This window comes from Mastigoproctus giganteus, chromosome 10, assembly GCF_048544385.1.
Source record: "Mastigoproctus giganteus isolate SK-2022 chromosome 10, ASM4854438v1, whole genome shotgun sequence".
Taxonomy (NCBI): domain Eukaryota; kingdom Metazoa; phylum Arthropoda; class Arachnida; order Uropygi; family Thelyphonidae; genus Mastigoproctus; species Mastigoproctus giganteus.
The window spans coordinates 13,751,200-13,823,288 of NC_143584.1; the positions used below are offsets into that span (position 1 = coordinate 13,751,200).

Sequence of the window (72,089 nt, forward strand, 5' to 3'; positions counted from 1 at the left end):
ATAAACACAAATTAACCAGCTTTTACAAAAAAAAATGTGAAATTGGGCGTTATCATCAATATTAATTTTTAAGCGTTTGAAAAATAAATTTGTTTTTCCCCTTAAATATGTTAATAGTACAAACTGATTCAAGGGATTAGTTTGTCCAATCGTTCAGTAAACACAGGCATTCCCAGACTAAAATCTTTGAGGAACATCAGAAGTTTTAATAATTATAGCACAACTTTCTGGAATTCCGGTTTCAGTATTCAATTAACCACGGGTTACATTTTTGCATTTTCAAGTCATTATATCTATTCAACATCGAGAAGGTAAAATGAACATAATAATCTGGTAACTTGCAAAATAAAAAAATTCTCAGAATAAAAAAAACAATATTTATTTTTAGAATTAAATATATAATCGCGTTTTCACAGAGTGTATTTATGCAATGTCCCTATCAATGGATAGATGCTAGAAGGCTGCGTTCGTGGTGATCAGCTGATCTTGAAGGATCTCAAAAGGATCTTGAATTTTATGGTGATCTCTTTAACTTTCCCAATGGGATGGTGCAACCACATGCAGCCTTTTCTACAATAATAAGATGAACAATGTCCAGTCCTGCAGCCTTTATTTACCAAAGATATTTCTTGCCGCATTGTTCTTCTCTTCTTGGCGACCAGGGCAAATGCCCTACTAGCCCTTTCCTTAATCCGGAACTGTCACAAAGTAAACTTTAAACCTAACGTCTGCTGATGACTTTTTCATTTCGATAAAAAGGCCTATCTTCTTCACTCTCTTCTTTTTGGTGTTCACTTGTGTGAAAAGCAATTTTTCTCTGCATATTTATTTCTCTTTGCAAGAATTCCTCTTATTCAGCTTTCATCAATCTTACGCCTTTTAACTCCGGCCTTGTAACCTTTACACTTGTATAAATCAGTATCTTCCAAGAGTGTGTAACTATCCCATTTTTTTTTTCGATTAAACCCTTAAGTCACTTTTCATGCACGTGGGAATGTTTTCATGGGGAACTTCTCCACTGGAATAAACGTATATGATACGGTGGTATCGTCACCTGGTGGAAAAGGCCCGCGTTCGAATTGGGTCGATGATGTTGGGGACTCGTATGGACTTCTTTTCCCTGCGTGACCGAATTAGTCGGTCTCAAGGGCAGTTAGCAAAGTGTATCGTTCAGCAAAATAGGCAACTCGACAAGAGAACACATGAAATTTACAAACACAATGCACATGAGTATTTGAATGACTTTCTGGGTGAACCTAATATAATAATAATTTTTACAGGTGTCAATTGGAACCTTGCACATCAGAATCATGAAAAAGCTGATTTCTTTCATGACATAACATTAATTTCCATTCACTATTCTATAATGAAGTGGACTGAGCTGTTTGTACTACCTGTCAGAGGAGAAAAAAGCAGGGAATGGGTCCATATCAGATTAGTTTAAAATGTAAACAGTTTGTCACATGTTTGACAAATTTTACCCATGCGTCGCGCACTCACTATCATCCCCAATTCAAAGTTGTTTAACTCAGAGCGTTAATCCATACTGACGCCGAATTACCGTCTTTCCTGAATGCAGTGTATTTATATACCTGGCAAGCGATGTGTTTGTCCACTAGTAAGAGGGGTGATTGCGTCGCGTTGCCCAGGAACGAGGTATGCCACGAAATCTGTTCTTTCATATACACTATATGTTATAAACAATTCCAGGTCATAAATTCAAATTATTGGGCTCCAGGTTTAGATTACATTTTAGGAAGTTTCCATTTAGCCAGCGAGTCGTTGATCGCTGGAACAGGTTGCCCTCGTGGGTTGTTCTGGTTGGCAGTTTGAATAAATTCACATCCGTGCTCAGCTGTGTGAGTAGGGATGAATGTAATTTGTGTTTTCTGTGTATCTACTTGGTTGTTTTTGTTTTTTGCCCCTGCAGCAAAGGCCCGTGGCTTCCATGCACTATATGGAGAATACTGCCCCTGTTACAATTACAACGAATGAATATAATATATTTAAAAGACTCGAAGAGCAATTTATATTAAAAATTCCATATTAAATGAAATAAATTTAGGCAACCAAAGTTCAAAATTTGTGCACGCCTTTTACTGACATATTTTTAATTCATTATGGAGTCATCGATATAATTAATCATCAATTTAAAATTTCCAATGCAGATTCGTCCTGAACTCAATTATTGCAACATTAAAGTAGTCTTCACTGTTCAAAATATTCTTTCCATTCTTATAACGGATGAGAAACTTAACAATCCACTGAATATGACTTCATCATCATATATTGTTGATTGGACAAATCCATTAAACTACTTCCAGCATCAGAAACATTGGCGTACGTTTTAGCTGGTGGGATCAGACATTGAAGTACACGAAAACAATTTCGGATCTTCAACTTTAAAACATAACCCCGTCTACGAGATACCTTCAGGAGGATTCTACTTAATTTAAGACGAACTGCACTGTGGGAAGTGGGTAATCAAATAAAATATCCTGGGATGGAAGTTACCTCTGCTTTGATGTCGGTTTGTTCAGAAACAACAAAGACTGCAAAGTAATATTACAACCATCTATCGATCCGATGATATTTATTCAACTGGGACCTGCTTGTATTATATTCCCGATAGATAAAATTGATTTTAAGATAATTGGAATAATTAATTTATATTAATTAGTTTCAGATATTTAGCTATTAACAAATAATTTAAGGTAGTTAGGACCTTTTAGAAACTATATATTATGATAGTTAGGGCCTTTTCCGTATTATAGTAATATTAGTTCGTAATTACGCTTTTTCTTCTTTTTTTTTAGGAAGTATAAATGTGGTGAGCGATGGATGTGTTGGATTCCAACTGAGCAGCACCCTGCTGTACGGATGATGTCCGTTAGGAGGATGGAGGGAACGTTCATTATTCCCACACGGGGTGCTGCGTAGTGGAAACTCAACGTGTCCATCAAAGGAGCTCATCGGGGGAGGGTAGTTAAGGCGAGAAACCGAAAACTGTTGCTTTGTAAGAATGGGATGGAGGGCGGGCTTATTCCAGACGGACGAACTGGATCCCGATGATGGGGTGGGGGCACCAGTACCGCAGACGTTTGTCCGTTAGGAGGGGGAGGTATACGGTGCACTCATCTGATTGGCCTGATGTCCTTCCGTAAGGGCAATCCCGTCTACGGATCCAGTTCACTAATTACGGATTTCTTTCTTCCTTTAGGCATTAGCTGATTGACGGATTTCCAAACTGACTTTTCTAATGAGGACCGCTTCGTCCAGGATGCTTGCTTGAATCGGAGATGGACAACTCGGGAATCTGTTGAAGTGATGCTGGAAGAAAGCAGTGACGTACAGTTGCTGTTGATTGTATTATTGAGTATTTATGTACCATGATTCGCTGTACTTGCAATTACGAATGTAAATTTCTCGTTGCTAATAAAATTGATTTTTTTTTCATTAAGAAATTCCATTTTCTAAAATTTCTAAAGGAGAATGATCTCCCTTCACACCGATATGCACTTTACAATCTACTCATGCTGGAAAGGAGGGTGTAAATAAATAACAGAAACTTACTATTGATGAATCGCGTATCACACATTCAATACTTTCCATCAACATTAAAGAACTTGTTATGATGCGGGCCAAAGTGTTCCTCTGATACTGCTATTGTTACTGTAATGATGATAACCAAAATAATACGGGTTATCCAATTTGAATAAGAAAATATTTTTTTATTTTAAAATAGTGTTGCTGCAAACTAGGAAAAGTTTACTTTTAAAGCAATTGTTGTTGTTGTAGGATTTTCGAAGTATCGGCGTCAAAGGCCATATTGCTAAATATAATCTGTATGTGAATTGTGTGTTTTCTGTGGTAAAAATCTAGAAAAACCAGAAATTTCTAGGCTCCAGTTCTCTGAAGAATTCCTCACGTGCGAATGTAGATGCACTTTTTCAGCAACCTGAACAGGTTCAAGAGTTTCTGTGAGAGGAAACAAAGCTATCCTTGCCCGAGAACGACAAACTCATCCACGTTGTTAAAAAATCCACGTTATGTGATGATATTGGTCAAAGCTATGCTTTCGCACATCTCAAGATTTGTTGTTAGTTGCCGAACTGTTGATATTGGTAAGATGTTCTAAGGGTAGCGATGTTTCTAGAGAACACGAAGCTAATTCTTGGAGAAACAATGTGGAATATCTTTGGGGGGGGTGTCAGAGAAGTGAACTATATATCAGTTCCGGTCTTTAGCGGTGTCTACAGCGATGTATCAGAAGTGTTTTCAATAAAATAAATTGATGTGAATTCCTAGTTAGGATAACTACTGCTGAAGTAAAAGGGTTAAGCGAAACGTGTTGGTGCCTGGAAATTGATGAATGATTTCACTGTGGTATTTACATCGTTTTTAGGAAGGATAGAGAACGGGTGATGGCATCAAGCTTGTCCTCAAAGGTTTTTCGCACATTCAGAAGTTACGCATCCAACGTAGAATCTATGACGGATACGAAAGCGTAGTGTGAGTAGAAATCCAAACATTGAGCAATATTTCAGGTTGGCATGAAAACTTCTTAGCCTCTATAATTACTCCTCAGAACACTTCGCATGTAGAAGTTTCAGTTATAAACATCAGTTTCAATTTACGTTGAAGGAGTTTAACAAATCTTAGCTAATGGTAATCCACTTTGCGACAAGAAAAGTAGTTATTTCCCTGACTAAATCCCACATTAATGCGCTATATCACCGATGCTTCTGGTTCTTTTACCTTAATATATGATGGATCACTGCTGATAATAAAAACTGAAATATTTCTTAATTTTACAGTCTCTCCAACATTCTCTTACAGATGGCATTGATATTCAAAATCAAGAAGTGTTCTCCTGTTGAACAAACTACCAACCTTCGAGATGCAATCAATATCCACTCTTTGAAATCAATGAAGTTTACATGCTTCCATTCAATGTCCTGTACTTCGAATGAACAAAATTTATATGCTATTCCTGTTAATTGCTTTCAGAGAAATACTGGAAATTTTTTCATGTAGGAGCGTTTCTAGCTCTTTAATTTATGAATGCGGAGCAAACATGATTCTCTTTCTCTCTCTTCTCTAACTGTGCCCACAGTAGCTCAATATTCTTTGTCTGGTGATAGCTTAGATCATGGGACATGCTTAGCGCCAGCTTTATGTTCCACAAACCAAGATTTGAAATATCTAGCCTGGTGTATTGAAGAATTATCATCTTAAAGCATGGTATTGTTTATTGAGAAACAATGTTTGCATAAGGGCTGATATTTTTGACTGAGAATATGATGGTAATCAGTGGCAGTAATTCGCCAGTACGGCATGATGATACGATAGAAGCATTCCCAATATATTGCTGCTCACACCTTTGGTGCTATGGCCTTCTTTTTTCACAATTGGCACAAGAGAGGATGATGCGATTTCTTTTGGTATTCTTCAAACATAACTTTTATGCGATGTAGAAAAAATTGTGAATGATAATTGCTCTGAAAGGACGATTTTCTCTGCAATGATCTTGTACAGCTTTTTGCTTCGTCATTTAAGATACAGCTGCTGTACCTTCGTCAAATAAATCAACAGTTTTAGGCACTGATGCCCGTGCCAAATGTTCACCCATAATTTGATCCATTATTTTGGATTAGATTTGCCGGTATAGAAAAAATATCCGAGAAAAGAATCCCTTTTATTATGAAATCAAACGAAACAGGCCCCAGGATTTAATTTTAGGATTTCATAGTTAAGAAAAAAGAAATTAAATATACTACTGCATGTTTAATAGTTTAACAGTAGCCGTAGGCAGAGGTGAAGGTGATTCTTGCTCAACTTCTATTAGAATAAGTAGCGACCTGGAGCGAGGGATGTTGGGGGTTTCAGGGACGGATGTTTGTCATCGTGAAACAGGTGGGTATATGGGATATGTTAGAGTGGCTGGGAATAGGAATAGGTTCATGTATACTTGCATGTATACCAATGCTAGAAGTATAGTAAATAAATTTGATGAATTTGAAGTGTTGGTCATGACATCAAAGGCGGATATTTTTGAGATATCAGAGACGTGGTGTCACACAAATATAAGGAATGCCGAACTGGAATTTGGGGAGTACAATGTGTACAGAAAGGATAGACAGGATAGGAAGGGAGGAGGTGTTATGCTGTTAATAAAGAAAAACATAAAATCAAAAGAAGTGCATCCAGTTGATATAGATGAACAGTGCACTGTTGAGTCAGTTTGGTGTGACATAAGCACTGCGAAAGCAAAAATTAGAGTAGGAGTGTGTTATAGGCCTAATGAGTACAATGAGTACAATGAACAATTGTACAGAGAAATAGAGTGGGCTAGTAAATCAGAATGTCTTATAATGGGGAATTTTAACTTCCCAGATATTGACTGGAACTTGTGGGTTGGGCACTCACACACTAGTCAGAGTTTTGTGGATTTATTGGATGATTGTTTTCTGCAGCAGCATGTTCGAGAGGCAACCAGAGGAAGTAATACTCTTGATCTGGTTATCAGCACTGATCATTCATGCATTAGGAATTTGCAGATAAAAGAACCACTAGGTGGCAGTGATCACAGTGTACTGATTTGGGATTTACTTAAAGATTTAATTACCATCAGGGGTAAAGGAAAGGGTTTTTGCTTCCATAAAGGTGAGTACAGTGGTCTCCGACAGTTTTTAAATTCTGTACAGTGGGATCAACTGACGATGTTACCAACAGTAAATTCTCAGTGGGAAGCATTCAAGGAATTAATAGTGGAAGCTACTAAAAGTTTCATACCTATTAAGAAATATTGTTCAAGGTTTAGGCCTAAATGGTTGTCAAATGAACTAATGAGACTCGTGACAGAGAAGAAAAATGCATGGGATGCATATAAATTATCAAGCGACTCAGAAGCCTATGGCAGATATAAGTTAACCTGTAATCAGGTCACAAAAGAGGTTCGGAAGGCGAAGGCAGATTACGAGAAATCCTTGGCAAAAGATGCTAAGAAAAACAGCAAGGATTTCTATACTTATGTAAACTCTAATAGGAAAGGGATGAATCTGATTGGTCCACTTGACATCGATGGTTCGACTGTTGATGATCCTTCTCAGATAGCAAACAAACTGAATGAGTATTTTGCATCTACATTCACACATGAGGAGTTATTAAGGTTTGAAAATGGCAGAAGGTTATCAAATTGTAGAAGGGTGCTTAATGATCTTGTAATAACTCAGAGCAAAGTGGAAGAGTAATTGTTGAAGTTAAACGTAAGAAAGGCACCTGGGGTGGATGGGATCTATCCAGTTATATTAAAGGAGGCAGCAAAGCAACTAAGCAAACCCTTAGCCATAATTATCAGAGCATCCTTGGACTCAGGGGAGGTTCCCACTGACTGGAGATGTGCAAATGTATCCCCAATTCACAAAGGGGGATCGAAGGGTGACACGAGTAATTACAGACCAGTTAGTTTAACTTCTGTTCCGGGTAAAATAATGGAGTCGCTGGTTAAAGATGCATTGCAGGATCATCTAGACAAGACTGCAGCAATAATTCAAACACAGCATGGGTTTGTTAAGGGAAAGTCTTGTCTGACAAATTTGATAGGATATTATGAAGTGGTTACAAAGGAACTGGACGCAAAAAATAATTTTGATATCATATATTTGGATTTCGGGAAAGCTTTTGACACTGTTGCGCATGGAAGACTATTGTACAAATTGGAGCAGAATGGTATTAAGGGTAAGTTGCTACAATGGATAAAAGGATGGTTAAGTGGGAGAAGACAGAGGATGGTAATCAATGGGTGCTGCTCTTTTTGGAGTAATGTTATTAGTGGAGTCCCACAGGGTTCGGTGTTAGGTCCACTGTTGTTTTGTATATTTATCAATGATATTGATGAAGGTATACAGGCTTAATGTCGAAGTTTGCAGATGATACAAAGGGTTGGTAGGGTTGTTAATGACACTAATGGCAGTGTGCTACTGCAACAGGATCTAGATAATTTGGGCAGATGGGCTAAGAAGTGGTAACTGAAGTTTAACCTTGACAAATGCAAAGTACTGCATATGGATAGAAGTAACCCCAGAGAAACGTACCAACTGTGTGGTACTACACTTAAGGTGGTAGAAAATGAAAAAGACCTGGGAGTAATTGTGCAGTGAGACATGAAGTTTTCTGAGCAATGCAGACGGGCTGCCAGGGCAGGTCATGGGGTTTTGTCAATGATATATAGGAATTTTGCTAGCAGGGAGAAGGAGGTGATTGTCCCTCTATATAAGGCAATGGTCAGGCCGTGCCTTGAGTACAGCGTAGAGGTCTGGAGGCCTCATTTTAGGATGTAGATTTGCTTGAGCGTGTACAGAGAAGGGCAACAAAATTAGTGAGGGGAATGAAGGGATCCTCTTACCAAGAGAGGCTTAAGTTCTGCAAATTGCAGTGGCTGGAGAATAGACACCTGCGCAGTGAGCTTATTGAGGTGTATAAGGCCTTGAATGGGTTGAGCAGACTGAATTCTGATGGGATCCTTCCACTTGTTCAGATTACGAACCTAAGGGGGCCTAAATTCAAATTAAGAAAAGACAGATGTAGAATAGATGTGCGGAAATTTGCCTTTAGCCAGCGGGTGGTTAATTGCTGGAACAAACTTCCATCTGTCTTTGTGGAAGTTGATAATTTGAATAAATTTAAGAATGAATTGGACAGGCATTTGGAGGGAATGGTGTGATTTTTTTTTTTTTTTTTGGCTGATTGTGCATAAGCTCATACATTTGGTTTCTTGCATCCCATGCCATTACTACTATGTGCAATTATTTAATCTTTCTTTCAAACGTGCAAGGAAGAAACATGCTTTTTTTCGCAATATCATTTTCAACTAAATAATCGGCCAATTTCATTGGTGCTTCAATTTTGTGTCGAATTCCCCACGAATTCAAAGGGGAATCAGTTTTTACTAATTTCATGGGGTGGTTTAAAACACAAATCAATTCGTGCCTTTTCGAATTTATAATATTGATCATTTCTGAGATTATGTTAAATGTTTTAGAAAATATCATCACTACAATCAATATTTCAAGAAGAGGAGGAGGTATATTCACCGTCCCTATGCTCTTATGGCATACGTCACTCATTTCTTTTGTTCACAGGTGTACAATTAGGCATAGCTTGTAGTGAAGAAAAAGAAAATGAGATATTTATTGTTCTTCAGATAATTCTTTCTTATTCAGCTGAAAAGCAGTGCTCAGAATTTATGAATGTTTTATAACATATGGACATGTTACAAACAACTCTGTATATTTATGAATACTACAATAAGAGAAAATGAGAAAACAAAATAGGAAATATTTATTATTTAACATTTACACGCTAATACTCCGTTCACAAAAACCACATTACTGAGAATAATTACAGTTTAATATTCAAATCATACAAATTATATTCAAAAGTTTAAGTATTATAAAGATCTTTTTCATCTTTGGTTTCTCGTTGCATGCGTATCAATCACATCATTTAATCATTCGGGCCTTCAATGTTGATCTTCATGCAACCCTGCAATGTCAAATTAAAAATTCATGTTTTTGTTGAATGAGAATTTTACTCCCGGTCACCTCATTGGATTGAATGCTGTGATTGCTAAAGAATCTTTCCTTAAATTTTTGTTAGATCAAGTTTTATGTATAGTATAAAATAGTCGGATATTTTTTCTGAGATTCTTATTTTCTCTTTTCCTTCGCTCCTTTGATCAATATTTCAAACTTTTTCTGAAAGGAAATCATTAATTTCACTGACAAATTCTTCGGCAGTTTCCCGAATTCTTTTTCATCTGCTGCACACCTTCTTGGACAAAAAAAGTTGTTATTTTTCTTGGAGTGATTTTATAGTTTTGCTACGATTGGTCCATGAAAATTCTACAGCAACTGATATCTGAAATCGCATCAAATTCTTTCAGTCCTATTTTTGTGGTCCGGTTGTTGACAACAGTTATAAACAGTCAAATCAATTTTGAAAGAGAATTCAACAACAGTGCCAAAAATCATTTTTAATTTTGCTTCCGGTTATTTACCCTTTCTGCTCTCTTTCGAACATTTTACCAATGCATCCACTTAATTTCTCATGTCAGTGATCTCATCCCCTTCTCTGAAATAATTTTTTAAACTGAATTTCTATGAATTTATCAGAGATATATCATTCCCTTTGCACAATAGCAATTAGGGTGTATCAGGAACACAACGTTGTGTACTGTATTGCAGGTGTTATTAGAATTCATAACTTACCCAAACGCCTTCCTTCCTCATATCGGGAACTTCATACAAAGCCTTGAAAGTACTTAATAATGTTTTAAAAGCAAGTGCACAAAGATTTTGAAATAACCTTTGGCAATTATAAATTTTGGGAACAGAGGAAATTATCAAATACCCCAGATTAATTTTGAGATAACTGTTGACAGGTTAATAAATGGGAGAGCTTGGAAATAAGGAAAGACTATGCATATTATCGTAAAATACAAGGAGAAATTTAAATATTTTCAATGAAACATTTCTTCAGAATGCATAACTCCAGTTCATAATACCATTACTAAATCTTGTATCTGAGCTAGGATCATTTAAAACCGGATTAAAACAAAATCAGAACTCCCAGCTGAGGATTATAACTTGTAAGAATAGTCTTGAACTCAGTGGAAAATTCTCTTAACTGCTTTATATTTGGTTGTAGATATGTTACCCAAACATCCATTAGAACTTACTCAAAATTTCTAAAAGAATTACCTAATTATTCTATCCACGTGCACCGTTTTCATATATACACCTTTTTCTGTTGAGACGTTTCTTTCTTGAATTTTAAAATAAGGAATTTTTGATTGCTCTTTCTTAATATCTTAAGGATCAATTTCATTTTAGTTGGATACTATTTAGAATAGTCTAGAACGCAGTGGTCAATATTTTTTGACTATATTTTTTTTTCCAGACTTGAGTGCATTAATCATGTTCATAGTACGAATCCCATATATGGTCAACAAATAAGAAAGATTCAATGATTGCCTTAAAATTCAGAATGGAAATCAGCAAGCACCAGATTTCGAAGACAGTTTACAGTGGCTTTCTTATAAATAGCCAGAGAACTGTCCACCTTCACTCCTTTTCCAGAATTTCTGCTGTATTGAAATCATCATGCCTCGTATTAAACGCACCTGTATTAGACCTAAAGAAGGAAACGTCCAAGAAGGAAGACCCAAAAAACTATTAGCCACAACTGTTCCAAAAAGTGCGACTCGTCGTTTCAGACCAAGTGCTGCTGCACTTCGGCTAATTCGACAGTATCCGAAATCTCGTATTGAAAAGTTCCTGGGTATTGTTTATCACTGACCCAGAGTTTTGAAGTTCCTTCATCTTTTCCAAAAAACGTCTAAGCATTCCAACTGTGCAAGGGTCAAGCCTGAAGATATCCAGCTGGCGAGACTTATTCGCCGAGCCCATGTTTAAACACAACGAAGATACCTGCATTCAAATAAACGGCCCTTTTTAGGGCCATAAATTCACGATAAAAGGATTCCTTAAACGTGCACGTATTTTTATCATTAATCAAATTCCTTAACACCTAAAAATTCCATTAATATTAATCATTTATTCTTTTCGATTTACTTTCTTTGAATTAACTTCTATTCCGTTTAAAAAACTAACTTAAAAATCGGACACCCTAAATTAAAATAAGCAAAAATTTTTAAGAAGTAAAATCTTAAAACGACATATATGGAGGAATGACGATGTTCCTGTAGATTTAAAATGATTTCTTTTTCAATTCGTCTTGCAGGATTATCAAAAACAATATTTTTAAAGAAAGAAAATATTTCTAATTTTGGAAGAATAGTAAAATATTTCATTTTAATTAAAGGATAATTGTTGTATAATATAATACATTATCAAATGTATTTTACAACCATTAAAATAACCCAAACCTGTTATATTAAGGTGGGCTAATGGTTATATAATACATGATGAAAACCGTTTTAGAATTTATGATCCATATCGGGTGAAGCGTGTTTCATAAGATAGTAATACGGGATGTAAGTCGCACTTTAAATTGGCATTATAAAATATACTGAAATTCAGGCTTTTTTAGTCAAACAAAAAATAAACCTCAAAACGAACGCACAGATTGATCCGCGAAAGTGTTTTTTATCCACAATTTTTCAGAATAAAATTAAGTTAACCACAGGGAAAATATTTGTATGTTCATGTCACATGTATCTTCCCAAAAGTTAGAAGATAAAATTAACATAAAAATCAGGTAACTTACAGAAAAAATAATTTTTCAGAATAAAATAAAAATTATTTATTTTCAGAATTAAAAATATAATGTTATGGTCATAGAGGATATCCAATTATCCATTGTTTAACAAATATCACATGAAAACTCTTGTTCTAGAGTACTGTCACAAATATATAATCCAGTTTACATAATGTGCAACAAGCTTGTATGATGTCATGCGGTACTCCCTGGAGTGCTGACTGGCTACAGTAGGATTGACCAATCAGCACTCACGACGTTTAATCTTCCCACCAAGCTCTGGAAGAGGTGACTTGTTTATCGCGTATAAATAGATCTGAATTTGCTACCTTCAATTCACTTTGGTTTTGGAAGTTGCAGGATTGTTACATCGTTATGGCTCGTACTAAGCAAACCGCACGTATGTCCACAGGAGGAAAGGCCCCAAGGAAGCAGATAGCGACGAAAGCTGCTCACAAGAGTGCCCCTACTACAGCTGGAGTGAAGAAACCCCATCGTTACAGACCAGGGCCCGTTACTCTTCGAGATATTCGTCGTTACCAGAAAGCAACGGATCTTCTAATCAGAAAGGTTGAATTTCAGCGCCTCGTTCGTGAGATTGCCCAGCAATACAAAACTGATCTTCGCTTCCAGAGTGCTGCCATCGATGCCCTACAAGAAGCCAGCGAAGCTTACTTAGTGGGGTTGTTCGAAGACACCAACTTGTGTGCAATCCATGGCAAGAGGGTAACCGTTATGCCTAAAGATATTCATCTGGCTAGACGAATTCGAGGACAACGTGCTTAAACGAACACAAAAACGGCCCTTTTCAGGGCCACCATATTCTGATAGAGGGATTGCCTGAACGTACGTTTCTAAATAACATTTCTACATTTATTTTCTATTCTGTTCTTTACTTCTTTCTCTATTTGAACATACCATTGATATTTCTAAATATTTTTTAATCTATTTCAATTAGAGTATAAATTTAAGTTACAATTTATAAAAAAATTAAAACTATCTGAATATTTTAAAAGATTTTTCAACGCAAATTTTTAGAGGTTTTTTTTAACCAGGGAATAAAAAATATGGAAATTATGGATTTCGAAGAAAGAAAATTCCCCAGAAATCATAAGTCTATTTTATTAGTTTTACTTGTGAGAAAATGATGCCAGAAGTATTACCAATAAATAATAATAGAAATTATGCAAGAAAAATCTTTCATGCATCATTTGCTTATACAGCATCAGCCAAAAAAAGTAAATTCACCTATACAATCGCTCCAATAATTTGTATAGTTCTTCATTGAATTTATTCAAAATATCTATTCCAACAACAATAGATGGAAGTTGAGCAATCGCCCGCCATTTCGACGAATGCACTTCTGTTTTGTAACCATCCTTCTTCAGTTTGATATGAGTTATATCCGTATACAGTGTTTTTTATCCACAATTTTTCATTATATCACGAGCAGTAATGTCCATTTCATGGATGGTGAGGGAGGAAATCTGTTGAATGTGGCAAGTGTTATTTCCGTGGTGAGGTATCCAAATTTCAGTTTATACGGAGCAGAGAATATCCACTATGACGACAGTCTTGTATGTGTTTCTGAAACCATCAGTACATGGACAATCATGCATCGCTGGCATGCTCGTGTATTCCCAGGATTACGAATTTTTCAAACGCACTCTGGCAAGTAACAGATTTGTTTGCGAAAATCGATATACTGCTCTTCTTTCACTCTAACTGCTCTACATAATGCTCTTGTTTCACTCTAACGTTTAGTGCCCATATACTTTGGGCATGCATTTGTTCCCACAAATTCGTAAATGTATGGTTCCAACCTTCACTTTGGTCATTTGTACCATATTCGTTTTGTACTGTTGTTTGCAGTGCAGTCCATTTCTTCGGAGGAAAAAATACTTCGTCACCGAATAATCCCATTATTTCTGCAAACTCTGCTTTAAACGCCAGAAACGCATATACGGGCAAAACAATTTAAGACTTCTTCAGCTCCAAATTTTCTTTCAAGTATGCGATACCCGTGAATGTATCTTCAGCATGTATGACGACGAATCCGTTGATCATTCCACAGAATTCCGAAAAGAAACCATTAGATTCGACAGTATCCGAAATCCACAATTGAAAACTTCCAGGGAATAGTTTATCACTTACCCAGAGTTATGAAGTTTCTTCGCCTTTTCTAAAAAACTTCTGAGCATTCCAAACGTCAAGGATCAAGGCTGACGATATCCAGCTGGCGAGAAGTATTCGCGGAGATCATGTTTAAACGTGAAGAAGATACCTGCATTCAAAAAACGGCCCTTTCAGGACACAGGCATTCCTTAAACGTTCACGTCTTTTTATCATTAACCAAATTCCATTATTACTAGTTCATTTGTTCCTTTCGATTTATTTTCTTTGAATGAACTTCTATTCTGTTAAAAAAATTTATATTTAAAAATTCGGCACGCTCAAATTTTAAAAAAAAATTACACTTGTATTTATATTAATTAGCGTAATTCACAATTTAGAAAGAAAAGAAAATTCATTCTTAGCTGAAAATTTAAGAGATATTCTCTGTTCAAATGACAAATATTCAGAAACGACGATGTTCCTGTAGATTTAAAATGATTTCTTTTTCATTTTGTCACACAGGATTATCACAAACAACAATCTTTTTAAAGAATGAAATTATTTGTAATTTTGAAAAAACACTAAAATACTTCATCTTAATTAAAGGATAATGGTTGTATGATATAATACATTATGAAATGTATTTCACAACCATTAAAATAGCACAAACCTGTTATATTAAGATGGGATAATGGTTATATTATACATCACGAAAACCGTTTTGAGTCAATGGACCTTCTAATCAGAAAGGTTCCATTTGAACCCCTGGTTCGTGAGATTGCCCAGCAATACAAAACTGATCTTCGCTTCCAGAGTGCTGCCATCGGTGCCTGCAAGAAGCCAGCGAAGCTTACTTAGTAGGGTTGTTCGAAGACACCAATTTGTGTGCAGTCCATGCCAAGAGGGTAACCATCAAGACTAAAGATATGCAGCTAACTAGAGGATTCGAAGATAACTTGCTTAAATGAAAACAAAAATGATCCTTTCCAGGGCCATCATATCGTGATAAAAGGATTACCTAAATAACATTTCTACATTTATTTTCTAACCCGTTCTTTCATTCTTACTCTCTTGGATCATACCATTGATATTTCTTAATACTTAATAATATATTTCAATTGCAAAGAAACCAAAAACTAGTTTTTAATGATGAAACCGTGCAGTCAATATATTAAATACATTTCAAAAAATGTCATATATGACATTTTGAGAGTAAGAATGAAATATTTGTCAAAACCAGTCCGTATAAACTCCCGATCTTCACATGCTTACTGTAGCTAAACATTATGGTATAAAACGAGAATTTGTAAAAAATAATCTTTCTTTATGATTGATAAAAAATAAAAGTATGTGGAAGTTATAATTATGAATTTTGATATAATAAAACTTTCCCATAAATCTTCAAAACATTTGCAATAATGATGACGTCAATCCTATCAGTATATCTGGAAAGAAATATTATATATAACATCAGCAAAAAAAAAAAAAAAAAAAAAACATTTCACGTATCCATTCCCTCAATTGCATTTATTCCAAATATCCATTTCCACAACAACACATGGGTTTGCTCTGCAGTCAACCACCCCTTCACTGTAGGCAAACTTCCGCACATCGATTGTTCAACCATCCTTTCTCAGTGTGATTTTAGGACAAACTTATGTTATATTTATGTGAAACGCGCAGTCTGACCAAGAGGAAGAATCCCTTAATCACTCAGTTTGCTGAAACACCTCAATCACATCTCCTAGCCGTTGTCTAATGATTTCGTTAGATGACATTCAGCGTTTTTCACAAAAACACATGCATACAATCCACATTAAAATTAAATTCGACTCCGAACAGATAGAAACGAACAAAGACAAACCTTTTCAATGTATTTTATTCCCAGAATGAGAGAGTGCCCTGCCTGGCATCGGACACACCTAACTGAGCATCGGAGAAAATTGTTTTCTTTTTTTTTCAAGCGATGACAGCTTCATTATGTTGCAACCAGTAGATGTTCAATTCGTGTACATGCACCGAGGAAATCTCCTGGTGAAAATGGAAATTGTCACTTCCATGGAGAGACTAAAAGTTCATCATCCCCTATTTCTTTCACCTTATATATGGAACACAGAATTTCCACTATAATTAGAGCTTTGTATGTGTTTCTGGAAACGTTAGTAAAAGGAATATCTTGCAACGCTGGTATACCCATGGATTATGTTTCTTGCAAAGGCAATCTAGCAAGTAAAAGAACTATTTTTGTGAATTGCGTTGTGGAAAATAAATTCCTTTCCAATCATCTAAAAAAGTAGGAAGGCACACAGAGTTGTACAATGTAGCTGCATTCAAACCCAATGGTGTGCTCGTTGTCACAAAGGGCATTTCAAATTCTTCTTTTAAACATTATCAAATACCGTGAAACTCATTGTAAAAAGAAATATCCTCGATATGAGGATGAAAGTGGGTTGGGTAATTTATAAATTCTAATAACAGAAATAATACCCGATGAAACGTTATGTTTATGATGCACTTCAATTGCTACTGTGTGAATTGGATATATTTCTAGGATAATTCAGAGATATACGGATTTAAGGGGTAAAAAAAGTATTTCAAATTATAACATGAATTGCTCAACAAAAGAAATCAAATAAAGAATTCGAAGTAAAGAATTTGTTTTCCTCTTAACTTGCAGAATAAAATAAATAATTTTATTGTCAGAATTAAAAATATAATCCTATGGTATAATAGGATTGTATAAAATATGCAAAAATTTTTAATAATATATAACTATTGTATAAAAATATAATCCATTGAGAGTAATGTTTAACAAATATGACACATATTGCAAAAACTCTCGTTCAAACGTGTAGGGTGCCGCGTGGAAAACATTGGTTCTAGAGTACTTACTGGAATGATGATTGGTTAATGGACTGCAGGACTATTAGCCAATCACCACTCATTGCGTCAATCTTCCTACCAAGCTTTGGAAGAGGTGACTTGTTTATCGCGTATAAGTAGATCTGAATTTGCTACCTTCAATTCACTTTGGTTTTAGAAGTTGCAGGATTGTTACATCGTTATGGCTCGTACTAAGCAAACCGCACGTATATCCACAGGAGGAAAGGCACCGAGGAAGCAGATAGCGACGAAAGCTGCTCACAAGATTGCTCCTAATACAGCTGGAGTGAAGAAACCCCAACGTTACAGTCCAGGAACTGTTACTCTTCGAGATATTCGTCGTTACCAGAAATCAACGGAACTTCTAATCAGAAAGGTTGAATTTCAGCGCCTCGTTTGTGAGATTGCCCAGCAATACAAAACTGATCTTCGCTTCCAGTGTGCTGCCATCGATGCCCTACAAGAAGCCAGCGAAGCTTACTTAGTGGGGTTGTTCGAAGCCACCAACTTGTGTGCAATCCATGGCAAGAGGGTAACCATCACGCCTAAAGATATTCATCTGGCTAGACGAATTCGAGGAGAACGTGCTTAAACGAAAACAAAAACGGCCCTTTTCAGGGCCAGCATATTCTGATAGAGGGATTGCCTGAACGTACGTTTCTAAATAACATTTCTGCTTTTATTTTCTATTCTGTTCCTTACTTCTTTCTCTATTTGAACATACCATTGATATTTCTAAATATTTTTTAATCTATTTCAATTAGAGTATAAATTTAAGTTACAATTTATAAAAAAATTAAAACTATCTGAATATTTTTAGAGGTTTTTTTAACCAGTGAATAATAAATACGGAAATTATGGATTTCCACGAAAGAATACTTCTCCAGAATTCATAAGTCTATTTTATTAGTTTTACTTGTGAGAAAAATGATGCCAGCAGTATTAACAATAAATAATAATAGAAATTATGCAAGAAAAATCTTTCATGCATCATTTGCTTATACAGCATCAGCCAAAAAAAATAAATTCACCTATACAATCGCTCCAATAATTTGTATAGTTCTTCATTGAATTTATTCAAAATATCTATTCCCACAACAATAGATGGAAGTTGAGCAATCGCCCCCATTTCGACGAATGCACCTATGCTCTGAACCATCCTTCTTCAGTTCGATATGAGTTATATCCGTATACAGTGTTTAAATTGTTTTTTTGTCTACAATTTTTCATTATATCACGAGCAGTAATGTGGAGTTCATGGATGGTCAGGGAGGAAATGTCCTGGTGAATGTGGCAAGTGTTATTTCCGTGGGGATGTGCCTAAATTTCATATACGAGCAGAGAATATCCACTATAACGAGAGTCTTGTATGTGTTTCTGAAAACATCAGTACATGGACAATCATGCATCACTGGCATGCTCGTGTATTCCCAGGATTACGAATTTTTCCAACGCACTCTGGCAAGTAACAGATTTGTTTGCGAAAATCGATGGCCTGGAGAAATGTAAATTCCTTTCGAATAATATAAAACAGTGAATACACCTTGGAAGACACAGCAGAAATACAAAAGTACAATATTCTGTTAATAATAATAACTCTCTCAAACAGATCCCACCTATACTCTAAAGCACTCATATCAGCTGAATGTGGGGGCCAGAAAAGAACCATTCTGACACTCCTCTGTTCAATTGTTATTCATAAATTATCCGTCACCTTTAGACATAGCAGGGTGCAGTAGATCTGATACAAAATTCGGGTATCGACGGAATTTTGACGGAATGCCATCAAAACATTCCCCATACAACGATACTACCTGCAGATGCACGTGTGGTTTTAAGAATGCAAGCAGGTTCCATTGCTTCGTTAGATTCTCCCCAAACTCTCTGACTACCATCAGTGCAAAACCAAGTGTATCGTGATTAGTCTGACCACGTGATTGTCTTCCACGTTCTTGGAACCACTACAAGCGGATTTTTCTGTTTCTCTCTTAAACCAGTGGATTTCGAATAGGCAGGCTACCACCGATATGCAATGTTTGTGTTTAGACCAGAAAGTAAGTCAGTCAAATGGAAAGTTACACGAAGGTGATCAAAATGTAGAAAAGTTACATTCAAAACTATTTTTAATACCCCCGAATAAACGAATTATTGAAGGTGGATTCTTCTCTGGCTATTTATTAGAAAGCGCCTTTTAAATGATTCGAAATCTGGTGCTAGTTGATTGGGTAATTCATTCCTAAATAACTGGGATTACAAAGAATAAGAAACACAGACTAATGTCGTGATGTCGAAGCTAATCTCATGGAAATTTAAGCCAACCACTGAATCATTTCAGTTTTGATTTCTCCTTTTCCAATTTCAATGGATTATCAAATTTGAAAACAAGTTATTGACATGAAAGGTAACGAAAATTAAAACTTTGAACGCATTTATTATTGAGATGAAACACATTTGGATGATGTTCATGAAAAGGTTGTTTGGGTGACTTTTAATTAGAAGTAAAGCGGTTAACAAAGTTGGCCATTGATTTCTCTTTATTCATACACATCATTATTCTGCGTTGGGAATTCTGTTTGTGTTTTAATCCGGTTTGTAAGTGATCAATGCTCGGGTAGAGGATTCACTCATGGTATTGAAGAAAATTAAGTAATTCGAATTAATCATTATGGACCCCAACTAAGAAAACCATTCTGGAATATTATTTGGGAATAATATTCCAGAAAGTTAAAATACGGTTAAACTTCACTTTTCCTCATCGAATACCATCACACTGCTTAAGATATGAAGAAATGTCTTCAATATACTGAAGGAAATGCTTTTGGTTGGGTAAATTATAAACTCTAATAACACGATGATAAATTCGTAGAAAAAGAGATTTAAAAGAAAGTTGCTTTAGAGAAGAAAATGGCTTTATACGTATTGCATATTCAAAGTAGTTGAATAGGTGAAATGGCCGAAAGAGCAGAAAGGATAAACACGTGGGAAAAGGGGAATAAAATTAAAAGTTATTTTTTACCCCGTTGCTTAATTCTGTTGTGAAATCCCTTTAATAACACGATCGGAAGAAAATTCAATTGCAGTATAAATTTCATGGGTTGATTGCAACAAGATATAAAATCACTTCAAGAAAGATAACCAACATTTTGTTTTTTCACAGAAGGAGATGCAACAGATGAAAGGGAATTCCGAAAACAAATGAAGAAATTGTTAGTGAATTTAATGAATTACTTTCAGTAACAAAATAAAAAATTATTTGTTTCGAACAGTGATCAGAGAAGTTAATGCAGAGATAAAAAATAAAACTTATATTTGCTTCCCTGAAACAGTTGCAAACTAGTCCGAAAACAATGGATAAAATTGGAATATATCTTCCCGAATTCAAACTTCCTCGCGTCAAATCACATAAACACGAATTAAGAAGCTTTCAGAAAAAAATGTGAAATTGGGCGTTATCATCAATATTAAATTTTTAACCGTTTGAAAAATAAATTTGTTTTTCCCCTTAAATATGTTAATAATAGAAACTGATTGAAGGAACTAGTTCGTCTAGCCCTTTTAAAATTTGTCCAATCCTTCAGTAAACACGGGCATTCCCTGTCTAAAATCTTTGACTAACATAAGAAGCGTGATGTGTTAATAATTATAGCACGACTTTCTGGAATACCGGCTGCAGTATTCAATTAACCACGGGTAAAATATTTGCATTTTCAAGTTATTCAACATCAAGAAGGTAAAATGAACATAATAATCTGGTAACTTGCAAAATAAAAAAATTCTCAGAATAAAAAAAAGAATATTTATTTTTAGAATTAATCCTATTTTCACAGAGTGTATTTATGCGATGTTCCTATCAACGGATAGATGCTAGAAGGCTGCGTTTGTGGTGATCAGCTTATCGAATGATACTCAGCGATCAACAATTTCTCAGAAGGATCTTGAATTTTATGATGATCTCTTTAACTTCCCCAATGGGATGGTGCAATCACATGCAGCCTTTTCTACAATAATAAGATGAACAACGTCCAGTCCTGCAGCCTTTGTTTACCAAAGATATTTCTTGCCGCATTGTTCTTCTCTTCTTGGCGATCCGGGCAATTGCCCTACTAGCCCTTTCCTTAATCCGGAACTGTCACAAAGTAAACTTTAAACCCGACGTCTCTGGTTTTCGATGACTTTTTCATTTCGATAAAAAGGCCTATCTTCTTCACCCTCTTCTTTTTGGTATTCACTTGTGTGAAAAGCAATTTTTCTGTGCATATTTATTTCTGTTTGCAAGAATTCCTCTTATTCAGCTTTCATCAATCTTACGCCTTTTAACACCGGCCTTGTAACCTTTACACTTGTATAAATCAGTATCTCGCAACAGAGTGTAATTATCCCATATGTTTTTTTTCTTGATTAATCCTTAAGTCTCTTTTAATGCACGTGGGAATGTTTTCATGAGGTTCTTCTCGACTGGAACAAATGCATCCGTAGCTTCGAGGAAAATTCAGTTGAATACTTTTCGTAATGAACTCCTATCCGGCAGCGTAAACTCACCTTTGTTATTAGAGGCCAAGAACTGTCTTGTTCCATTATGGTCACCACTGCACTTTCCCTTACACTACAAAAATCTCTTGTCCACTGCCCATGTAATGACCTTGTGGTCGTTGCCTGCTGTCCGTTTCCTCCCTATCAAATTTTGGATGGGTTGGATACAAATAGCGTCTATTTGCTGTGGGGATTGTACCGTGTTATCAAGCTCGAGATTTCGATATAACTCAGTTCTGGTATGCTGCATTCTTATCTTCAGCAGTTACCACGGAACATACTCAATTTTCAGATTATGGCCTCAGTAAGCAAGGCGCCTAAAATCCTACAACAACCAACCAATAACTTTATTGAGTTCATTTATTGCTGAAATACGAACAGAAACGTCATTAACATAAATTCTGCGCTGAAAGAAAAAAATGAATTAAGTTTTGTTTTGTTAAATTTTATTATTCTTAATGTTATAAAAATATAATTTTCTTCTTACAGGCTTCGTGGGTAGCAGGTTTCGTAGAATTGCCCACCTTCACGCGCGATGGAAAGGATCTGCGTTCGAGCCCCCATTGATGATGTGAGGAATTTTTATGGGTCTTTTCACACTGTTAGTCGTCTAGAATTGATCGTTTCCCATCGTTTCACGTTAGCACGTGCCATGAAATGATGTGATTTCTTCACTTTATCTGTGAAATGAGCTCGTTTTGGAGCAGAGTTGATGTGAATCACTTCTTTTTGATTTACCATTTTCCAATTTCAATAAATTATCAAATTTGAAAACAAATTATTCACATGAAGGATATTAAAAATTAACGCCTTGAAGGCATTTATTAGTTAGCCTTCGGACTATGTAGAGGAGCCTTCTTCACCTCTAAACTAGATTGATGCAATAAACCCTGGAACACAAAGATCATTTCTAAAAGAGATCATTACTTTCTAAGCAGAGAAAGATGATCACTGGGTTCTACAGGTCTCGATCTAACTCGACTCCAAATGAAATAAAAGTTATCCTAAGATATTAAGGAAAGCAAGATTTTAGCAAAGAGAAAATGAAAAACTCTCCGTAAACCTAGATAGCTTAATTTTTTTTAACCAAGTTGGCATTCGATGGCTTTCGTGAAATGGTTGTTTGGTTGACTTATTACTAGAACTAAAGCAGTTATCAAGTTTGGCCTTTGAGTTCATCTGTATTCATGCAAATCATTATTCTGTTTGTGTTTTAATCGGGTTTATAAGTGATCAAGGCTCAGGTAGAGGATTTAATCATGGTATTAAGGAATGTGCAATAAGATGGAAGAATTGGGTGTGATGCAATAAACAAGGTGATGCAACACCTATGTTAGTCGGTCTAGAATGACTCCCACATTAAATTGGAGATTCCCATTGGTTCAGGCCAGCACCGGGCCTTAGACGAAGTGACTTCTTCACTTTTTCTGTAGAAGGAGTTCTTTTTGTAGCAGTTTTAGTGTCAGTTGTTTGCACATATGATACGGTAGTATCGTCACCGGGTGGAAAAGGCCGCGTTCGAATTGGGTCGATGATGCTGGGGACTCTTATGGACTTTTTTGTTCCCTGCGTGACCGAATTAGTCGGTCTCAGGGGTAGTTAGCGAAGTTTTTCGTCCAGCAGAATAGGCAACTCAACCAGAGAACCCATGCAATTTACAAACAAAATGCACATGGGTATCTGAAGTGACTTTCTTGATGAACCTAATATAATAATAATTTTTTGCAGGTGTCAATTGGAACCTTGCACATCAGAATGATGTAAAAGCTGATTTCTTTCATGACACAACATAAATTTCCATTCACTATTCTATAATGAAGTGGACTGAGCTGTTTGGACTATCTGTCAGGGGAGAAAGCAGGCAATGGGTCCACGTCAGATTGGTTTAAAATTTAAACAGTTTGTCACATAATTGAATAAAATTTGAAGTTAAACTCCTCAATACGAAGACATTATGATTTTAAAATACAGTTATCAGGTTTCTTTTAAGTTGGAGATTTCAGTGTATCCATCCAATACCTTCTAGTCTTGATTTTCCAGACACAACCAATAATATAAACTGACCCTTCACAGCCAAAGAATAGTCGGATGGTTGATCATACCACAACCTTGATGAGCTAATCATTGAATCTAAAGTTTTATTTTATGACATGCATGGTGGCATGCAAGTTCGAATTTGTGGGACCCTAATAAAACAATTTAAAGAGAAATATGTGTTTGCATCAATGAAGAAATTCATTTGAGAGTTTTGCTGAAACTGTTGAGATCATTGCAATTGATAAAGTGGATCTCTCATAAAGGAAGCTACTGATAAGATAGGTGCTTCAGTTTAAGAACGGGAAACAAAAGATTTAATTCTTGCTTCTATGAGCAGAAGTGACTCTGCGGAACATCCATCCAGGCACTGTTTGATGATGCAACCAATGTTAGATAGAGTTTTCTCAAGGTCTTTACAAATGCCAAAATATTTGGCCATAATGCCAGGAATTGTAGAAGTAAGGATTCATTATGCAGACCCTGCGGAAAGAAAGGTAACACATAAAAGAACTGATGGCTGATAAGGGCAGAACTGTTTCATTTAGGAAAATATTGACAATGTGAGACAGAAGTCAATGCCCCTGTTCCTCAATCACCTTTCACCGCCCACAGCAGGGTCCACGATGAGACGTCATTCCGGAAATGGCATATTTCCGATACACTCTTGACTCTGTTGCACGGGGATAGTTCAATTTCTGTACTACCTCCACAATAGAGTGACCCATGCTTAGGGGACGCACTATCATCCCCATTTCAAAGCCATTCAAATCACAACGTTAATCTATACTGACATCGAATTACCGTCTACCGTGAATGCAGTGTACTTATATACCTGCCAAGCGATGGGTCTATCCACTAGCAAGAGGGGTGATAGGTTCGCGTTTCCCACAAACGAGGTATGCCACGAAATCTTTTCTTTCATGTACACTCTATGTGCTAAACAATTCCAGGTCATAAATTCAAATTATTCTTCTTGAGGTTTACATTACATTTTAGGAAGATTTCATTTAGACAGCGACTCGTTGATCGCTGGAACAGGTTGCCCTCGTAGGTTGTTGAGGCTGGCAGTTTGAATTAATTCACATCCCTCCTCACCTGTGTGAGTAGGGATGCATAAATTTGTGTTTTCTGTGTATCTACTTGGTTGTTTTTTTGTTTTTTTTTTTTGACCCTGCAGCAAAGGCCCATGGCTTCTACGCACTATATCTAGAATACGTCCCTATTATTATTTCAACGAATGAATATAAAATATTTAAAAGACTCGAAGAGAAATTTATATTAAAAATTCCATATTAAATGAAATAAATTTAGACAACCTAAGACACAATTCGTCCACGACTTTTAATAACATATTTTTAATTCATTATGGAGTCATCGATATAATTAATTATCAATTTAAATTACCAATGAAGATTCCTCCTTAATTCAATTATTGCAACACTAAAGTGGTCTTCAGTGTTCACAAGTTTCTGTCCATTCTTATAACGGATGGGGAACTTAACAATCCACTGATTATGACTTCATAATCATATATTGTTGATTGGACATATACACTAAACTACTTCCAGCATCAGAACAATTGGCGTACCTTTTAGCTGGTTAGATTAGACATTCAAGAACACGAAAACAATTTCGGATCTTCAACTTTAAAGCATCACAACGTCTATGAGATATCTCCAGCGAGGATTCTTCTTAATTCAAGAGGAACTGCACCGTGGGAAGTCGGAAATCAAATCGACAAACCGACATCTCAGGAAAGTAACTTCCATCCTCGGATGGAAGTTACTTTGCTGAGATGTCGGTTTGTTCGGATATAGCAAAGACTGCAAAGTAATATTGCAACCATCTGTCGATCCGAGGATATTTATTCAACTGGGACATGATTGTATTATCTCCCCGATAGATAAAACCGATTTTAAGACAATTTATATTCATTAGTGTCAGTTAGTCAGATAATTAATTATTAACAAATAATTTAAACTAGTTAAGACCTTTTAGAAACTGTATATTATAATAGTTAGTTCGTAATTACGTTTTTAATATTAGTTCGTAATTACGCTTTTATTTCTCTTTTGTTTAGGAAGTATAAATGTGGTGAGCAATGGATGTGTTGGATTCCTACTGAGCAGCACCCTGCTGTACGGATGATGCCCGTTAGGAGGATGGAGGGAACGTTCATTGTTCCCACACGGCGTGCTGGGTAATTGAAACCCAACGTGTCCATCAAGGGGAGCTCATCGGAGGAAGCGTAGTTAAGACGAGAAACCGAAAAACTGTTGCGTTGTAATAATGGGATGGAGGGTGGGCTTATTCAAGACGGACGAACTGGATCCCGATGATGGGGTGGGGGTAGCAGTGCCGCAGACGTTTGTCCGTTAGGAGGGGTAGGTATACGGTGCACTCATCTGATTGGCCTGATGTCCTTCCGTAAGGGCAATCCCGTCTACGGTTCCAGTTCACTAATTACGGAATGTTTTCTCCCTTTAGGCCTCCGCTGATTGACGGATTACCAAAGTGACTTTTCGAATGAGGACGGCTTCGTCCAGGAAGCTTCCTTGAATCGGAGATGAATAACTGAGGAATCTGTCGAAGTGAAGCTGGAAGGAGCCCAACGACGTACAGTTCCTGTTGATTTTATTATTGAGTATTTATGTACCATTGACCCGCTGTATTTGCAATTCGGAATGTAAATTTCTCTTTGGTAATAAAATTTATTTTTTTTTTTCATTAAGAAATTCCATTTCCTAAAATTTCTAAAGGAGATTGATCTCCTTTCACACCGTTACGCACTTTAAAATCTACTCATGCTGGGAATGAGAGTGTAAATAAATAACAGAAATTACTATTGATGAATTGCGTATCACACATTCATTACTTTCCAACAAGATTAAAGAACTTGTTATGATGCGTGCCAAAGTGTTCCCCTGATACTGCTACTGTTACTGTAATGAGCCTAACCAAAATAATATCCAATTTGAATACGAAAATATTTTCTTATTTTAAAATAGTGTTGCTGGAAATTACGAAAAGTATACTCTTTAAGGAATTGTAGGATTTTAGAAGTATCAGCGTCAAAGGCCATATTGCTCAATATAATCTCTCTGTAAATTGCGTGTGTTAAATTTTCTAGAAAACCAAGAAACTTCTAGGCTCCAGTTCTCTAAAGAATGTAGATGCAAAATAATCAGCACGTTTTCAGCAACCGGAACAGGATGAAGAATTTCATCCTGTTCGGGCTGAGCATTCCAACCGTGCAAGGATCAAGCATGAATTGTGAATTAGCGTAATTGACAATTTAGAAAGAAAAGAAAATTCATTCTTACCTAAAAATTTAAGAGATATTCTCTGTTAAAATGGTTCCTGTAGATTTAATATTCTTTGTAGATTTAAAATAATTTCTTTTTCGTTTTGTCACACAGGATTATCACAAACAACAATCTTTTTAAAGAATGAAATTAGTTGTAATTTTGGAAAAACACTAAAATATTTCATCTTAATTAAAGGATAATGGTTGTATAATATTATATATAACATCAGCAAAAAAAAAAAAAAAACATTTCACGTATCCGTTCCCTCCATTGCATTTATTCCAAATATCCATTTCCACAACAACAGATGGGTTTGCTCTGCAGTCAACCACCCGTTGACTGTAGGCAAACTTCCGCACATCGGATGTTCAATCATCCTTCCTCAGTTTGATTTTAGGACAAACTTATGTTATATTTATGTCAAACGCGCAGTCTGACCAAGAGGAAGAATCCCTTAATCACTCAGTTTGCTGAAACACCTCAATCAGATCTCCTAGCCGTTGTCCAATGATTTCGTTAAATGACATTCAGTGCTTTTCTCAAAAACGCCTGCATCCAATCCACATTAGAATTAAATTCGACTCCGAACAGATAGAAACGAACAAAGACAAACCTTTTCAATGTATTTTATTCCCAACATGAGACAGTGCACAGCAAGCTCATCAGACACACCGAACTGAGCATCGGGGAAAACTGTTTTCTTTTTTTCAAGAGTTTGTTTTCACAGTTTCTTTTCCTCACTGACAATTTTTATGTTCTGAAAAAAGAAATCGTTTCTATGGAAAATTACATACACATGTCATGGTTCGACGCTCCCATTCAGCACACTTCTGCAGGATTTCAGATTTTTTCATGAAGTACTTGAACTTGAAGTGTTTTCTGTTTCATCCGCAGGTTTTCATTATGTTGCAAGCAGTAGATGTTCAGTTCGTGTATGGGCACCGAGGAAATCTCCTGGTGAAGATGGAAAGTGTCATTTCCATGCAGAGACTAAAAGTTCATCATCCCCTATTTCTTTCACCTTACATGGAACAGAGAATTTCCACTGTAACTCGAGGTTTTTAATGTGTTTGTGGAAACATTAGTAAAAGGAAAATTTGCAACGCTGGCAAACCGATGGATTATGTTTCTTGCAAAGGCAATCTAGCAAGTAAAACAACTATTTTCGTAAATTGGGTTGTGGAAAATAAATTCTTTTCCAATCATCTAAAAAAGTAGGAAGGTACACAGAGTTGTACAATGTAGCTGCATTCAAACCCAATGGTATGCTCGTTGTCACAAAGGGCATTTCAAATTCTTCTTTTAAACATTATCAAATACATTGAAACTCATTGTAAAAAGAAATGTCCTCGATATGAGGATGAAAGTGGGTTGGGTAATTTATAAATTCTAATAACAGTATTAATACCACATGAAACGTTATGTTTATGATGCACTTCAATTGCTACTGTGTGAGTTGGATATATTTCTAGGATAATTCATAGAAATACGGATTTAAGGGATAAAAAAAGTATTTCAAATGATAAAATGAATTGCTCTACAAACGAAAACAAATAAAGAATTCGAACTAAAGAATTTGTTTTACTCTTAACTTGCAGAATAAAATAAATAATCTTACTATCAGAATTAAAAATATAATCCTATGGTATAATAGGATTGTATAAAATATGTAAATATTTTTAATAATATATAACTATTGTATAAAAATATAATCCATTGAGAGCAATGTTTAATAAATATGACACGTATTGCGAAAACTCTCGTTCAAACGTGTAGGGTGCCACGTGGAAAACATTGGTTCTAGAGTACTTACTGGAATGATGATTGGTTAATGCACTGCAGGACTATTAGCCAATCACCACTCATGGCGTTCAATCTTCCCACCAGTCTTTGGAAGAGTTCACTTGTTTATCGCGTATAAATAGATCTGAATTTTCTACCTTCAGTTCACTTGGTTTTAGAAGTTCCAGGACTGTTCCATTGTTATGGCTCGTACTAAGCAAACCGCACGTATGTCCACAGGAGGAAAGGCCCCAAGGAAGGAGATAGCGACGAAAGCTGCTGGCAAGAGTGCCCCTACTACAGATGGAGTAAAGAAACCCCATTGTTACAGACCAGGGCCCGTTACTCTTCGAGAAATTCATCGTTACCAGAAATCAACGGATCTTCTAATCAGTAAGGTTGAATTTCAGCGCCTCGTTCGTGAGGTAGCCCAGCAATACAAAACTGATCTTCGCTTTCAGTGTGCTGCCATCGATGCCCTACAAGAAGCCAGCGAAGCATACTTAGTGGGGTTGTTCGAAGACACCAACTTGTGTGCAATCCATGGCAAGAGGGTAACCATCACGCCTAAAGATATTCATCTGGCTCGGCGGATTCGAGGAGAACATGCTTAAACGAAAACAAAAACGGCCCTTTTCAGGGCCACCATATTCTGATAGAGGGATTGCCTGAACGTACGTTTCTAAATAAAATTTCTGCATTTATTTTCTATTCTGTTCTTTACTTCTTTCTGTATTTTTACATACCATTGATATTTCTAAATATTTTATAATCTATTTCAATTAGAGTATAAATTTAAGTTACAATTTATAAAAAATTAAAACTAACTGAATATTTTTAGAAGTTTCTTTAACCACTCAATATTAAATATGGAAATTATGGATTTCGACGAAAAAAAATTCCCCAGAAATCATAAGTCTGTTTTACTCGTGAGAAAATGATGCCAGCAGTATTACCAATACATAATAATAGAAATTATGCAAGAAAAATCTTTCATGCATCATTTGCTAGCGACAAAAAAATAATTTCACCTATACAATTGCTCCAATAATTTGTATAGTTCTTCATTGAATTTATTCAAAATATCTATTGCCACAACAATAGATGGAAGTTGAACAATCGCCCACCATTTCGACGAATGCACTTCTGTTCTATAACCATCCTTCTTCAGTTTGATATGAGTTATATCCGTATACAGTGTTTAAAGGTTTTTTTATCCACAATTTCTCATTATATCACGAGCAGTAATGTCCAGTTCATGGACTGTCAGGGAGGAAATCTGGTGAATGTGGCAAGTGTTATTTCCGTGGGAAGGTACCCAAATTTCAGTTTATACGAGCAGAGAATATCCACTATAATGAGAGTCTTGTATGTGTTTCTGGAAACATCAGCACATGGACTATCATGCATCGCTGGCATGCTCGTGTATTCCCAGGATTACGAATTTTTCAAACGAACTCTGGCAAGTAACAGATTTGTTTGCGAAAATCGATGCCCTGGCGAAATGTAAATTCCTTTCGAATAAAAAAGTGAATACACCTTGGAAGGCACAGCAGAAATACAAAGGTACAATATTCTGTTATTAATAATACCTCTCTGAAACAGATCCCACCTATACTCTAAAGAACTCATATCAGCTGAATGTGCGGGCCAGAAAAGAGCCATCTGACACTCTTGTGTTCAATTGTCATTCATAAATTAATCGTCACCTTTAGACATTGCAAGGTGCAGTACAGCTGACACAAAATTTAGGTATCGATGGACTTTTGATGGAATTCCATCAAAACATTCCTCATACAACGATACTACCTACAGATGCACGTGTTGTTTTAAGAAGGCAAGCAGGTTCCATTGGTTTGTTAGGTTCTCGCCACATTCTCTGACTACCATCAGTACAAAACAAAGTGTATAGTGATTAGTCTGACCACGTGATTTTCTTCCACGTGCTTGGAACCACTGCAAGCGGATTTTTCTGTTTTTCTCTTAAACCAGTGGATTTCGAATAGGCAGGCTACCACCAATATGCAATTTTTGTGTTTAGACCAGAAAGTAAGTCAATCAAATGGAAAGTTACACGAAGGTGATCAAAATGTAGAAACGTTACATTCAAAACTATTTTTAATACTCCGAATAAACGAACTGAAGGTTCATTCTTCTCTGCCTATTTATTAGAAAGCGCCTTTTAAATGATTCGAAATCTGGTGCTAGTTGATTGGGTATTTCATTCCTAAGTAACTGGGATTACAAAGAATAAGAAACACAGACTAATGTCGTGATGTCCAAGCTACACTCATGGAAATTTAAGCCGACCACTGAATCATTTCAGTTTTGATTTCTCGTTTTCCAATTTCAATGGATTATCAAATTTGAAAACAAGTTATTGACATGAAAGGTAACGAAAATTAAAACCTTGAACGCATTTATTATTTAGATGAAACACATTTGGGTGACGTTCATGAAAATATTGTTTGGGTGACTTATAATTAGAAGTAAAGTGGTTAAAAAGTTGGCCATTTATTTCTCTTTATTGATACACATCATTATTCTGCGTTGGGAATTCTGTTTGTGTTTTAATCCGGTTTGTAAGTCATCAATGCTCGGGTAGAGGATTCACTCATGGTATTGAAGAAAATTAAGTAATTCGAATTAATCATTATGGACCCCAACTAAGAAACCCATTCTGGAATATTATTTGGGAATAATATTCCACAAAGTTAAAATACGGTAAACTTCAGTTTTCCTCATCGAATACCATAACACTGCTTAAAATATGAAGAAATGTCTTCAATATACTGAAGGAAATGCTTTTGGTTGGGTAAATTATAAACTCTAATAACACGATGATAAATTCGTAGAAAAAGAGATTTAAAAGAAAGTTGCTTTAGAGAAGAAAATGACTTCATACGTATTGCATATTCAAAGTAGTTGAATTGGTGAAATGACCGAAAGAGCAGAAAGGATAAACACGCGGAAAATTAATTTTGTCGTGAAGTTCCTTTAATAATACGATCGGAAGAAAATTCAATTGCAGTATAAGTTTCATGGTTTGATTGCAGCAAGATATAAAATCACTTCCAGAAAGATAACCAACATTTCATTTCTTCCCAGAAGGGTATGCTACCGATGAAACAGAATTTCGAAAACAAATGAAGAATTTGTTAGTGAAAATAATGAATTCCTTTCAGAAACACAACAAAAAATAGTGTTTCGAACAGTGATCAGAGTAGTGAATGCAGAGAGAGAAAACAAAAGTTATATTTCCATCCCGGAAAGAGTTGCAAAGCTAGTCCGAAAATCATGGAGGAAATTAAAATATTTCTTCGAGATTCAAACTCCCTCGCGTCAAATCACATAAACACGAATTAACCAGCTTTCACAAAAAATGTGAAATTGGGCGTTATCATAAATATTAAATTTTTAAGCGTTTGAAAGATAAATTTCTTTTTCTCTTTAAATATTTTAATAGTAGAAACTGATTCAAGGAATTAGTTTGTCCATCCCTTAAAACATTTGACTAATTCTTCAGTAAACACGGGCATTCCCAGACTAAAATCTTTGAGGAACATCAGCAGCGTGATCTGTTCATAATTATAGGACAACTTTCTGGAATTCCAGCTACAGTATTCAATTAACCACGGGGTAAATATTTCCATTTTCCTGTCATTATATCTATTCAACATCGAGAAGGTAAAATGAACATAATAATCTGGTAACTCGCAAAATAAAAAAATTCTCAGAATAAAAGCAAAACAATAGTTATTTTTAGAATTAAATATATAATCCTGTTTTCATTCAGTGTAATTATGCAATGTCCCTATCAATGGACAGATGCTAGAGGACTGCGTTTCTGGTGATCAGATTATCGAATGATACTCAGTGATCGACAATTTCTCAGAAGGATCTTGAATTTTATGATCATTTCTTGAACTTCCACAGTTGGATGGTGCCACCACATGCACCCTTTTGTCCAATAATAAGATGAACAATGTCCAGTTCTGCAGCCTTTATTTAATAAAGATATGTATATTTCTTGCCGCATTTTTCTTCTCTTTTTGGCGACCCGGACAAATGCCCTACTAGCCCTTTCTTCAATCCGGAACTGTAGCAATTTTTCTCTCCATATTTATTTCTCTTTGCAAGAATTCCTCTTATTCAACTTTCATCAATCTTACGCATTCTAACACCGGCCTTGTAACCTTTACACTTGTATAAATCAGAATCTCGCAAAAGAGTGTAACTGTCCCATATGTTTTTTTTCTTGATTAACCCTTAAGTCTCTTTTAATGCACGTGGGAATGTTTTCATGGGGTACTTCTCCACTGGAACAAATTCATCCGTAGCTTCCAGGAAAAATCAGTTGAATACTTTTCATAATGAACTCCTATCCATTACGGTCACCACTGGACTTTCCCTTAGACTACAAAAATCTCTTGTGCACTGCCAATGAAATGACCTTGTGGTCGTTGCCTGCTGTCCGTTTCCTCCCTATCAAATTTTGGATGGGTTGGATACAAATAGCGTCTATTTGCTGTGTGGATTGTACCGTGATAAGTCAGTTGTGGTATGCTGCATTCTTATCTTCAGCAGTTACCACGGAACATACTCAATTTTCAGATTATGGCCACAGTAGGTAAGGCGCCTAAAATCCTACAACAACCAATAACTTTATTCAGTTCATTTATTGCTGAAATGCGGAACAGATACATCATTAACATAAATTCCGCACAGAAAGAAAAAAATGAATTAAGTTTTGTTTTGTTAATGTTTTATTATTCTTAATGTTATAAATATAAGTTATTATTTGTTCTTACAAGCTTCGTGGGTAGCATGTTTGCCCACCTTCGCGCGCGATGGAATTGACATGCGTTCGAGCCCCATTGATGATGTGAGGAAATTTTTATGGGCCTTTTCACAATGTTAGTCGTCTTGAATTGACTCCTTTCACAGTAAATTGGAGAGTCCCATCGTTTCACCTCAGCACGTGGCATGAAATGATGTGATTTCTTCACTTTATCTGTGAAAGGAGCTCCTTTTGGAGCAGTGTTGATGGCTAGATGTGAATCACTTCTTTTTGATTTGTCATTTTCCAATTTCAATAAATTATCAAATTTGAAAACAACTTATTGACATTAAGGGTAATAAATATTAACGCCTTGAAGGCATTTATTATTTATCCTTCGGACTATGAAGAGGAGCCTTGTCCACCTCTAAACTAGACTGATGCAATAAACCCTGGAACACAAATATCATTTCTAAAAGAGATCATTACTTTATAAGCAGAAAAAGATGATCACTGGGTTCTGCAGGGCTCGACTCCAAATGAAATAAAAGTTATTCTCAAAAAGGAAAATAATATTTAAGGAAAGTGAAAATGAAAAACTCTCTGTAAACCTAGATAGTTTACAATTTTTTTAACCAAGTTGGCATTCGATGGCTTTCATGAAATGGTTGTTTGGTTGACTTATTACTAGAACTAAAGCAGCTACCAAGGTTGGCCACTGAGTTCATCTGTATTCATGCAAATCATTTTTCTGTTTGTGTTTTAATCGGGTTTATAAGTGATCAAGGCTCAGGTAGAGGATTTAATCATGGTATTAAGGAATGTGCAATAAGATGGAAGAAATGGGTGTGATGCAATAAACATAGGTGATGCAACACCTATGTTAGTCGGTCTAGAATGATTCCCACATTAAATTGGAGATTGCCATTGTTTCAGGCCAGCTCCCGGCCTTAGACGAAGTGACTTCTTCACTTTTTCTGTAGAACGAGTTCTTTTTGTAGCAATTTTAGTGTCAATTGTCTGCGCATATGATACGGTGGTATCGTCACCTGGTGGAAAAGGCCCGCGATCGAATTGGGTCGATGATGCTGGGGACTCTTATGGACTTTTTTTTCTCTGCGTGACCGAATTAGTCGGTCTCAGGGGTAGTTAGCCAAGTTTTTCGTTCAGCAGAATAGGCAACTCGACAAGAGAACACATGCAATTTACAAACACAATGCATATGGGTATTTGAAGTGACTTTCTGGGTGAACCTAATATAATAATAATTTTTTTACCGGTGTCAATTGGAACCTTACACATCAGAATGATGTAAAAGCTGAATTTTTTCATGACACAACATAAATTCCCATTCGCTTTTCTATAATGATGTGGACTGAGCTGTTTGGATTATCTGTCAGAGGAGAAAAAAGCAGGGGAATGGGTCCACGTCAGATTGGTTTAAAATATAAACAGTTTATCATATAATTGAATAACATTTGAAGAAGTTAAACTCCTCAATACGAAGACATTATGATTAAAAAATACAGTTATCAGGTTTCGTTTTGGGGAAAATGTTGGGGGGTAAGCAACGGAAAAATTTGGAGATTTCAGTATATCCATCCAATACCTTCTAGTCTTGATTTACCAGACACAGCCAATAATATATGCTGACCCTTCACAGCCAAAGAATAGTCGGATGGTTGATCATGCCACAACCTTGATGAGCTTATCAGTGAATCTAAAGTTTTATGTTATGACATGCATGATGGCTTGTAAGTTCGAATTTGGGGGACCCTAATAAAACATTTTTCAGACAAATATGTGTTGGCATCAACGAGGAAATTCATTTGAGAGTTTTGCTGAAACCGTTGAGATCATTGGAATTGATAAAGTGGATCTCTTATAAAGGAAGCTACTGATAAGATAGGTGCTTCAGTTTAAGAACGGGCAACAAAAGATTTAATTCTTGCTTTTATGAGCAGAAGTGACTCTGCGGAACATCAATCCAGGCACTAATTGATGATGCAACCAATGTTAGATACACCTTTCTCAAGGTCTTTACAAATGCCAAAATATTCGGCCATAATGCCAGCAATTGTAGAAGTAAGGATTCATTATGCAGACCCTGCGGAAAGAAAGGTAACACATAAAACAACTGATGGCTGATGAGGCCAGAACTGTTTCATTTAGGAAAATATTGACAATGTGGAACAGACGTCAATGCCCTTGTTCCTCAATCACCTTTCACCGCCCACTCCGGTGTCCACAATGAGACGTCATTCCGGAAGTGGCATAATTCCGATACACTCTTGACTCTGTTGAACGGGGATAGTTCAATTTCTGTACTTCCTCCACAATAGAGTGACCCATGCTTTGGGAACCCAGTATCATCCCCATTTCAAAGCCATTCTTATCACAACGTTAATCTATACTGACACCGATTTACCGTCTACCGTGAATGCCGTGTACCTATATACCTGCCAAGCGATGGGTTTGTCCAATAGCAAAAGGGGTGATAGGGTCGCGTTGCCCACAAACGAGGTATGGCACGAAATCTGTTCGTTCATGTACACTGTGTTCTAAACAATTCCAGGTCATAAATTCCAAGTATTGGTCTTGAGGTTTAGATTACATTTTACGAAGTTTTCATTTAGCCAGCGAGTCGTTGATCACTGGAAGAGGTTGCCCTCGTAGGTTTTTGAGGCTGGCAGTTTGAAGAAATTCACATCCCTGCTCATCTGTGTGAGTAGGGATGAATATAATTTGTCTTTTCAGTGTATCTACTTGGTTCTTTTTTTTTTTTTTTTTTTTTTTTGACCCTCCAGCAAAGGCCCATGGATTCCATGGAGAATACTTCCCTTATTACAATTACAATTCGTCCCCGAATTTTAATAACATATTTTTAATTCATTATGGAGTCATCGATATAATTAATTATCAATTTAAAATTTCCAGTGAAGATTCGTCCTAAATTCCATTATTGCCACACTAAAGTAGTCTTCATTGTTCTTACTTTCTGTCCATTCTTCTAACGAATGGGAAACTTAACAATCCACTGATTATGACTTCATAATCATATATTATTGATTGGACATATCCACTAAACTACTTCCAGCATCAGAAAAATTGGCGTACGTTTTAGCTGGTTGGATTAGACATTCAAGTTCACGAAAACAATTTCGGATCTTCAATTTTAAAGCATCACCCCGTCTACGAGATACCTCCAGCTAGGATCTTCTTAATTCAAGAGGAACTGCACCGTGGGAAGTCGGTATTCAAATCAAATATCCCCGGATGGAAGTTACCTCTGCTGAGATGTCGGTTGTTCGGAAACAGCAAAGACTGCAAAGTAATATCGCAACCATCTGTCGACCCGAGGATATTTATTCAACTGGGATATGATTGTATTACTCCCCGATAGATAAAACCGATTTTAAGATAATTTAAATAATTAATATATATTCATTAGTGTCAGTTAGTCAGATATTTAGCTATTTACAAATAATTTAAGATAGTTAGGACCTTTTAGAAACTATATATTATGATAGTCAGAACCTTTTTCGTAATATTAGTTTAATTACCCTTTTTCTTCTTTTTTGTTTAGGAAGTATAAATGTGGTGAGCGATGGATGTGTTGGATTCCAACTGAGCAGGCACTCTGCTACACGGAAGATGTCCGTTAGGAGGATGGATGGAACGTTCATTGTTCCCACACGGGGTGCTGCGTAGTGGAAACCCAACGTGTCCATCAAAGGAGCTCATCGGGGGAGGGTAGTTAAGGCGAGAAATCGAAAAACTGTTGTGTTGTAATAATGGGATGGAGGGTGGGCTTATTCCAGACGGACGAAGTGGATCCCGATGATGAGGTGGAGGCCCCAGTACCGCAGACGGGTGCCCGTTAGGAGGGGGAGGTATACGGTGCACTCATCTGATTCGCCTGATGTCCTTCCGTAAGGGCAATCTCGTCTACGGATCCAGTTCACTAATTACTGTTTGTTTTCTCCCTTTAGGCATCAGCTGATTGACGGATTTCCAAACTGACTTTCGGAATGAGGACCGCTTCGTCCAGAAAGCTTCCTTGAATCGCAGATGAACAACTGAGGAATCTATTGAAGTGAAGCTGGAAGGAGGCCAACGATGACAGTTTCTGTTGATTTTATTATTTATGTACCATTGATCCGCTGTACTTGCAATTCGGAATGTAAATTTCTCGTTGCTAATAAAATTTATTTTTTTTTCAGTAAGAAATTTGTTTTCTAAAATTTCTAAAGGAGAATGATCTCCCTTCACACCGATATGCACTTTACAATCTGCTCATGCTGGAAAGGAGGGTGTAAATAAATAACAGAAACTTACTATTGATGAATCGCGTATCACACATTCAATACTTTCCATCAAGATTAAAGAATTTGTTATGATGCGTGCCCAAGTGTTCTCCTGATAGTGCCTCTCTTACTGCAATGAGGGTAACCAAAATAATATTCATTTTGAATACGAAAATATTTTCTTATTTTAAAATAATGTTGCTGCAAACTAGGAAAAGTTTACTTTTTAAACAATTGTTGTTGTTGTTGTAGGATTTTAGAAGTATCGGCGTCAAAGGCGATATTGCTCAATATAATCTGTATGTGAATTGTGTGTGTTCTGTGGTAAATGTTTAGGCTCCAGTTCTCTAAAGAACTCCTCATGTGCGTATGTAGATGCAGTTTTTCAGCAACCTGAAGAGGATCAAGAGTTTCCGTGAGAGGAAACAAAGCTACCCTTGCCTGAGAAGGTCTAACTCAGCCACGTTATTAAAAAATCCACGTTATGTGATGATATTGGTCAAAGCTATGCTTGGGCACATCTCAGGATTTGTTGTTAATTGCCGAATTGTTGATATTGGTAAGATGTTCTAAGGGTAGCGATGTTTCTAGAGAACAGGAAGCTAATTCTTGGAGAAACAATGTGGAATATCTTTGGGGGGGGGGGGGGTGTCAAAGTAGTGAACTATATATCAGTTCCGGTCTTTAGCTGTGTCTACAGCGATGTATCAGAAGTGTTTTCAATAAAATAAATTGATGTGAATTCCTAGTTAGGATAACTACTGCTGAAGTAAAAGCGTTAAGGGAAACGTGTTGGTGCCTGGAAATTGATGAATGATTTCACTGTGGTATTTACATCGTTTTTAGGAAGGATAGAGAAGGGGTGTTGGGATCAAGCTTGTCCTCAAAACCTTTTCGCATATTCAGAAGTTACGCATCCAATGTAGAATCTATGATGGATAGGAAAGCGTAGTGTGAGTAGAAATCCAAACATTGAGCAATATTTCAGGTTGGCATGAAAACTTCTTAGCCTCTATAATTACTTCTCAGAACAGTACGAATGTGGAAGTTTCAGTTATAAACATCAGTTTCAATTTACGTTGAACGAGTTTAACAAATCGTAGCTAATGGTAATCCCCTTTGCGACAAGAAAAGTAGTTATTTCCCTGACTAAATCCCACATTAATGCGCTATATCACCGATTCTTCTGATTCTTTTACCTTAATATATGATGGATCACTGCTGATAATAAAAACTAAAATATTTCTTAATCTTATAGTCTCTCGAACATTCTGGTACAGATAGCATTGATATTCAAAATCAAGAAGTGTTCTGCTATTCAACAAACTACCACCCTTCTAGATGCATTCAATATCCAATCCTTGAAATCAATGAAGTTTACATGCTTCTATTCAAAGTCCTCTACTTCGAGTGAACAAAATTTATATGCTATTCCTGTTAATTGCTTTCAGAGAAATACTGGACAATTTTTCATGTAGGAGCGTTTGTAGCTCTTTAATTTATGAATGCGGAGCAAACATGATTCTCTCTTTCTCTCTCCTCTCTAACTGTGCCCACAGTAGCTCAATACTCTTTGTCTGGTGATAACTTAGGTCATGGGACATGCTTAGCGCCAGTTTTATGTTCCACACACCAAGATTTAAAATATCTAGCCTGGTGTATTGAAAAATTATCATCTTAAAGCATGGTATTGTTTATAGAGAAACAATGTTTGCATAAGAGCTGATATTTTTGACTGCGAATATGATGGTAATCAGTGGCAGTAATTCGCCAGTACGGCATGATGATAGGATAGAAGCAATCCCAATATATTGCTGCCCAGACCTTTGGTGCTATGGCCTTCTTTTTTCACAATTGGCACAAGAGAGGATGATGCGATTTCTTTTGTTATTCTTCAAACATAAATTTTATGCGATGTAGAAAAAATTGTGAAAGATAATTGCTCTGAAAGTACGATATTCTCTGCAATGATCTTGTACAGCTTTTTGCTTCGTCATTTAAGATACAGCTGCTGTAAATTCGTCAAATAAATCAACAGTTTTAGGCACCGATGACTGTGCCAAATGTTTGCCCACTATTTGATCCATTATTTTGGATTAGATTTGCCGAAATAGGAAAAGAATCCCTTTTGTTATGAAATCAAACGAAACAGACCCCAGGTTTTAATTTTAGGATTTCATAGTTAAGAAAAAAGAAATTAAATATACTACTGCATGTGCAATTATTTTATCTTTCTTTCAAACGTGCAAGGAACAAACGTGCATTTTTTCGCAATATCATTTTCAACTAAATAATCGGCCAATTTCATTGGTGCTTCAGTTTTGTGTCGAATTCCCCACGAATTCAAAGGGGAATCAGCTTTTACTAATTTCATGTGGAAGTTTATAACACAAATCAATTCTTGCCTTTTCGAATTTATTATATTGATCATTTCTGAAATTATATTAAATGTTATAGAAAATATCATCACTAAATTTTTTTTGAATCAATATTACAAGAAGATAAGATATATTCACCGTCCCTATGCCCTTATGGCATACGTCACTCATTTCGTTTTTTCACAGGTGTACGATTAGGCATAGCTTGTAGTGAAGAAAATGAAAATGAGATATTTCTTGTTCCTCAGATAATTCTTTCTTATTCAGCTGAAAAGCAGTGCTCAGAATTTATGAATGTTTTATAACATATGGACATGTTACAAAGAACTTTGTATATTTATGAATACTACAATAAGAGATAATGAGAAAACAAAATAGGAAATATTTATTATTTAACGCTAATACTCAGTTCACAAGAACCACATTACTGACAATAATTACAGTTTAATATTCAAATCATACAAATTATATTCAAAAGTTTAAGTATTATAAAGATCTTTTTCATCTTTGGTTTCTCGTTGCATGCGTATCAATCACATCATTTAATCATTCGGGCCTTCAATGCTGAACTTCATGCAACCCTGCAATGTCAAATTAAAAATTCATACCTTTGTTGAATGAGAATTTTACTCCATTGGATCACCTCATTGGATTGAATGCTGTGATTGCTAAAGAATCTTTCCTTAAAATTTTTGTTAGATCAAGTTTTATGTACAATATAAAATAGTCGGATATTTTTCTGAGATTGTTATTTTCTCTCTTCCTTCGCTCCTTTGATCAATATTTGAAACATTTTTCTGAAAGGAATTCATGTTTCACTAACAAATTCTTCGGCAGTTTCCCGAATTCTTTTTCACTGCTGCACACCTTCTTGGACAAAAAAACTTGTTATCTCTCTTGGAGTGAATTTATAGTTTTGCTTCGATTGGTCCATGAAAATTCTACAGCAACTGATATTTGAAATCGCATCAAATTCTCTCGGTCCTATTTTTATGGTCCGGTTGTTGACAACAGTTATAAACAGTAAAACCAATTTCGAAAGAGAATTAAACAACAGTGCCAAAAATTATTTTTAATTTTGCTTCCAGATATTTACCTTTGCTGCTCTCTTTCGACCACTTTACCAATGCATCCACTTGATTTCTCATGTTACTGAATTCATCTTCTTCTTTAAAATAATTTTTGAAATCTGAAAATCTATGAATTTATCATAGAAATATCATCCCTTTGCATAATAGCAATTAAGGTGTATCAGGAACACAACCTTGTGTATTTTATGTCAGGTGTTATTAGAATTCATAACTTACCCAACTGCCTTCCTTCCTCATATCGAGAACTTCATACAAATCCTTGAAAGTATTTAATAATGTTTTTAGAAGCAAGCGCACAAAGATTTTGAAATAATCTTTGGTAATTATAAATTTAGGGAAGAGAGGAAATTGTCAAATACCCCAGATTAATTTTCAGATAACTGTTGACAGGTTAATAAATGGGAGAGCTTGGAAATAAGGAAAGACTATGCATATTATCGAAAATTACAAGGATGGATTTAAATAATTTCAATGAAACCTTTCTTCAGAAAGCATAACCGCAGTTCATAATACCATTATTAAATCTTGTATCTGAGGTAGGATTACGTAAAACTGGATTAAAACAAAATCAGAACTCCCAGCTGAGGATTATAACTTGTAAGAATAGTCTTGAACTCAGTGGAAAATTCTCTTAACTGCTTTATATTTGGTTATAGATATGTTACCCAAACATCCATTAGAACGTACTCAAAATTTCTAAAAGAATTACCTAATTATTCTATCCACGTGCACCTTTTTTATATAAAACCTTTTTCTGTTGAGACTTTTCTTTCTGGAATTTTAAAATAAGGAATTTTTGATTGCTCTTTCTTAATATCTTAAGAATCAATTCCATTTTAGTTGGAGACTATTTAGAATAGTCTCGAACACAGTGGTTAATATATTTTGCTTATATATTTTTTCAGGCTTAAATGCATTAATCCTGTTCATAGTACGAATACCACATATGGTCATCAAATAAGAAAGATTCAATGATTGCTTTAAAATTCACAATGGAAATCATCAAGCACCAGATTTCGAAGACAGTTTAGAGTGGGTTTCTTATAAATAGCCAGAGAACTGTCCACCTTCACTTCTTTTCCAGAATTTCTGTTGTATTGAAATTATCATGGCTCGTATTAAACGCACCTCTATTAGACCTAAAGAAGGAGACGTCCAAGAAAGAAGACCCGAAAAACTATTAGCCACAACTGTTCCAAAAAGTGCTCCTCATCGTTTCAGAACAAGTGCTGCTGCACTTCGGCTAATTCGACAGTATCCTACATCCAGAATTGAAACTTTCCAGGGTATTGTTTATCACTTACCAGAGTGTTAAAGTTTATTCGTCTTTTCCAAAAAATTCTAAGCATTCCACCCGTGCAAGGGTCAAGCCTGAAGCTATCCAGTTGGCGAGACGTATTCGCGGAGACCATGTTTAAACGCAACGAAGATACCTGCATTCAAATAAACGGCCCATTTTAGGGCCATAAATTCACGATAAAGGGATTCCTTAAACGTGCACGTATTTTTATCATTAATCAAATTCCTTAACACCTAAAAATTCCATTAATATTAATCATTTATTCTTTTCGATTTACTTTCTTTGAATTAACTTCTATTCCGTTTAAAAAACTAACTTAAAAATCGTACACCCTAAATTAAAATAAGCAAAAATTTTTAAGAAGTAAAATCTTAAAACGACATATATGGAGGAATGACGATGTTCCTGTAGATTTAAAATGATTTCTTTTTCAATTCGTCTTGCAGGATTATCAAAAACAATATTTTTAAAGAAAGAAAATATTTCTAATTTTGGAAGAATAGTAAAATATTTCATTTTAATTAAAGGAAATTGTTGTATAATATAATACATTATCAAATGTATTTTACAACCATTTAAATAACACAAACCTGTTATATTAAGGTGGGCTAATGGTTATATAATACATAATGAAAACCGTTTTTGAATTTATATTCCATATCGGGTGAAACGTATTTCATAAGATGGTAATATGTAAGTCGCATTTTAAATTGGCATTATAAAATATATTAAAATTCAGGCTTTTTTTCAGTCAAACAAAAAATAAACCTCAAAATGAACGCACAGATTGATCCGCATAGTATTCAGTTAACCACAGGGAAAATATTTGTATGTTCATGTCACATATATCTTCCCAAAATTTAGAAGATAAAATTAACATAAAAATCAGGTAACTTGCAAAACAAAATAATTTTTCTGAATAAAAAAATAAACATTATTTATTTTCAGAATTAAAAATATAATGTTATGGTCATAGAGGATAATTATCCAATGTTTAACAAATATCACATGAAAACTCTAGTTTTAGAATACTGTCACAAACATATAATCCAGTTTACATAATGTGCAACAAGCTTGTATGATGTCATGTGGTACTCCCTGGAGTCATGACTGGCTACAGTAGTATTGACCAATCAGCACTCACGACGTTAAATCTTCACACCAAGCTTTGGAAGAGGTGACTTGTTTATCGCGTATAAATATATCTGAATTTGTTACCTTCAATTCACTTTGGTTTTAGAAGTTCCACGACTGTTACATCGTTATGGAGGTACTAAGCAAACCGCACGTATGTCCACAGGAGGAAAGGCCCCAAGGAAGGAGATATCGACGAAAGCTGCTCGCAAGAGTGCCCCTACTACAGCTGGAGTGAAGAAACCCCATCGTTACCGACCAGGGCCCGTTACTCTTCGAGAAATTCTTCGTTACCAGAAATCAACGGATCTTCTAATTAAAAAGGTTAAATTTCAGCGCCTCGTTTGTGAAATTGCCCAGCAATACAAAACTGATCTTCGCTTCCAGTGTGCTGCCATCGATGCCCTACAAGAAGCCAGCGAAGCTTACTTAGTGGGGTTGTTCGAAGACACCAACTTGTGTGCAATCCATGGCAAGAGGGTAACCATCACGCTTAAAGATATTCATCTGGCTAGATGGATTCGAGGAGAACGTGCTTAAACCAAGAAAAAATGGCCCTTTTCAGGGCCACCATATCCTGATAAAGAGATTATCTGAACGTACGTTTCTATATAATATTTATATTCTAATCGGTTCTTTTATTCTTACTCTCTTTGATATTTCTTAATATTTAATAACCTATTTCAATTGCCAAACAGGCAAAAAGTAGTTTTTTAAGAAGAAACGACGCAGTGAATATATTGAATATATTACAAAAATTGTTAAATAGGATATTTTGAGAATGAGAATGAAATATTTGACAAAAATATTCGAAACCAGTCTGTATAAACTCGCGATCATCTCAGGCTACCTATAATTAAGCACAATGGTATAAAACGCAAATTTTTATACAAAATATTTCTTAATGAGTGATAATAAATAAAAGAATGTGGAAGTTATAATTATGGATTTCGATATAAGAAACCTTTCCCATAAATCTTCAAAACCTTTAAAATATTGATGACGTCAATCTTATTAGTATTACTGGAAAGAAAGATTATATAGCATCAGTTTCAACTATCCGTTCCCTCCATTGCATTTATTCCAATTATCCGTTTACAGAATAACAGCTGGGTTTTCTCTGCAGTCAACCACCCGTTGACTATAGGCAACCTTCCACACCTCGGTTGTGCAACATTCCTTCCTCAGTTTGCATTTATGACAAACTTGTTATGTTTATGTCAACCGGACAGTCTGACCAAGAGAAAGAATCCCATTATCATTGAGTTTGCTGAAACACTTCAACCAGATCTCCTAGCAGTTGTCTAATGATTTCGTTAGGTGATATTCAGCGTTTTTCACAAAAACACATGCATACAATCCACATTAAAATTAAACTCCACTCCGAAAAGATAGAAACGAAAAAAGATAAACCTTTTCAATGTATTTTATTCCCAATATGAGAGAGTGAACAGAATGGCAAGTTCATCGGACACACCGAACTGAACATCGGGGAAAATTGTTTTCTTTTTTTCAAGACATGACAGTTTCTTTTCTCTCACTGACAATTTTTATGTTCAGAAAAGTTGCATCGTTTCTATAGAGAATTACATACACATGTCATGGTTCCACGTTCCGATTCAGCAAACGTAGGCAAGATTTCAGATATTTTAATGTTAAAATGGAAAAGAGAAGTAATCTGTTGTCTTATAAATCTTTGAGTATGAAAATGTGTGTGAAGTTTAATGTTTTGAATGTACAAAGGAAGTTGGTACCCATGTGGAAATTTGAAAATTTTTCTAATTATATTCTCCAAGTTTACCAAAAAATGTGAAAAGGTCATCGGATGTAAAAATTTTAATTTGAAGTGTTTTCTGTTTTATCCGTAGGGTTTCATTATGTTGCAAGCAGTAGATGGTCACCGAGGAAATCTCCTGGTGAAGGTAGAAAGTGTCATTTCCATGGAGAGACTAAAAGTTCATCATCCTTTATTTCTTTCACCATATATGGAACAGAGACGTTTCACCATAGTTAGAGGTTCGCATTTGTTTCTGGAAACATTAGTACATGAGCTAACTTGCAACGCTGGTACACCCATGTATTTTGCAAAGGCAATCTTCATGTAAAAGAACTTTTTTCGTAAATTCCGTGGTGGAAACTAAATTACTTTCTAACCATCTAAAAAAAGTAGAAAGACACACAGAGGGGTACGTACGATGTAGCTACTTTAAAACCAAAATGTATGCTCGTTTTCACAAAGGGCATATCAAATTCTTCTTTTTTACACATGTTTGTTGAAACATTATCAAATACCTTGAAACTCATTGTAAAAAGAAATGTCTTCGATATGAGGATGAAAGCGGGTTGGGTAATTTATAAATTCTAATAACAGAAGTAATACAGGATGATACGTTATGTTTCTGATGCACTCCAGTTGCTACTGTGTGAATTGGATATATTTCTGGAATAATTCATAGAAATACGGATTTAAAGGATAAAACAAGTATTCTAAAAGATAAAATGAATTTCTGGACAAAAGAAAACAAAGAAAGAATTCGAAGTAAACAATTTGTTTTCCTGTTAAATATGTTAATAGTAGAAAATGAGTCAAGGAACTAGTTCATATCGCGTCAGCAAAGGAAAAAAACCAAAATGTAGTTGTCCATCCCTTATAAAATTTACCAATCCTTCAGTAAATGACACAAAGGTTAGTTTTCTGAATAAACATTTCACGGGCATTTTCTATTCATAATTATAGCACAGGTATTTTTGTCAATAGAAAAAGTGCACCAACCCCTCAAATGAACACGACAAGCAAATTAATATGGATCCTATTGTTACCCACTGGGAGATCATGGGAAACGCTTGGCTCCAATTTTATCATTCGCAAACCAAGATTTGACACAACTAGCTGAGTGTATTGGAGAATATCATCATCAAGTGTGGTATTGTTTATTGGAAAACAGTGAGTTGAACCTGTTCATTCAGAATATCACGAATGAACAAACCAACATCCTCAGTGGCTGTATTTCGCCCGTACGGCATGATGGTAGAATAGAAAGACTACCAATATATTGCTGCCTAAATCATTGTTGCTATCGTCTTACTTTTTTCTCAATAATTGGCACAAGAGAGGATGGTGCGATTTCTTTTGGTATTTCTGAAACATAAACTTGGTGCGATGTAAGACAAAATTCTCAATGATATTTGCTCTTAAAGTTAGAAATCTTTCCAATCATCTTATATAGGTTTTTATTTCTTCATTTCAAATACAGCTGCTCTACATTCATCAAATTCCTCAACAGTTTTATGCACCTTTCCCTCTGCCAAACGTTCGCCCAAAATTTGATCCCTTTGGAATTAAGAAAATGGCGCTCATTTTAGGGATTGGTTTACTTTTGTCTTTCTGAATTTGAGGAAGTTGGGCTATTGTTATTATTAACAGAGTATTCCCCGACGTCCCTTTCTGTTTTCGGTCTCAAAATGCCTTTCTTTACTGAAGGATGTGAAAAATTATAGAAGAGATGTAGAAATGTTTTGGATTTTTTCATTGCTGACGCGATATAACGTAGCTTCCTTGATTCAGTTTCTACTATATTTAAGGGAAATTTTACTTTTTCAAACAGTAAAAATTTAATGCTCTTGATAATGCCCATTTTGGTGAAAGAGAGTTAATACGTGCTCATATCATTTTACCCTAGGAAGTTTGCGTCTGGGAATGTTTTTATTAATTTTCTCCATTATTTTCGGAGTAGATATTCCAGTAAGAGGAAAAAAATATCAGTGGGAAAACCGTCAGAGGAAAAAAAAATATCAGTGGAACAAATATTCCTTTTATTATGTAATAAAACGAAACAGGCCCCACGTTTTAACTTCAGTATTTTTAGTGAAGAAACAAATTAAATATACTTCTGCAATTATTTAATCTTTCTTTCAAACGTGCAAGGAAGAAAAGTCCTTTTTTTTCGCAATATCATTTTCAACTAAATAATCGGCCGATTTCTTTGGGGTTTCAAATTTGTGTTGAATTCCCCCCGTAATGACAGGGGATCAGTTTTTGCTAATTTCATGGGGAGGTTAAAAACACAAATCATTTCTTGCCTTTTCATATTTATAATATTCATCCTTTTATAAAATATTATCACTGTTATTCCTTTTTGAATTAATATTTCAAGAAGAGGGGATATATTCACCGTTCCTATGCTCTTAATCGATGTGTCACTGAATTCTATTTTTTTTTTCAGGTGCAGTGATTAAAGCTTTTATTGAAGAAAAAGCCGATATTTCTTGTTGAACAGCAGTGCAAGTTTCTTCCCCGTGGTGGGCAATATTATCTAGTTCGAAAATGTTTAATTTCTTATTTTAATCGCAGTAGTATTTTCTTTTTAAAAATCGTATTTATTCTCAATTTCGCGCTTTTATTTTCTTTTGCCTTAACCCTGAATTTTATAACTTTATAAGGGAGGTTCCAATGAAAATTTAGAGGGATGAATATTATTATTTAATATTTACAACACATGGATATGTTTCAAACAACTCTGTATATTTGTGAATACTACAATAAGAGATAATGAGAAAATAAAATAGGAAATATTTATTAATTAACATTTACATGGTAATACTCAGTTCACAAAAACCACATTACTGACAGTAATTACAGTTCAACCTCCAACATTTAATTATTATAATGGTCTTATTCGTCTTTGGGTTCTCGTTGCATGAGTATAAATCACATAATTCCACCATTTTTCCAATAACTCATTCGAGCCTCCAATGCTGATCTTCATGCAACGTCGCAATGTCAAAATAAAAATTCATATTTTTGCTGAATGGGAATTTTACTCCACTGGAGGTGAAACTTCTTCCCGGTCACCCAATTGGTTCAATACTGTGATTGCTAAATAACATTTCTTTGAAGGTTCGTTAGACCAAGTGATTAGGTACAGTATTTATTGGGGAAAATAGTCGAATATTTTTTACTGGGATTCAGATTTGCTTCCTGTTTCCTCGAAGCAAACATAAATTTTGTTTTCCCCACTTCCTTCACTCCTTTGATCAACATTTGCAACATTTTTCTGAAAGGAATTCATTAATTTGTCTAACAAATTCTTCACCAGTTTCCCGTATTCTTTCTGATCTGCTCGATGACTTTCTCGAACAAAACAAATTGGTTAACTTTCTTGAAGTGAATTCATAGTTTTGTTTCAATCTGTCCATGAAAATTCTACACAAAAGTGATATTTGAAATCGCACGAACTTCTTTCGGTCCTATTTTAATGGTCCGGTTGTTGACTACAGTTATAAACCGTCAAACCGATTTCAGAAGAGAATTAAACAACAGTGCCAAAAATAATTTTTAATTTTGCTTCCAGTTATTTACCCTTCCTGACCTCTTTTGACCACTTTACCAATGCATTCACTTGATTTCTCATTTTACTGAATTCATCTTCTTCTGTAAAATAATTTTTTAAATCTGTATTTCTATGAATTTATCACAGAAATATCATTCGCTTTGCACATAAGCAATTAAAGTATATCAGGAACACAACATTGTGTACTGTTTTGCAGGTGTTATAAGAAATCATACCTTACCCAAAGCCCTTACTTCCTCATATTGAGTACTTCATATAATCCTTGAAGTTATTTCGTAATGTTTTTAGAAGCAAGTGCCCAAAGAGGTTGAAATGACCTTTGGTAACTTAAAATTTAGGGAAAAGAGGAAATTTTCAAAAGCGCCAGATTAATTTTCATATAACTGCTGACAGGTTAATAAATGGGAGAGCTTGGAAGTAATGAATAGAATTTGCATATTATCGAAAAATACAAGGATGGATTTAAATAATTTCAATGAAACCTTCTTTCATTTAAAATGAAGCCTTTCTTCAGCAATTCAGAATACATAACTCCAGTTCCGATAAGTGAGCTTTAACGGTTACTTTAATCAACAGAAATTATAATTTCAAAAATGGAGCCCAATTAAGTTGTTTTCTTTGCTGGAGGGCCATAACGATTATTTCAGATTCTTGAATATCATTATTAAATCCTGTATGTGAGCTTTGAACACTCTAAACCGGATTAAAACAAAAACAGGGGAAGCGTTATAGATGGAAGGCCCAAAAAACAATTAGCACAACTGCTCCAAAACCTGCTTCTCAACGTTTCAGGCCAAGTGCTGCTGCGCTTCGGCTAATTTGACAGTATCCTAAATCCAGAATCGAAACTTTCCAGGGAATTGTTTATCACTTACCCAAAGTTGTGAAGTTTCTTCGTCTTTTCCAGAAAACATCTGAGCATTCCAACCGTGCAAGGATCAAGCTGGAAGATATCCAGGTGGCGAGACGTATTCGCGGAGACCGTGTTTAAACACAACGAAGATACTTGCTTTCAAAAAATGGCCCTTTTTAGGGCCCAATTCATGATAGAGGGATTCTGTAAACGTGCAAGTCTTTTTATAATTAAACACCACATTCCATTATTACTAATTAATTTATTCTTTTCGATTTATTTTCTTTGAACGAACTTCTATTTCATTAAAAAAAAATTATAATTAAAAATCGGACACCCTGAAATTAAAATTAACAAAAATTTTCAAGTAGTAAAATCGATATTAATTAGCGTAATTCACAAATTAGAAATAAAACAATTCATTCTTAGCTGAAAATTTAAGAGATACTCTCTGCTAAAACGACATATCTTGAGCAATAACGATGTTCTTGTAGATTTAAAATGATTTGTTTTTCAATTCGTCATGCAGGATTATCAAAAACAATATTTTTAAAGAATGAAAATATTTCTAATTTTTGAAGAATAGTAAATATTTCATCTTAATTAAAGGATAATTGTTGTATTATATAATACATTATCACATGTATCATACTACCATTAAAATAACACAAATCTGTTAGATTAAGGTGGGATAATGGTTATGTAATACATGACGAAAACCGTTTTGAAATTTATAAACCATATTGGGTAATACTGGATGTAAGTCGCACTTTAAATTGTCAATACAAAATATACTGAAATTCAGACTTTTTTTCAGTCAAACAAAAAATCAACCTCAAAATGAACGCATATATTGATACGTATAGTATTCAGTTAACCACAGGGAAAATATGTGTATGTTCCCAAAATTTCGAAGATAAAATGAACATAAAAATCAGGTAACTTGCAAAACAAAATAGTTTTTCAGAATTAAATATATAACGTAATAGTCATAGAGAATAATTATCCAATGTTTAACAAACATCAAAAGAAAACTGTTGTTCTAAAGTACTGTCACAAAAATATAATCCAGTTTTCATAATAAGTTGCAAAAATTTTTATATGATGTCATGTGGTACTCTCTGGAGTCCTGACTTGCTACGATACTATAGACCAATCACCACTCACGGCGTTTAATCTTCCCATCAAGCTTTGGAAGAGGTGACTTCTTTATCGCGTATAAATAGATCTGATTTTGCTACCTTCAATTCACTTTGGTTTTAGAAGTTCCGGGACCGTTACATCGCTATGGCTCGTACTAAGCAAACCGCACGTATGTCCACAGGAGGAAAGGCCCCAAGGAAGGAGATAGCGACGAAAGCGGCTCGCAGGTATCCCCCTACTACACCTGGAGTGAAGAAACCCCATTGTTACAGACCAGGGCCAGTTACTCTTAGAGAAATTCGTCGTTACCAGAAATCAACGGATCTTCTAATCAGAAAGGTTCAATTTCAGCGCCTCGTTCTTGAGATTGCCCAGGAATACAAAACGGATCTTCGTTTCCAGTGTGCTGCCATCGATGCCCTACAAGAAGCCAGCGAAGCTTACTTAGTGGGGTTGTTCGAAGACACCAACTTGTGTTCAATGCATGGCAAGAGGGTAACCATCACGCCTAAAGATATTCATCTGGCTAGACGGATTCGAGGAGAACGTGCTTAAACGAAGAAAAAATGGCCCTTTTCAGGGCCACCATATCCTGATAAAGGGATTAGCTGAACGTACGTTTCTAAATCATTTATATTCTAATTGGTTGTTTTATTCTTACTCTCTTTGATATTTCTTAATATTTAGTAACATATTCCAATTGCAAAAAGGCAAAAACTATTTTTTTAAAGAAGAAACCGCGCAGTGAATATATTAAACAGATTACAAAAAATGTCAAATGGGACATTTTGACAATGAGAATGAAATATTTGACAAAAATTGTCTAAACCAGTCTGTATAAACTCGCGATCATCACAGGCTTACTATAATTAAACATAATGGTATAAAACGCAAATTTTTATACAATATCTTTCTCAATGAATGATAATAAATAAAAGTATGTGGAAGTTATAATTATGGATTTCGAGATACGAAACCTTTCCCATAAATCTTCAAAACGTTTACAATATTGATGACGTCAATGTTATACAGCATCAGCAAAAAAAAAAAACCTTTCATCTATCCCTTCCCTCCATTTCATTTATTCAAAATATCCAATTTTAAAACAACAAATGGATTTGCTCTGCAGTCAATCACCCGTTGACTGTACCCAAACTTCCACACATCGGTTGTGCAACCATCCTTCCTCAGTTTGAATTTATGAAAAACATATTTTATATTTATGTCAAACGCGCAGTCTAACCAAGAAAATGAATCCCATAATCATTGAGTTTGCTGAAACACCTCAACCAGAACTCCTAGCAGTTGTCTAAGGATTTAGTTAGGTGATATTCAGCGTTTTTCACAAAAAACACATGAAAAGAATCACATTAGAATTAAATTCGACTCCAAATAGATAGAAACGAAAAAAGATAAACCTTTTCAATGTATTTTATTCCCAATATGAGAGAGTGCACAGCATAGGAAGTTCATCAGACACACCGAACTGAGCATCATGGAAATTTGTTTTCTTTTTTCAAGAGAAAACAGTTTATTTTCTCTCACTGACAATTTTTATGTTCTGAAAAGTTGCATCGTTTCTATAGAGAAACGATGCAACTTTTCAGAATTTCAGAATTACATACACATGTCATGGTTCCACGCTCCGATTCAGCAAACTTCGGCAAGATTTCAGATTTTTTTATGTTAAAAGGAAAACGAGAAGTAATCTGTTGTCTTATAACTCTTTGACTATGGATATGTGCATTAAGTTTAATGTTTTGAATGTACAAAGAAAGTTGCTACCTATGTGGAAATTTTAACATTTTTCTTATTAAATTCTCCAAGTTTACCAAAAAATGTGAAAACCTCATCGATGTAAACATTTTAACTTGAAGTGTTTTCTGTTTTATCCGCGGGTTTCATTATGTTGCAAGCAGTAGATGGGCACTGAGGAAATCTCCTGGTTAAGGTGGAAAGTGTCATTTCCATGGAGAGACTAAAAGTTCATCATCCTTTCTTTCTTTCACTTTATAGGGAACAGAGAATTTCCACTATAACTAGAGCTTCGTATGTGTTTCTGGAAACATTAGTACACGGATCATCTTGCAACGCTGATATACCCATGGATTTCATGTATTATGTATTTTGCAAAGCCAGTCTGCCAATTAAAAGAACTGTTTTCATAAATTCCTTTCTAATCGTGTAAAAAAGTAGAAAGGCACACAGAGGTGTACGATGTGGCTTCATTCAAACCCAACGGAATGCTCTTTGTCACAAAGGACATTTCAAATTCTCCTTTTTTCACATGGTTGTTAAAACATTATGAAATACCTTGAAACTCATTGTAAAAAGAAATGTCCTCGATATGAGGATGAAAGTGAGTTGGGTAATTTATAAATTCTAATAACAGAAATAATTCAGGATGAAACGTTATGTTTCTGATGCACTCAAATTGCTCCAAATTGCAAATATGTTAATAGTAGAAAATGAGGCAAGGAACTAGTTCATATCGAGTCAGCAAAGGGAAAAAACCAATGCAATTGTCCATCCCTTCTAAAATTTACCAATCCAGTAAATAACAGAAAAGTTAGTTTTCTGAATAAACATTTCACTGGCATTTTCTGCTCATAATTATAGCCCAGGCACTTTTATCAAATAAAAACGTACACCAACCCCTCAAACAAACACGACATGCAGATTAATACGGTTCTTATTATTGTAGAAAAGGCTGCATTTGGTTTCACCATCCCATTGGGGAAGTTAAAGAGATCGTCATAAAATTCAAGATCCTTCTGAGGAACTGTAGATCGTTGAGTATCATTCGATAACCTGATCACCAGAAACGCAGCCTCCTCGCATCTGTCTATGGAATGGGATATTTCATAATTACACTCTATGAAAACAGGATTATATATTTAATTCTAAAAATAAATATTGTTTTGTTTTTATTCTGAGAATTTTTTTTATTTTGCGACTTATCAGATTATGTTCATTTTACCTTCTCGATGTTGAATAGATATAGTGACTTGAAAATGAAAATATTTTATCCGTGGTTAATTGAATACATAAGTCAGAATTTCAGAAAGTTGTGCTATAATTATTAAAACATCTGATGTTCCTAAAAGATTTTAGTCTGGGAATGCCCGTGTTTACTGAAGGATTGGACAAACTAATTTCTTCAATCAGTTTCTACTATTAACATATTTAAGGGGAAAAACAAATTTATTTTTCAAACGCTTAAAAATTTAATATTTATGTGATTTGACGCGAGGAAGTTTGAATCTGGGAAGATATATTTTAATTTGCTCCATGATTTTCGGACTAGCTTTGTATCTCTTTCCGGGAAGGAAATATAATTTTGTTTTCTCTCTCTGCATTTACTACTCTGATCACTGTTCGAAACTTTATTTTTTGTTGTGTTTCTGAAAGGAATTCATTAATTTCACTAACAAATTCTTCATTTGTTTTCGGAATTCCCTTTCATCTGCTACATCACCTTCTGGGAAAAAACAAAATGTTGGTTTTCTTTCTTGAAGTGATTATTTTATATCTTGTTACAATGAAACCATGAAACTTTTGAATGAAGTGAATGAAAAACATTTAAAAGTGAATGAAATTTTTAATTTCATTCACTTTTTTTCCACGTGTTTATCCTTTCTGCTCTTTTGGCCATTTCACCAATTCATCTACTCTGAATATGCGATTTGTATGAACTCATTTTCTTCTCTAAAATAACTTTCTTTTAAATCTCTATTTCTACGTATTTATCATCCTGTTATTAGAGTTTATAACTTACCCAAAAAAAGCACTTTCTTCAGCATATTGAGGACATTTCTTCATACCATAAGCAGTGTCCTGGTATTCGATGACGAAAAGTTAAGTTTAACAGTTATTTTATATGCCTGGAATATTATTTTGTTTCAATGGAATATTCAATGGTTTTCTTAGTTGGGATCCATAAAGATTAATTGAAATTATTTAATACTCCTTAATACCAGGATTAAATCCTCTACCCGAGCATTGATCGCTTACGAACCGGAATAAAACACAAACAAAATTTCCAAAGCAGAATAATGATGTGTATCAATAAAGATATTTCAATAGCTAACGTTTTGTTAATGCTTTACTTCTAATTATAAGTCACCCAAACAGCCCTTTCATGAACGTCATAAAAATTTGTTATATCTAAATAATGAAGCGTCCAAGGTTTTAATATTTGTTACCCTTCGTGTCAATAATTTGTTTTCAAATTTGATAATTCATTGAAATTGGAAAACGAGAAATCAAAACGGAAATGATTCGGTGGTTGGCTTAAATTTCCATGAGAGTAGCTTTGACATCACGAAATTATTATGTGTTTCTAATTCTTTGTAATCCCAGTTACTTAGAAATAAAATACCCAATCAACTAGCACCACATTTCGATTCATTTAAAAGGCGCTTTCTAATAAATAGGTAGAGAAGAATCCACCTTCAGTAAATTTATTCGGAGTATTAAAAATAGTTTTCAATATAACTTTTCTACATTTACATCATCTTCATGTAATTTTCCATTTGTCTAACTTACTTTCTGGCCTAAACACAAACATTGCATATCGGTGGTAGCCTGTCTATTCGAAATCCACTGGTTTCAGAGAAAAACAGAAAAACCGCTTGCAGTGGTTCCAAGAACGTTGTGAGCAGACAGTGGAAGAAAATCACGTGGTCAGACTAATCACGATACACTTTGTTTTGCACTGATGGTAGTCAGAGAATGTGGGGAGAATCTAACGAAGCAATGGAACCTGCTTGCCTTCTTAAAACAACATGTGCATTTGTAGGAAGTATCGTTGTATGGGAAACGTTTTGATGGCACGGATTACGTCCGTCGATACTTAAATTTTGTATCAGCTCTACTGCACCCCGCAATATTACACATTTATTCAAAAGGTGACAGACAATTTATGGATGAGAATTGAAAAAAAGGAGTGCCAGAATGGTTCTTCCCTGGCCATCACATTCAGCTGATATGAGTGCTTTTGAGTATAGGTGGGATCTGTTTCAGAGAGTTATTCGCAGCGAAATCATTTTGCTTACAGGACTACTTACTCATCATTGGAGTCAAATTCACTAATCAGTAGTTGCATATCACATCTTTCACCCCTCTTTTGTGGATTACGAAGACAACGTTTTTAATTGTTTTTTTGTATTGGGTTTTAGGCGGATTAGCAACTAAGTCCATATTGCTCCTGTATGTAAATTGCGTTTGTTGTGTGGTCGATTGTCCCTTTCTGTACGAAAAACCCTGCTACCTGAGCCGACGCAGTAATCCACGTTGCCAAAAAGGCTCATCCACAACTTCATCGACGGGGCTCGAACTCAGGTCTTTTCCATGTGGTGTGGTGAGGACCGCAATTCTACAAACTGGCGTCTGAGTGGTAAAGCACGTTGTTCATTTATTCATTATGTATAGCCCCGAACTTTATTGGAATTAAAAAAAACTGATGATAACAAAAAATTTTATAATCACCTGAACCTCGGAAAAAGTCAATTTTTTAGTATATCTGTCCATAATTCAAAGAGCATTCTGTTCGGATTGAATGTAGCTACATCGTAGACCTCTGTCTGCTTTTGTACTTCTGCTGTATCTTTCAAGATGTATTCACATCCATGAACTGAACATTATTACTACTCGTGATATAATGAAAAATTGGGGATAAACAGAAAAAACACTTCAAACACTATGCATATGAGAGGTCATAAATTCATACTGAAGAAGGATGGTTACAGAACAGAAGTGCATTCATCGGAATGGTGGTCGATTACTCAGCTTCCATCTGTTGTAGTGGGAATAGATATTTTGAATAAATTCAAGGAAGAACTAGACAAACTATTGGAGCTATTCTAAAGGTGAAATTATTATTTTTTTTTGGCTGACGCTGTATAAGCAAATGATGCATGAAAGATTTTTATTGCATAATTTCTATTATTGTTTATTGGTAACACTGGTGGCATAATTTGCCACAAGTAAAACTAATAAAATACACTTTTCATTTGGGGGAAGTTTTCTTTCGTCCAAATTCATAATTTCCATATATTTTTATTTATTATTTACTGGTTAAAAAAGACCTTATATCTAAAAGACCTCTAAACATTCACTTTGAAAAATCTTTTAACGTATTCAATTAGATTTAATTTTTTTATAAGTTGTAACTTAATTTTATACTCTAACTGAGAGAGATTATAAAATATTTAGAAATAACAATGGTATGATCAAATAGAGTAAGAAGGAAAGAACAGAATAGAAAATAAATGTTATTTAGAAACGTACGTTCATGTAATCCCTTTATCACAATATGGTGGTCCTCAAAAGGGCCGTTTTTGCTTTAATTTAAGCACGTTCTCCTCGAATTTGTCTAGCTAGCTGCATATCTTTAGTCATGATGGTTACCCTCTTGGCATGGATTGCACACAAGTTGGTGTCTTCGAACAATCCCACTAAGTAAGCTTCGCTGGCTTCTTGTAGAGCACCAATGGCAGCACTCTGGAAGCCAAGATCAGTTTTGTATTCCTGGGCAATCTCACGAACGAGGCGCTGAAACGGCAACTTTCTGATTAGCAGGTCCGTTGACTTCTGGTAACGACGAATTTCTCGAAGAGCAACGGTTCCTGGTCTGTAACGATGGGGTTTCTTTACACCACCCATAGAAGGGGGCACTCTTGCGAGCAGCCTTGCTGGCTATCTGCTTCCTCGGGGCCTTTTCTCCTGTGGTTTTACGTGCGGTTTGCTTAGTACGAGCCATAACGATGGAGTCCTGGAACTTCTGAAAACCAAGTGAATTGAAAGTAGCCGACTCAGATCTATTTATACGCAATAAACAAGTCGACTCTTCCAAAACTTGGTGGGAAGATTGAAAGCCGTGAGTGGTGATTGGCTAATAGCTCTGCAGCCCATTAACCAATCAACATTCCAGTAACTAATCTAGAACAAATGTTTTCCAAGTGGCACTGGAAATATGACACATTATGTGTCATGTTTGTTAAACATTGTAAAATTACTCTCAATGGATTATATTTTTATGCAAAAGTTATATATTATTAAAAATATTTACATATTTTATGCAATCCTATTATACAACACGATTATATTTTTAATTCTGATAATAAAATTATTTCTTTTATTCTGCAAGTTACCGAATTAGTCTATAGATTTTACTTTTTCAATGCGAAAAGGTGTATTTGAGATGAAGGTGTAGAAATTTTCCCAGTGGGTAACGATTGGATCTGTATTAATCTGCATTTCGTGTTCATTTTAGGGGTTGGTGTGCTTTTTTAATTGACAAAAAGGCCTTGGCTATCATTATGAACAGAGAATGCTCCTGAAATGTTTATTCAGAAAACTAACTTTTGTGTTATTTTGAAGAATTGGTTAAATTTTAGAAGGGATGGTCAAGTGCATTGGTTTTTTTCCTTCGATGATGCGATACGAACTGGTTCCTTGCCTCATTTTCTACTATTAACATATTTAAGGGGAAAACAAATTCTTTACTTCGAATTCTTTATTTGTTTTCTTTTGTCCAGAAATTCATTTTATCCTTTAAATCCGTATTTCTATGAATTATCCTAGAAATATATCGAATTCACACAGTAACAATTGGAGTGCATCATAAACAGAACGTTTCATCCTGTATTATTTCTGTTATTAGAATTTATAAATTACCCAACCCACTTTCATCCTCATATCGAGGACATTTCTTTTTACAATGAGTTTGAAGGTAATGTTTAAAAGAAGAATTTGTAATGCCCTATGTGACAACGAGCATTTCGTTGGGTTTGAATGTAGCTTCATCGCACACCTCTGTGTACCTTTCTACTTTTTTACATGATTAGAAAGTAATTTAATTTCCACCACGCAATTTACGAAAACATTTCTTTTACTGGTCAGACTGCCTTTGCATAAAACATAATCCATGGGTATACCAGCGTTGCAAGATAGTCCTTTTTCTAATGTTTCCAGAAACACATACAAAGTCTAGTTATAGTGGAAATTCTCAGTTCCATATAAAGTTAAAGAAATAGAGGACGGTGAACTTTTATTCTCTCCATGGAAATGACACTTTCCACCTTCACCAGGAAATATCCTCGGTGGCCATACACTAACTGCTTGCAACATAATGAAAACCTGCGGATAAAAAAGAAAACACTTCAAGATAAAATTTTTACATTCGATGACGTTTTCACATTTTTTGGTAAACTTGGAGAATTTAATAAACAAATGTTAAAATTTCCACATGGGTAGCAACATTCTTTGTACATTCAAACAACAGATTACTTCTCTTTTCCATTTTAAAATGAAAAAATTTGAAATCTTGCCGAAGTTTGCTGAATCGGAGCGTGGACCCATGACATGTGTATGTAATTCTCCATAGAAACGATGTAACTTTTCAGAACATAAAAATTGTCAGTGAGAGAAAAGAAACTGTCATCTCTTGAAAAAAAGAAAACAATTTTCCCCGATGCTCAATTCGGTGTGTCCGATGAATTTGCCATGCTCTGCACTCTCTCATATTGGGAATAAAATAAATTGAAAAGGTTTATCTTTGTTTGTTTCTATTCTATCTGTTCGGAGTCGAATTTAATTCTAATGTGGATTGTATGCATTTGCTTTTGTGATAAACGCTGAATATCATCTAAGTAAATCCTTAGAGAACTGCTAGCAGATCAGGTTGAGGTGTTTAAGCAAACTCAATGATTATGGGATTGATCAGACTGCGCGCTTGACATAAATATAACAAGTGTGTAATAAATTCAAACTGAGGAAGGATGGTTGAACAACCGATGTGCGGACGTTTGCCTACAGTGAATGGGCGGTTGACTGCAGAGCAAACCCGTCTGTTGTTGTGGAAATGGATATTTCGAATAAATGCAATGGAGGGAACGGATAGGTGAAATGTTTTTTTACTTGCTGATGGTGTATAAACTTTCTTTCTAGTAATACTAATAAATCTCACGTCATCAATATTGCAAACGTTTTGAAGATTTATGGGAAAGTTTTCTTATATCGAAATCGATAATTATAACTTCCACATACTTTTATTTATTATCACTCATTAAGAATGATTTTATATTAAAATTCGCGTTTTATGCAATTATGTTTAACTACAGTAAGCATGTGATGATCGCGAGATTATACAGACTGGTTTCGACAATTTTTATCAAATATTTCATTCTTACTCTCAAAATGTCATATTTGACATTTTCTGCAATGTATTTAATATATTCACTGCGCGGTTTCTTCATTAAAAAAACTAGTTTTTGCTATTTTTGCAATTTAAATATATTATTAACTATTTAAATTAATTATTTAAATATATTACAAATATTTTCATTCTTTGAAAATATTGTTAATGTTTGTAATAATCCTGTGTAACAAATTGAAAAAGAAATCATTTTTAATCTACAGGAACATCGTCATTCTTTAATATATGTCGTTTTAAGAGAGAATATCTCTTAAATTTTCAGCTAAGAATGAATTTTGTTTTCTTTCTAAATTGTGAATTACGCTAATTAATATCGATATGCTACAACTGTAAAATTTTTACTTATTTTCGTTTCAGGGTGTTCGATTTTTAAATAATTTTTTTTAAACGGAATAGAAGTTCATTAAAAGAAAATAAATCGAAAGGATTAAATGAATGGAATTTGGTTAATGACAAAAAGACGTGTACGTTCAAGGAATCCCTCTATCGTGAATTGTGGCCCTAAAAAGGGCCGTTTTTTGAATGCAGGTATCTTCGTTGCTTTAAACATGGACTCCGCGAATACGTCTCGCCAGCTGGATATCTTCAGGCTTGATCCTTGCACGGTTGGAATGCTCAGAAGTTTTTTGTAAAAGACGAAGAAACTCCAAAACTCTGGGTAAGTGATAAACAATTCCCTGGAACTTTTGAATACGAGATTTCGGATACTGTCGAATTAGCCGAAGTGCAGCAGCACTTGGTCTGAAACGATCAGAAGCACCTTTTCGAGCAGGTCTTTTGGGTCTTCGTTCTGGGACGTCTCCTCCATTAGGTTTAATACAGGTGCGTTTAATACGAGCCATGATGATTTCAATACAGCAGAAATCTTGAAAAAGAACCGAAGGTGGACTATTCTCTCGCTATTTATAAGAACGCCCCTCTAAACTGATTTCCAAATATGGTGCTTGCTCTTTCCCTTCTAAATTTTAAGCCAATTATTGAATCTGTCTTATTTGATGACCATATATGGTATTCGTACTATGAACCGGGTTAATGCATTTAAGCCTCGAAAAAATTATAGCCAGAAAATGTTGACCACTGGGTTCGAGACTATTCTAAATAGTCTCCAACTAAAATGAAATTGATCCTTAAGATATCAAGAAAGAGACAATCAAAAATTCCTTATTTTAAAATTCAAGAAAGAAAAGCCTCCAATGAAAAAGGTGTATATACTTGGACATGGATAGAGCAGTTAGATAATTCTTTTAGAAATTTTGAGTAACTTCAAAACGATGTTTAATAACCAAATATAAAGTAGATAAAAAAATTTGCCACCGAATTCAATGCTATTCATTCAAGTTATAATCCTCCGTTGTGAATTCTGTTTTTGTTTTAATCCGGGTTTGAATTATCAAAGCTCAGATACAGGATTTGATAATGGTATTAAAGAATTTGAATTATCGTTATCGCCCTCCAATGAAGAAAACAACTGAAGTGGGCTCAATTTTTGAAATTATATATTTTCTGGTGATTGAAGTAACCGTTAGAACTCACTTATCGGAACTGGAGTTATGTATTCTGAATTGCTGAAGAGAGGTTTCATTGAAAATATTTAAATCTTTCCTTTTATTTTTCGATAATATGCAAATTCTGTTCATTACTTCCAAGCTCTTCCATTTATTAACCTGTCAGCAGTTGTGTGAAAATTAATCTGATGCATTTGAAATTTTCCTCTTTTTCCCAAAATTTATAATGGCTAAAGGTCATTTCAACCTCTTTGTGCACTTGCTTATAAAAACATTATCAAATACCTTCAAGCCTTTGTATGAAGTCCTCGATATGAGGAAGGAAGGGGTTTGAGTAAGTTATGAATTCTAATAACACCAGCAATACCGTATACAATGTTGTGCTTCTGATACACTTCAATTGCTATTGTGCAAAGCGGATGATATTTCTGTGATAAATTCATAGAAATACAGATTTTAAAAAATATTTTAGACAAGAAGATGAATTCACTAACATGAGAAATTAAGTGAATGCATTGGTGAAATGGTTGAAAGACAGCAGGAAGGGTAAATATCTGGATGCAAAATTAAAAATGATTTTTGGCACTGTTGTTTAATTCTCTTTCGAAATTGGTTTCACTGTTTCTAACTGTTGTCAACCGGACCATAAAAATAGGGCTGAAAGAAGTTGATGCGATTTCAAATATCAGTTGCTGCAGAATTTTCATGGACCGATTGAAACAAAACTATAAAATCACTTCAAGAAAGATAACCGAGTTTTTGTTTTGTCCGATCGAGCAGTTGAAAAATAATTCGGGAAACTGCTGAAGAATTTGTTAGTTTGGTTAGAGGAAAGAGGGGGCAAATCTGAATCCCAGAAAAAATATTCGACTATTTTACCCCCTAAATGCTGTACATAACCACTTGAACTACAAACGTTTCAAGGAAAAATTCTTTAGCATTGAATCCAATGAGGTGACCAGGAGTAAGTTTCACCTCCCGTGGTGTAAAATTGCCATTCAGAAAAATATGAATTTTTATTTTGACATTGCAACGTTGCATGAAGTTCAGCATTTGAGGCCCAAATGAGTTATTGGAAAAATGATTAAATGATGTGATTGATACGCATGCAACAAGAAACCACAGATGAATAAGATCTTCATAATACTTAAACGTTTGAATATAATTTGCATGATTTGGATATTAAACAGTAATTATTGTCAGTAATATGGATTTTGTGAACCGAATATTAGCATGCAAATGTTAAATAATAAATATTTCCTATTTTGTTTTCTCATTATCTCTTATTGTAGTATTCATAATATACAGAGTTGTTTCTAACATATCCATGTGTTATTAAAGGTTTTTTAAATTCTCAGCACTGCTGTCCAGCTAAATTAGAAAAAAATATCTGAGGAACAAAAAATGTCTCATTTTCTTTTTCTTCACTAGAAGCTATGCATAATCCCTCAACCTTTGAAAAAAGGAATGAGTGACGTATGCATTAAGGGCATAGGGACGGTGAATATACCACCTCTTCTTGAAATATTGATTCAGAAAGAAATTGTAGCCATGATATTTTCTAGAACATTTCACATAATTACAGAAATGATCAATATTATTATATATTATAAATTTGAAAAGGCAAGAATTGATTTGTATTTTAAACCTCCCCATGAAATTAGCAAAAACTAATTCCCCTTTGATTTCGGGGGGAATTCAACACAAAACTGAAGCACCAACAAAATTGGCTGATTATTTAGTTGAATATGAGATTTAGATTTCGAAAAAAAAACACTTTTCTTCCTTGCACGTTTGAAAGAAAGATTTAAATAATTGCACATGGAGTAGTATAATTAATTTGTTTTTTCTTAACTATGAAATACTGAAATTAAAACCTGGGGCCTGTTTCGTTTGATTTCAAAATTAAAGGGATTCTTTTCTCGGATAATTTTCCCACGCATATATTTTCTTGTTCCGAAAAATCTAATCCGAAAATTAAAAAATATATTTTCAGATGCAGACTTCCAAAGGTAAGATCATTTCAGCACATATTAACTCTCTTTCACAAAAATGGGCATTATTTTAAACATTAAACTTTTGCTGTTTGAAAAAGAAAATTTGTTTTTCCCTTAAATATGTCAATAGCAGAAACTCGTTCAAGGAAGCTAGTTTATATCAAAGCAAAAAGGCAGAGCATTTTTCCCATCCTTCAGTAAAAAGACACATTTTCAAACTAAAAATTTTGAGGGACATCAGATGCATGTTCTTTTAATAATTATAGCAAAACTTCCTAAAATTCACACTTTCGTCATCCAGAAAACCGGCCCTACAATATTTGATGAATTTACAGCTGCTGTATCTGAAATGACGAAGCAAAAATCTGTAGAAGATGATTGCAAACATATCGTACTTTCAGGGCAATTATCATTCACAATTTTTTCTACATCGCATAAAATTTATGTTTGAAGAATACCAAAAGAAATCGTATCATCCCCTCTTGTGCCAAATGTGAAAAAAAGGAAGGCCATAGCATAAAAGGTCTGGGCAGCAATATATTGCGATTGCTTCTATCCTATCATCATGCCGTACGGGCGAATTACTGCCACTGATTACCATCATATTCTGAGTGAAAAATGTCAACCATTATGCAAACATTGCTTCTCAATAAACAATACGATGCTTTAAGATGATAATTCTTCAATACACCCGGATAGATGTGTTAAATCTTTGTTTGTGGAACATAAAACTGGCGCTAAGCATCTCCCATGACCTACGCTATCAACAGACAAAGTGTATTAGCATTAGTAGAGGCATTTGATGCAAGAAAGAAAGCTTACGCAGCATCAGCCAAAAAAAAAAAAAAAAAAAAAAAAAAACCCTTCCACTTCACCCCTCCGTTCGTTCGAAGTACCTGTCCAGGTTAGTGTTAAATTTATTTAGCCTATCAACTTCCACAACAAGAGATATAAATCTGTTCCACCAACCAACTACCCACTTGCGAAAGGCAAATTTCCGAACATCTGTCTTACTTCAATCTGAATTTATGCCCTCACTCTCAGGTGATTATTCTGAGCAAGAGGAAGAATCGCATCAGCACAGAGCATATTCAAACCATTCAAAGCCTTATACACCTCGATCAGACCACCTCGCAGGTGCCTAGTCTCCAGACACTGTAATTTGCAAAACTTAAGCCTTTCTTCGTAAGAGCAAACCACCCTTTGTTCCATTCACTAATCTTGTTGCCCTTCTCTGTACTGGTTACAGCAGCTCTACATCCTTCTTGAAATGAGGAATCCAGACCTGTATACATTACTCAAGGTGTGGCCTGACCATTTCCTTATACAAGGGAATAACACTTCCTTATCCCTGCTAGAAAAATTCCTGTATATCATTGACAAGACACCATGAGCTACTCTTCCAGCCCGTGTGCACTGCTCAGAGAACTTCATATCTGTTTGCACAATTATCCCCAGGTCCTTTTCATTCTCTACCACTATCTGGTCTCATTTGAGACCTAACGGTTAAAAGACCAGATGAACAACGGTACAAAACATTACACACCACTATATCCATACACTTTTAAACCTTCTGGCTTCTACAGTGTTCTGTATCACACCACAATGTATACTACGCGGAGGTGGCGGAAAATCCTGGTGCCGTTAGTCCCTAAACACACTATACACTATCACTGTAGAACCACAGAGTTGATACGTTGCACTGGGGTTGCTGTCTCCCATATGTAGTGCATTACATTACATTTGTCAATGTTAAACTTCATTTGCACCTCTCAGCCCATCTGTTCAACCTTTTCAGATCCTGTTGCAGCAGCATAGTGTCAGTCCTTGACAACCCTGCCAACTTCGTATCGTCTGAAAACTTGGACATTAAACTTGATATACTATCACCAATATCATTTATAACTATAAAAAAACAATAATGGATCCAACACTGAAACCTGAGGGATTCCACTGATAACATTAGTCCACGATGAGCAGTGTCCATTGATTACCACTCTCTGCCTTCTCCCCCTCAACCATCCCTTTATCCATAGCAGCAATTTGCTCCAATGCCACACTGCTCCAATTTGTGCAGCAGTCTTCCATGTGCAACAGTTTAAAAAGCCTTTCTAAGATCCAAGTATATAATAACAAAGCTATTCCCTGCATCCAGTTCTTTTGTGACTGCATCATAGTATCCAATCAAATTGGTCAGGCAAGACTTCCCCTTAACAAAACCATGCTGTGTCCGAGCTGTAACTGAAGTCTTGTCTAGATGATCCTGCAGTGCTTCTTTAACCGGTGACTCCATTAATTTTCCTGGAACAGAAGTTAAACTCACAGGTCTATAATTACTTGAGTCAGCCTTTGATCCTCCTTTGTTAATTGGGGTCATATTTGCATATCTCCAGTCCATGGGTATCTCCCCCGAGTCCAGATAAGTTCCCTGAATGCTTCCCATTTTGATTTTGCCGTTGGTAACATCATCAGTTGATCCCACTGTACAGAATATAAATACTGTCTCAGTCCATCGTAGTCGCCTTTACGGAAGCAATAACCCTTCCTTTTACCCCTAATGGTAGTTACCTCTTTGAGTAAATCCCACTTCAGCACACTGTGATCACTGCCACCTAGTGGTTCCTTTATCCGCAGATTCTTAATGCATGAAGAAACACTACTGATAATCAGATCAAGAATATTACTCATTCTAGTTGCCTCCTGAACATGCTGATGTAGAAAACAATCATCCAATAAATCTACAAAAGCCTTGCTAGTGTGTGATTGACCAACCCACAGATTCCAGTCAATATCTGAGAAATTAAAATCCCCCATTATAAGACTCTCTGATTTACTGGCCCACTCTATTTCCCTGTACAATATCTTATTATACTCATCAGAGTCATTAGGCCTATAGCACACTCCTACTCTCAATTTTGATCTCCCAATGCTTATGTCACACCAAACTGACTCAACACTGCTCTGTCCAGCGATGTCGACTGGCTTCACTTCCTTGCATTTTATGTATTTCTTAACTAATAGCATAACCCCTCCTCCCTTCCTATCCAGTCTATCCTTTCTGTAGATGTTGTACTCCCCAAATTCCAGTTCTGCATTCCTTATATCTGTGTCTCACCACGTCTCTGATATCCCAACAATATCTGCCTTTGAAGTTTTGAGAAATACCTCAAATTCATCAAATTTATTTACCAAACTACTAGCATTGGTGTACACGCAAGTATACATGCACCTGTTCCTATTCTTAGCTACCCGAACACAACTCATGTGCTTACTTGTACCCCAATGACTCCCAGCAGTCTCTGAAACATCCTGCACCTCTGAAGACAATTAACAGGAATAGCATATAAATTTTGTTCATTCGAAGAAGAGGACATTGAATGGAAGCAAATAAACTTCATTGATTTGAAGGAGTGGATATTGAATACAGCTAGAAGGTTGGGAGTTTGTTCAACAGCAGAACACTTCTTGATTTTGAATATCGATGCTATCTGTACCAGAATGTTGGAGAGACTATAAGACTAAGAAATATTTTAGTTTTTATTATCAGCCGAGATCGATCATATATAAGAACCAGAAGCATGGGTGATAAAGTGCATTAATGAGGGATTTAGTCAGGGAAATAACTACTATTGTTTTCACAAAGGGGATTAACATTGGCTAAGACATTTGTTAAACTCGTTTCAATGTAAATTTGAAACTGATGTTTAAAAATGAAACTTCTATGTGAAGTGTTCTGAGGAGTAATTATAGAGGCTAAGAAGTTTTCATGCCAACCTGAGATATTGCTCATTGTTTGGACTTAAGGATTAGTACTCACACCACGCTTACGTATCCATCATAAATTCTACGTTGGATGCTTAACTTCTGAATGTGCAAATACTTTTAGGGAGAAGCTTAACCCCATTACCCGTTCTCTGTCCTTCTCAAAAACAAAGTAAATACCACATTGAAATCATTCTCCAATTTCCGGGTACCAACACGTTTCCGTTAGCCCTCTTACATCAGCAGTAGTTATCCTAAATAGGAATTCGCATCAATTTATTTTATTGAAAACACTTCTGATACATTGCTGTAGACACCGTTAAAAACCGAAGAATTCATATATAGTTCACTGCCCAGACACTCCTCCCTTCCCGAAGATATTCCACATTGTTTCTCCAAGAATTAGCTACCTGTTCTTTAGAAACATTTCTACCCGTAGAACATCTTACCAATATCAACAGTTCGGCAAGAAACAAATCTTGAGGTGTGTGCAAGCATAACTTTGACCAATATCATCAGATAACGTGGAATTTTTTAACAACGTGGCTGAGTTAGTCAGTCTCAGGCGAGGATAGCATGGTTTTATATCCAGGAAACTCTGGTTTTTCATAAAATTTACCACAGAACGCATGCAATTTAGAGACAGATTAAATTGGGCAATATGGCCTTTGACGCTGATACTTCTAAAATCCTAAAACAACAACAATTCCTTAAAAAGTAAACTTTTCTTAGTTTGCAGCAACACTATTTTAAAATAAGAAAATATTTTCTTATTCAAATTAGATAACCCGTATTATTTTGGTTATCCTCATTACAGTAGCAGTATCAGGGGAACACTTTGGCACGCATCATAACAAGTTCTTTAATCTTGATGGAAAGTATTGAATGTGTGATTCGCGATCCATCAATAGTAAGTTTCTGTTATTTACACCTTCCTTTCCAGCATCAGTAGATTGTAAAGTGCATATCGGTGTGAAGGGAGATCATTCTCCTTTAGAAATTTTAGAAACCGGAATTCCTTAATGAAAAAAAAAAAAAAGAATTTTATTAGCAAAGAGAAATTTACATTCCGAATTGCAAGTACAGCGGATCAATGGTACATATATACTCAATAATAAAAATCAACAAAAACTGTACGTCGTTGGCCACCTTCCAGCTTCACTTCAGCGGATTCCTCAGTTGTTCATCTCCGATTCAAGGACGAAGCGGTCCTCATTCGAAAAGTCAGTTTGGAAATCCGTCAATCAGCTGATGCCTAAAGGTAGAAAACATTCCGTAATTAGTGAACTGGATCCGTAGACGGGATTGCCCTTACGGAAGGACATCAGGCCAATCAGATGAGGGCACCGTATACCTCCCCCTCCTAACGGGCAAACGTCTGCGGCACTGGTGCCCCCACCCCATCGTCGGGATCCAGTTCGTCCGTCTTGAATAAGCCCACCCTCCATCCCGTTCTTACAACGCAACAGTTTTTCGGTTTCTCGTCTTAACTACCCTCCCCCCGATGAGCTCCTTTGATGGACACGTTGGGTTTCCACTACGCAGCACCACGTGTGGGAATAATGAACGTTCCCTCCATCCTCCTAACGGGCATCATCCGTACAGCAGGGTGCTGCTCAGTTGGAATCCAACACATCCATCGCTCACCACATTTATACTTCCTAAACAAAAAAGAAGAAAAACGTAATTACGAACTAATATTACGAAAAAGGTTCTAACTATCATAATATATAGTTTCTAAAAGGTCTTAACTATCTTAAATTATTTGTTAATAGCTAAATATCTGACTAACTGACACTAATGAATATATATTAATTATTTAAATTATCTTAAAATCGGTATTATCTATCGGGGAGATAATACAGTCATGTCCCGTTGAATAAATATCATCGGATCGATAGTTGGTTGCAATATTACTTTGCAGTCTTTGCTATTTCCGAACAAACCGACATCTCAGCAGAGGTAACTTCCATCCTGGGATATTTGCTTTGATTACCGACTTCCCACGATGCGGTTTCTCTTGGATTAAGAAGAATCCTCGCTGGAGATATCTCGTAGACGGGGTGATGCTTTAAAGTTGAAGATCCGAAATTGTTTTCGTGAACTTGAATGTCTAATCCAACCAGCTAAAACGTACGCCAATATTTCTGATGCTGGAAGTAGTTTAATGGACTTGTCCAATCAACAATCTATTATTAAGTCATCAGAAAGGGTCATAATCAGTGGATTGTTAAGTTTCCCATTCGTTAATTAGAATGGACAGAAAGTGAAGAACAATGAAGTCTACTTTAGTGTTGCAATAATTGAGTTTATGACGAATCTGCATTGGAAACTTTAAATTGATAATTAATTATATCGATGACTCCATAATGAATTAAAAATATGTTATTAAAAGTCGTGGACGAATTTTGTCTTAGGGACTAAGGTTGCCTAAATTTATTTCATTTAATATGGAATTTTTAATATAAATTTCTCTTCGAGTCTTTTAAATATTTTATATTCATTCCTTGTAATTGTAATAGGGGCAGTATTCTCCTACATGGAAACCATGGGCCTTTGCTGCAGCGAAAACAAAAAAAAATACAAAATACAACCAAGTAGATACATAGAAAACACAAATTATATTCATCCCTACTCACACAGGTGAGGAGGGATGTGAATTAATTCAAACTGCCAGCCTCAACAACCTACGAGGGCAACCTGTTCCAGCGATCAACGACTCGCTGGCTAAAGGAAAACTTCCTAAAATCTAATCTAAACCTCAAGACCAATAATTTGAATTTATGACCCGGAATTGTTTAGAACATATTGTGTATATGAAAGAACAGATTTCGTGGCATACCTCGTTTGTGGGCAACGCCACGCTATCACCCCTCTTGCTAGTGGACGAACCCATCTCTTGGCAGGTATATGGGTACACTGCATTCAAGGTAGACGGTAATTCGATGTCAGTATAGATTAACGTTGTGAATTAAATGGCTTTGAAATGGGGATGATAGTGGATCCCCGAAGCATGGGTCACTGTATCGTGGAAATAGTACAGCAATTGAACTATCCCCGTTCAACAGTGTCAAGAGTGTATCGGAAATATGCCATTTCCGGAATAACATCTCATCGTGGACACCGCTGAGGGCGGTGAAAGGTGGTTGATGAACACTGGGGGTTGACGTCTGTCTACATTGGAAAATATCCTAAATGAAACAGTTCTGGCCTCAGCAGCCTTCAATTCTTTTATGTGTGACCTTTCTTTACGCAGGGTCTGCATACTGTATCCTTACTTTTTTACAATTCCTGGCATTATGGTCAAATATTTTGGCATTTGTAAAGACCTTGAGAAAGGTCTTTCTAACATTAGTTGCATCATCAATTAGTGCCTGGATGGATGTTCCGCAAAGTCAGTTCTGCTCATGTCATCTTTTGTTGCCCGTTCTTAAAGTGAAGCCCCTATCTTATCAGTAGCTCCTTTATAAGACATCTACTTTTATCAATTGCAATGATCTCAACGGTTTCAGCAAAACTCTTAAATGAATTTCCTCTTTGATGCAATCACATATTTGTCTGAAAATTGTTTTATTAGGGTTCCCCAAATCCGAAGTTACAAGCCACCATGCATGTCATAACATAAAACTTTAAAATGAGTTCTTGGCTGATAATTGTTTTGTGGATAACCTTAAGTACCGAGAATGAATTTAGAAGAACAATCGGAATAACTGGACTTGCTTGTTGGTTGCGATTGGTTAGAATGAAACTGAGATGGAAAGAATTGTGAGAATTAAAAACTAGATTCCATAGAGGAAAATGCACTTCTCTGTAGGATTCGTCCTCAAGATCTGCTCGGTTTTAAAATCATACTGTTGAATCAGAGTTCGAACCGAGAAGTTTCACTGCCTGAGTTCACCGTTTGACATCTTCGTTCCATCAACGATATGGTTTTAATAATGAGAAAATCGTTATAACCAACACGTTCCTCTATGGGATCTCATTTTAATATGTTCTAACAATTATTTTACGCTGACAACGTTTTCCAGCTGATTTCATTCTACCCAAACAGGAAGTCTTAAAAAAGTTATTCCTAATTCTCTTGTATGTGTTGTACTATAATTATAAAATATTAATAGTATGATCAAAGAAGGAGAGATAAAGTATGGATTAGAAATTAAGTGCAGAAATGCTATATATTAACGTACGTTCAGGCAATCCCTCTATCAGGAAATATTGGCCCTGAAAAGGGCCTTGTGAATGTTCAAGTGTTAGGAGTTGGGAATAAGTCAAGAAGAATGAATCATGCGTTTTTATATAATTGTAAAATCAGAATAACTAGAGTGAACTTT

The 72,089-nt window shown here is 35.4% G+C and overlaps 5 protein-coding genes and 1 pseudogene across 5 annotated transcripts; 5 read left to right on the forward strand and 1 right to left on the reverse strand.

The window, feature by feature from the left end:
* The first annotated feature begins 12,657 nt into the window (after positions 1 to 12,657).
* LOC150078756 (histone H3.3 type 1-like) lies at positions 12,658 to 13,068 on the forward strand. Its single transcript, XM_090383610.1, has one exon. The coding sequence runs from the start codon at positions 12,658 to 12,660 to the stop codon at positions 13,066 to 13,068; it is 411 nt and encodes a 136-aa protein (XP_090239736.1).
* Positions 13,069 to 17,461: 4,393 nt separating this feature from the next.
* Positions 17,462 to 17,872, forward strand: LOC150078757 (histone H3.3A-like). The gene has a single exon (XM_090382572.1). The coding sequence runs from the start codon at positions 17,462 to 17,464 to the stop codon at positions 17,870 to 17,872; it is 411 nt and encodes a 136-aa protein (XP_090238698.1).
* An 11,268-nt stretch (positions 17,873 to 29,140) lies between these two features.
* On the forward strand, positions 29,141 to 29,551 carry LOC150078758 (histone H3.3 type 1-like). The gene has a single exon (XM_090383404.1). It carries the CDS (start codon positions 29,141 to 29,143, stop codon positions 29,549 to 29,551), a length of 411 nt encoding a protein of 136 aa, XP_090239530.1.
* Positions 29,552 to 42,601: 13,050 nt separating this feature from the next.
* On the forward strand, positions 42,602 to 44,467 carry LOC150078759 (histone H3.3 type 1-like). Its single transcript, XM_090383361.1, has 2 exons — positions 42,602 to 42,608; positions 44,064 to 44,467. The coding sequence occupies exons 1-2, from the start codon at positions 42,602 to 42,604 to the stop codon at positions 44,465 to 44,467; spliced, it is 411 nt and encodes a 136-aa protein (XP_090239487.1).
* A 6,951-nt stretch (positions 44,468 to 51,418) lies between these two features.
* LOC150078760 (histone H3.3 type 1-like) lies at positions 51,419 to 51,829 on the forward strand. Its single transcript, XM_090383447.1, has one exon. It carries the CDS (start codon positions 51,419 to 51,421, stop codon positions 51,827 to 51,829), a length of 411 nt encoding a protein of 136 aa, XP_090239573.1.
* A 5,796-nt stretch (positions 51,830 to 57,625) lies between these two features.
* On the reverse strand, positions 57,626 to 58,037 carry LOC150078761 (histone H3.3 type 2-like; annotated as a pseudogene).
* Positions 58,038 to 72,089: the final 14,052 nt, after the last annotated feature.

Bases quoted from the DNA above. Each gene is read 5' to 3' on its own strand.
- LOC150078756 (XM_090383610.1), top strand. From the start codon at position 12,658: ATGGCTCGTACTAAGCAAACCGCACGTATGTCCACAGGAGGAAAGGCC.
- LOC150078757 (XM_090382572.1), top strand. From the start codon at position 17,462: ATGGCTCGTACTAAGCAAACCGCACGTATATCCACAGGAGGAAAGGCA.
- LOC150078758 (XM_090383404.1), top strand. From the start codon at position 29,141: ATGGCTCGTACTAAGCAAACCGCACGTATGTCCACAGGAGGAAAGGCC.
- LOC150078760 (XM_090383447.1), top strand. From the start codon at position 51,419: ATGGCTCGTACTAAGCAAACCGCACGTATGTCCACAGGAGGAAAGGCC.